This window comes from Dasypus novemcinctus, chromosome 24 (genome assembly GCF_030445035.2).
Source record: "Dasypus novemcinctus isolate mDasNov1 chromosome 24, mDasNov1.1.hap2, whole genome shotgun sequence".
NCBI classification, from domain to species: domain Eukaryota; kingdom Metazoa; phylum Chordata; class Mammalia; order Cingulata; family Dasypodidae; genus Dasypus; species Dasypus novemcinctus.
In genome coordinates this window covers 31472034-31543180 of record NC_080696.1, presented here as the reverse complement: position 1 = coordinate 31543180, position 71147 = coordinate 31472034, and the positions used below count along the sequence as shown (strand labels likewise).

Here is a 71147-nt window from a genome sequence, read left to right as displayed (position 1 = left end):
CAAGCCCTCCATACCAGTCCAATTACAGATTGGAATAATTAAGATTTTTATTTTCTCTGGGTCCTTTTATAGAGTGAGCCACCATTTCCCCACCTATATAAAACTGACAGGGGGAATGGGGTAAACCTGTACTCAAATTCTTCATCTATTTCTAGGGGCATTTCCAGGAGGGGTAGGAATTTTTCCTCCTCAACTGCTGATCTTAGAGAGTCGTCCTAGCCAAATGGAAATACAGAGTTGTTCCAGCCATTTTCTTCCTGATTCTAAGTTATTAATACATTAAGGTTAAGCTTTGTTACAGGAAAAAACTATTTCCTGCTTTTTCACAAGCTCATGACTGAAATTTTTCCAGTTTTCATTTTTGTTTTTAAAGAGTACAGCCTAAAGGGCATTTAGGAATGGTAGTCTAGTAAAATTAGAATTTCCCATTTTAAAGAATTTCAGTAACCAGTGGCCAATTAGGAACACTTGTGCAATATGTATGTATTCAGTTAAACACTAATTTAGGAGTTTAGACAGACGCTGAACATTTACTATACTTCAATAACACACACCGTTTAATGAATAGACACTTAACACTTCCTATCTTCTGGATTACTTTTCAGGAGTGTACTTAACCAACAGCCTTAAGCTTCAGGAGTGTATCTAACGGACAGACTCACAGTTCAGGAGTACACTTAACAGACAGACTCCTGGGGGGACTTCACCTCCATACAGAATGGTACCCCCACAACAGAAAAAGGTAGAGAGGTCAGAACAAGGGGAATCTTTCTGGAAGGAGTGTTAGGGGACTCAACCGATCCACTTCTACCTTGGTGACCTGCTCACCCACTCACATGTTCAAACTTGGAGCTGGAACTGTTTTTCCCTTTGAAGACTTCTTTTTAAAAAACAGTTTTATTAAGATAGATTCATATACCATACAATCTAGCCAAAGTGTACAATCAATGGCTTTTAGTATAATAAGTACTGTGCATTCATCATCACAAAAATTTTTAGAACAATTTCATTACACTAAAAAGAAAAACTCCACACCCCTTAGCAGTCACCTTTCAACCCCTCTCTCCTTCCCCACCCCTACATAACCACTAATCTAATTCTATCTTTATAAATTGATTCATATATACATTTTATATAAATGGAATCATACAATATGTAGTACTTCGTGTCTGGTTTCTTTTACTTAGTATAATAGATTTTTCTTGTGTGCCTATATTAACATCTTGTAACATTAAAATACATTGGTTCAGTTTCAAAGAAAACAGTCTTATATAAGCAATATTACCCATATTCATATTTCACATCAGGTTTTACTCTGCTATACAATCCCATGTTACATTTTTTGTAATGTAATATACATGACCTTAGACTTTCCCTTTAAACCAGTTTCACACCCATATAATAGTACTGCTAGTTACACTAGGTTGTGATATCACCTTTTCTATTCATTTTCAAAAATTAACGTACAACATTTTCACCAATTCTGCACAGGCTGACCCTCAGCTTTGCATTCTCTAACCTCCTTCCGTTTTCAGGTGACTCATATTCTAGTTAATAACTCCATGAGTTTTCACAATATGTTTAGTTCATCATAGCACAGTCATGCAATATTTGTCTTTTTGTGTCTGGCTTGCTTCACTGAACGTAATGTCCTCCAGATTCATCCATTTGTCATATGCTTCATAACTTCATTTCTTCTTCTTATTTTTTTAAAGGATTTATTTATTTATTCCCCCCCCCCCCCATTGTCTGCTCTTTGTGTGCATTCACTGTGTGTTCTTCTGTGTGTCTGCTTATCTTCTCTTTAGGTGACAATGGAACCAATCCTGGGAACTTCTAGAGTGGGAGAGAGACGCTCAATCTCTTGGGGCGCCTCACCTTCCTGGTTTGCTGTGTCTCTTATAGTCCCTCTTCTGTGTCTCTTTTGGTTGTGTCATCTTGCTGCGCCAGCTCTCTGCTCGGGCCAGCTTGCCACAGGGGTCAGCACGCTGTGTGGTCAGCACGCTTTGCTTGGGACAGCTCTCCGCTTGGCACAGGTCTCCATGCGAGCTAGCTTGCCTTCACCAGGAGGCCCCGGAAATTGAACACTGGACCTCCTATATGGTAGATGGGAGCCCAATCATTTGAGCCACATCCACTTCCCTTCATTTCTTCTTACAGCTGCGTAATATTCCATTGTGTGTATATACCATAGTTTGTTTCTCCATTCATTGGCTGATGAAAACCTGGGTTGTTTCCATCTTTTGGGGATTGTGAATAATGTTAATATGAAAATTGGTGTGCAGGTGTCTGTTAGTGTCTCTAACTGCTCTCAGTTCTGGGTATATACTTATTGCCGGGTCATGTGGCAAATCTATATTCGATTTCTTTAGGAACTGCCAAACAGTCCAGTCCTCCACAGTGGCTGTACCATTCTAAATTCCCACCAACAAAAAATAAGTGTTCCTGTCTCTCCACATCCTCTCCAACACTAGTAGTATCTGTCTTTTTAATAGTGGTCATTCTAATAGGTGTGAAATGGTATCTCATCAGAGCTTGCTAATCGCTAGTGATGTTGAGCATTTTTTCATGTGGTTTTTTTTTTGCCATTTGTATTTCTTTTTTGGACAAATGTCTATTGAGTCTTTTGCCCATTTTTTAATTGGGTCATTTGTCTTTTTATTGTTGAGTTGTAGCATCTCTTTATACATTGTGGATATTAAACCCTTATCAGATATGTGATTTTCAAATATTTTCTCTCACTGAGTCAGCTGCCTTTTCACCCTTTTGACAAAGTCCTGTGGAGATGAAAAAGTGTTTAATTTTGAGGAGGTCCCCCTTATCTCTTTTTTTTTTCTTACATGTGCTCCGGGTGTAAGGCCTAAGAAACTACCACCTTGAAGATGACTCCCTATTTTTTGTCCAGTAGTTTATGGTCCTGGCTTTTATGTTTAGGTCTTTTATCTGTTTTGAGTTGATTCTTGTGTAGGGAGTGAGATAGGGGTCTTCCGTTCTTTTGGTTATGGATATTCAGTTCTTCCAGCACCATTTGTTGAAGAGACTGTTTTGTCCCAATAACATGGACTTGGTAGGTTTGTGAAAAACCAGTTGGCCTAGCAGAGAATATGGCCATGAGACCCCACCCAGAAACTCCTGCTACTAAGAACCAAGACAGAAAGACCCCACCTAGACCCTGGCCTGAGGTCCCACTTGGAACTCTTTCCAGGGTCAAAGAAAAGTCCAGGACCTAATAGCTTCACAGGTGAATGCTGCCAAACATTTGGAGAAGAAATAACACTAGTCGTGTTTAAACTCTTCCAAAAAATTGAAGAGGAGGGAAAATTACCGAAACTTATTTATAGATTCCATACAATACCAATAAAAATCCCAATAGCCTACTTTACAGAAATAAAAAAGGCAATTACCAAAATTATTTGGAAGGAAAAGTGCACCTGAATAGCCAAAGGCATTCTAAAGGAGAAAGGGATGTGGGAGAACTTTCACTGCCTGACCTTGAAACATATTACAAAGCTACTGTGGTCAAAACAGCATAGTGCTGGCATCAAGATAGACACATTGATCAGTGGAATAGGAGTGAGAGTCCAGAGATAAACCCTCACCTCTAAGGCCCCCTGATTTTTTGTGTTGTATGTTTTCATGGTAGGCAAGGGAGGAAAGAGTTCCTGAAGAAACAAGAAAACTACAAACGAGGTAAGTACACAACCGGAGACATGCGTTGCAGGCCTGCCACAGGGTAAGACTTGTGCGTGGAGCCCCATGTTAGGTCTTTTTAAACCCTTTCCTCCTCCCCCTTCCTAATGTTGGGGAGGGGCCCCAGGTGTTGGCTCTTTGATTGTTTGCCTTATGATCCCCGCCTTTTAGCTCTCAGGGGCCCAAGGAGGAGGCCTGTTTCAGGTAATTCGGAGCTTCCGCTCTTGCCTGTCCTCACCACCCACTGTTTGGGGCAGTTCCCAGCACCCTCTGAGGAGACAAGACCTGGTGAAAGCCTGCCGTCGCCCTGAGATTCACTTGCGCAGAATGTAGTGGCTCCTCGGTTGGGTCCATCAATCTGCTCTGATGCTTAATCTTTTTCACTCTGGCATGAGAAGTATCCTTAAAGCCCACCTTGCATTTGGATAGAGCATGGGTGGAGCTCCTTTGCCTTATCCCCTCCCCAGGGTGATGCTGTGGACGGTGTCCTGAGATCCATGGCAGTGCCAGGTTCCCCCTCCAACCCCATCCCACTTTCCCTACTCTGCGGATTGATGCCTGTTTCTTGGAACTTTGTGACTGCAAAAGGATTGCCCCACCCACCATGGCTCAATCCCGGGCCTCTGCGAGCAGGGCAGGGCTGTGGATCTCTTCTTCCTCCCCAAAGATGGAGAGAGTCCCTGGCAGCTGGGGGCCTACTGAGCTTTCAGTGGACACGAGGCCACCATATGGCTGATGTTCCCGCAGAAGTGGCACTTCTTGGGCTGGGGTGGCAGCTGGCATTCCTTGGCATGATGGTCTAGACCTCCACCGTCGTAGCACCGCCTCCTCTTGATCTGGGCTTCTGCATGTTCTTCCCCTTTGGCCGCCACTCACTCCCAGTACAGAGCAGCCCACCAGGTCCCGTGACACGGATTGTTTCCAGGCCCTTGGCAGACTTCTTAAAGTCTCTGCCCCCACTGCCTCGCCTGCCCGCAGGCTCTGAAAGCCCTCCATGTACAAGTTTCTCTACTGCACAAAGACGTCCACTGGGGGGTGGGTGTGGCCCTGGAGCGGGTGGTCATGGACAGGCACCTGAACCCCATGTGCATATTGAACGGTTTACAGATGCCTGCACCACGCAGCAGCTGCGGCTCCTCTGCCTCTCGGGCCGTGTTCCCCGGCGCCTCCTCCGGCACCTTGGCACAGCCACCTGCAGATCGCTGGTTGGACATGGAGTCCATGGTTGTCGCCTGAGCACACCACCCAGGGCCTCTGGTCGGGTGGCTGCTGGTCCCAGAGAAGTCTGGAGGCAAGGGAGTGTTTTGGAGAAGAGAAGGTTGTATCTTCCCGGCACAATAGAGGTGGGAGGGCCCAGGCAGGACTCTTAAGAGAACAGTTAGTGCTGAAGTTTGGGAGGTAAAGTTTCTGCTCCTAGTATTTCGGTGAGAGTGACCACTGAGTAGCCCATTGTATTAGTCAACCAAAGAGGTGCTGATGCAACATACCAGAAATCTGTTGGCTTTTATGAAAGGTATTTATTGGGGATAAAAGCTTACAGTTAGAAATTGCTAAAGAATCCAACTCGAGGTTGGTTTCTCACCACAGCCGGTTGCCATGGGTGGAAGCAAGATGGTTGCCAATCTCTGCGAGGGTTCAGCCTTCCTCTCTCTCAGCCACAGGCTGGCACAGGGCATGTTTCTTTCCATCATCTCTCCCTGGGGCTCCAGGATGGAAGCTCTCTCCTCTGCTGTGCGTATGTAGCTCTCTCAATCCCTGTGTATCTTCTTCTGGGTGTCTTCTTGAGTGAGTGTCCGTTTATCTCAGCCCACCAAGGGGGCAGGGACTCAACCCTGAGTCATACCCTACTGACGTGGTCGAACCAAAGCCCTAATCTTAACAGGTAATCTAATCAAGACATGTCAGCTGAATCTAATGCATTCAGAGGGCACCACACCCAGAGGAACAGACCAGTTTACAAACATAACCAATATCCTTTTTGTAATCATAAACAATATCAAGCTGCTACACCTGTGTGCTTTCCGTGATCCATAAAACTACTGCCATTGATGAATACTTCTAAATCTGGATCTGATAGTGGGATGTCATTTAGTCTCTGTTGGCTAGAGTACACTTCGTTGAGAAGTTGGATACAGTCGTGCGTGGGAGTTATCCATTGTGGCTTTTCATTTAACTCCGGCATTGATGTGGCTGGGTTGAGCTTATTTATACTTTTTAGAGTTAAACGCTTGTACTGTTTAGAATAGCTTGCTGTTTGCTTAATCTGCCCACAGTTAACCATTGACCTCCTTTATGTTCTGGTATTGCAAGAATGTAATGTGGGATAAGAACTCATGTGAGGGAGCCTAATGTTAATTTTTCTTGGAGGAGGCCACAGGGTGGCGGCAAAAGCTTGCAGGCATGCTGGTCAGGCTTGGTAACAGAGTTATTTTGATAAGTAAGAGACTGGTCGGAGGTCTCCACCAAAAGCTTGTACTAATACTCCCAATGCAATACCTTGCCATTCATGTACTAGCAGGTTGAATTCCTTCATTGGGTCAGACACATCCTTGGGTCCATTCTAAAAGATCTCTTTCATCCCCTTTTAAAGCTTCACATAGGTGATTAGCAATGAGTCCAAAATTTGGTGTTCAGAGCCTGCAAAAGCCAGCTATACCTAGAAACCCTCTAAGTTCTTTTTATTCTTAGGTTCTGATACTCACCATAAGGTTTCTTTTCTACGGGGTAATAGGTCCCATTGCCACTCTGACAATTCACACCCAAGGCAGTTAACATAGGTTTACGTTATTTGGGCTTTCTTTTCTGATAATTTATATACTTTCTCCGCTAGCCTTTTTAGCATTGTTATTGTATTCAGATTCGAGGCTTCTTTGGTTTTACTGGCAATGAATATGTCATCAACATTGAAGGAAGAGCCCTTTTTTGGAGTTGTGTTTCTTGTAAGTCCTTGGACAACTCCTATCCAAAAAGAATCAGAGCATTTTAAAATCCTTGTGGCAACACAGTCTACCAATATTGTTGTTTTATTCCAGTATCAGGATCTTGCCATTAACAAGTAAAAGGCTTTTGCGATTCTCTTTCTAAGGCAGGGGTTCTTAACCAGGGGTCCACGGACTCCCAAGGGGTCCATGGAAAGATTTCAGGGGGTCCCTGAGCTTGAATTAATTTTGAATAGTCCTAAAATTTAATTTAAAGACACGCTGATGTTGAGTGTCATAAAACTATCTGCCACTACATTCTGAGATGGGTCTGTGCATTTTACCTGACAGGCAAAGGGGTCCATGCAACAAAACGGTTAAGAACCCCTGTTCTAAGGGAATGCAGGAAAAGGCGTTTTTAAGTCCAGAACAGTGAACCAAGCGTAAGATCTGAGATACCGACACAGCATGTACCTGGATTGGCACTATTGGATGGATATCTTCTACTACTTGGTCCATAGCTTTCAAATGCTGTACAAATCTGTATTTTTGTGTGCCAGGTTTTAAGACTGACAAGATAGGCATGTTAAAGTCCAACTGGCAGGGTCTACCTAGGTCCCAGCTAGGAAATTTGCTAATCAGAGGTGATATCCCTGCTTTAGCTGCATGTCTAAGTGGGTACTCCTGTAAGTGTGGAGAACAGTTTGCCGGCAGTTTACTTCTTTACTTTTACTTCTTGTGCATCTCTCAAGCGTTCCACAGATTCCCTCCCCCCACTCCCCATAGCCCATACCTCAGCTGGCACCTGTTTCATTTCTTCGGGCACTCCAAACTTCTCGGTGCTTTCTGGTGGGCCCAGCAAGGCTGCTTGGAGTGTGCAGCGTTCGCTGGTGGAACCCATCCATTAACTTCAATGGGCAGAAAACAGAGGGAGGCTTGTAAGTCCTGGCTGAAGAGGGGGATTGGGCGTTCAGGCAGGTAGGGAAACTTACGTGTCATTTGGGTGTCCCCAACCTGGCTTTGCAGTGGATGTAGGAAGAACTGATCATTTGTAATTCCTGACACTCCAATAACAAGGACAGGCTCATTTGAATTTTGAGTAAGCTTTTGATTCAAACCTACAATTTGCTCCTGTATCCACCAGAAAATTTACTAATTTCTTACCCCCTTGGAGAGAGACCCGAGGTTCCTTGTGGGTGATGGGGTCATTTCCTGACATGTGGAAAGTGCCCCCCGGTGCCTCAGTCTAGGTTGCTATCTTTCTCCCCCTCAATTGTGGACGTTGGGCTGTGGGGTTAGGAACCCTTAGTGCTCCTTTCCCTGCGAGACTGGGACATTCTCCTTCCAGTGCCTTGCAGAAGCACTCTGCGGGGGGCCCAGAGGCTTCCAGGGGTTCCGGGGATCTTGCCTTTCACTGCTTCCCTCTGTTGCTGGAGGGTTTTTGCTCAGAACTGCTCCTCAAAGATTAGCATTCAGGCTTGCCTTATATGCAATTGTTTTCTTTTGATGCTTTTCTTAGGCTGTGTCTCCATTATAAAACACTTTGAGAGCCATCTCTACCAGGTCTGACGTTGGCAGTCCTAGCCCTCCTTCTACTTTTTGTATTTTGTGACAAGTATCAGGAGCGCCCTGACAATTAAAAGCCTGGCTAACATTGCCCTGATTGACAAGATCTTCAGGGTGTAAGCCACTGAAATGCCGAAATGCCCTAAGGAGTCTCTTTTAGGAGTAAGGACAGATTTTCATGCAGTTTTTGGACAATTTGTGAATTTTGCTTCAACTGTTTTGCTTGGGGACCCCGTTTCCAAGCCCAACAATTATGTATGTTTTATGACGATCTGATTTTGTTCGGTTCCAATTCGGATCAGTGATTGGGACTGCCCGACTTCCAGGGACATGAATGGGATCATCAGGATTGCTATTGACCAGAAAATCAGAATGGCCTTGAGCTTTTTCTAATACAACCTTTTAATCACTTTTCCTCTGCAGTTAAAAGAACATTTAATAAAGACTGGATATCTTCCCAATTCGGGTTATGAGTCCCAAATATCGACTTGAAAAATGTTTCAAGTGTTCTGGGATCCTCTCTGTAGCGTGGGACCCAGCCTTTCCAGTTACATAGTTGGATGCTGAGAATGGAGTGTGTGCATATAAATAGCCCCTAGGATTTCCTGGGTCACTGACGGCTGCAGGTACTTGCTGGAAGAGGAAACTGGCCTTAGCTTCACCCTCCTGAGTTAAGGTGCCCTGCCTGGGAGTTACACCACTCTGGGAAGTGGTGGGGAGGCCACTTCTGGGGGCTCTAATGGCCTGGGAGGGGCCCTTAGCTCCTAGGAGCCTCTCTGCGGACATTGCATGTGGGTTCTTCCTGCGTCCCAGAGCAGACAGTGCCCCCAGGGCTTCTCCCCTTGGAATCTCCCTGACTTCTTCTCTGCAGCATCTCTCTTCTCTCTCTGCTTTGAAGGGCTTGTGTGATTTCACTGGGCCCACTAGGACCATCTCCCTCTCTTAAGGTCTGCAATCTTAATTAATAATACTTCTGCAAGGGCCCTTTTGCCACGCAGTGCAACATAGTTACAGGTTCCAGGACTTGGGGTGTGGATGTCTTTGGGGGCCCATTCTGCCTACCACAACCACCAATTCAGTCTAATAACTCCTGAGCCCTCTTCTGGGTGAGGCACTGGGGGTTCCCTGGGGGTACAGGGCAAATAATTCAAACCTGGGCTTTTGCTCCAGAGTTCTGAGACTTGGAGGGCAATGGTCACTGCCAGCATACCATTTAAGGGACCGGGGCACACACCTGGAGGCCCACATGCCTTAAAGGTCAAGAATTAGAGGCATAGGTCTTCTGGGAAGATGGGTGGTTAGAGAGACAAAGGACACACTTTTCTCCCAGAAAAGTAGCTAGAGGACAGGCAGAAACAGCCTGAAAAAATGTTTTAGGGTTTAGGGCACCAGAGGAAGACTGGACATCACCCAGAAGAGAGAGGGGCAAAAAAAAAGAATCTTTTCTCCCCCTCATCTTTATACATTGATTTATATTTACATTTTATATAAATGGGATCATACAATAGGTTCCACAATATATTTAGTTCATAAAAGTGCAGTCATACAGTATTTGCTCTTTTGTGTCTGGCTTACTTCACCCAACATAATGTTCTCCAGGTTCGTCCATGTTGTCATGTGCTTTTTTTTTTTTTTAGGTTTAATTTTTGGTTTTTATTTTATTTTTTAAAAAATTTTTTGTCTTTATTTTTTTAATATTACATTCAAAAAATATGAGGTCCCCATATGCCCCTATCCCCCTCCCCCCACACCTCCCCCCATAACAACAATCTCCTCTGTCATCATGAGACATTCATTACATTTGGTGAATACATCTCAGAGCACCGCTGCACCTCAGGGTCAATGGTCCACATCATAGTCCACACTCTCCCACAGTCCACCCAGTGGGCCATGGGAGGACATACAACATCCAGTAACTGTCCCTACAGCATCACCCAGGACAACTCCAAGTCCCGAAAATGCCCCCTCATCTCATCTCTTCCTCCCACTCCCTACCCCCAGCAGCCACCATGGCCACTTTCTCCACACCAATGCCACATTTTCTTCGATTACTAATCACAATAGTTTATGAATAGAATATCAGTAAGTCCACTCTAATCCACACTCTAGTCCTCCATTCTGTGGACCTTGGAATGGTTGTGTCCACTCCACATCTATGTCAAGAGGGGGCTTAGATTCCACATGGATGCTGGATGCAATCCTTCTGCTTTCGGTTGGCCCTTATGCACACCTCAGCAGAGTCCCAGAGACAGATAAAGTAGACACAACCCCGGGTATTGGTTCTGCTGAGGTCTACAGAGACCCACACGTTCTATGGTCATGGCAGATGGAGTTCAGTGCCATGTCAGTTGGCCCTACTTTGGAGTTTGTATTTCTGTGTGATGGAGCTGGACTCAGATGTGATCTTTGTTCACAAGCCTCTCCTGTTACTTTTACCAGAACTGTAGTTGGTGCTGGGGTTTAATATATACGCAGGGGACCTGAATCTCTGGACTGACCATGTGATAGCCAGGCCCTGAGCCTCAACAGACTTCAGCTCCTACACTCTGGTTTATTGGACTTACCCCACTCAGCTAACATGGAGTTGAAGAAGGTCAACCACCACACCGTGGAGTCATATGCCTTTTGACTTGAGTCCTTCTTACAGCTGCATAATATTCCATCATGTGAAAACACCACAGTTCATTTATCCGTTCATTGGTTGATGGGCACCTGGGTTGTTTCCGTCTTTTGGCAATTGTGAGTAATGCTGCTATGAACATCAGTGCGCAGATGTCTGTTCATGTCACTGCTCTCAGTTCTTCTGGGTTTATGCCCAGTAGAGGTATTGCAGGGTAACATAGCTAATCAATATTCAACTTCTTCAGGAACTGCCAAACAGTCCTCCACAGTGGCTGTACCATTCTACTTTCCCACCAACAGAGTGAATAAGGGTTTCTATCTCTCCACATCAACTTGTAGTTCTCTGTCTTTTTAATAGTGGCCATTCTGACTGCTATGAAATTATATCTCATTGAAGCTTTGATTCACATTTCCCTAATCATGAGTGATGTTGAACATTTTTTCTTGCCATTTGTATTTCTTCTTTGGACAAATGTTTATTCAAATCTTTTGGTCGTTTGTCCTTTTATTGTTGAGTTGTAACATCTCTTTATATATCATGGATATTAAACCCTTATTGGATATGTGATTTCCAAATATTTTCTCCTGTTGAGTTGACTGCCTTTTCACCCTTTTGATAAAGTCCCGTTAGGTGAAAAAGTGTTTAATTTTGAGGGGGTCCCATTTATCTATTTTTTCTTTTATTGAATGTGCTTTGGGTTTAAGGTCCAAGATACTATCACCTACCACAAGGTCTTTAGGATGTTTCCCTACATTTTCTTCCAGTAGTTCTATGGCCTGGATTTTATATTTATTTAGGTCTTTGATCCATTTTGAGTTGATTCTTGTATATGGAGTGAGATAGGGGTCCTTTTTCATTCTTTTGGTTATAGTATCCAGTTCTTCCAGAACCATTGTTGAAGAGATTGTAAGGTCCTGTTAACATGGACTTGGTAGGTTTGTAAAAACCCAGTTGACTGTGGAGGTGAGAGTTAATTTCTGGACTCTCAATTCTGTTCCACTGATTGATGTGTCTATCTTTATGCCAGTACCATGCTGTTTTGAACAGTGTAGCTTTGTAATATGTTTCAAGGCCAGGCAGTGAAATTCCTCGCATGTTGCTCTTCTTATTTAGAATTCTTTTAGCTATTTCAGGTGCACTTTCCCTTCCAAATGAATTTGGTAATTTCCTTTTCTCTTTCTGTAAAGTAGGCTGTTGGAATTTTGATTGGTATTGCATTGAATCTATAAATCAGTTTGGGTATGATTGATATCTTTACAATATTTAGTCTTCCAATCCATGAACACAGAATGTCTTTCCATTTGTTTAGGTCTTCAATAATTTCTTTTAGCATTGCTTTGTAGTTTTCTGCATATAGATCCTATACTTCTTTGGTTAAATTGATTCCTAGGTATTTGAGTCTTTTTGTTGCTATTGTAAATGGAATTTTCCCCCCTGATATTCTCCTCAGATTGTTTGATGCTAGTGTACAAAAACATTACTGATTTTTGTATGTTGATTATGTATCCTGCCACTTGCTGAACTCACTTATCAGCTCAAGTAGCTTTGTCTTAGACATTTCAGAATTTTCTAAATATAGGATCCTGTCATCTGCAAATAATAGTTTTATTTCCTTTTTTCTTTTTGGGTGCCTTTTCTTTCCCCCTGTCCAATTGCTCTAGCTAGAACTTCTAGTACAATGTCGAGTAACAATAGTGACAGTGAGCATCTTTGCCTTGTTCCCGATCTTAGAGGGAAAGATTTCAACTTTTCCCCATTGAGTATGATGTTGGCTGTGGGTTTTTCATATATGCCTTTTATCATATTGAGGAAGTTTCCTTCTATTCCTATCTTTTGAAGAGTTTCTTTATCATGAAAGGATGCTGGATTTTGTCAAATGCCTTTTCTGCATTGATTGAGATGATCATGTGTTTTTTTCCCTTCAACTTGTTAATGTGGTATATTACATTGATTGATTTTCTTATGCTGAACCAGACTTGCATATCAGGAATAAATCCCACTTGGTGGTGATGTGTAAGTCTTTTGATTTGCTGTTGGATTCGATTTGCAAGTATTTTGTTGAGAGTTTTTGCATCTATGTTCATTAGAGGGATTAACATGTAATTTTCTTTTCTTGTGGTGTCTTTTTCTGGCTTTAGTATTAAGGTGATATTGGCTTCATAAAATGTATTAGGTAACTTTCCCTCCTCTCCAATTTTTTGGAAGAGTTTAAATAGGATTGGTGCTATTCTTTTCAAAATGCTTGGTAGAATTCACCTGTGAAGCCATCTGGTCCTGCACTTTTCTTTGTTGGGATATTTTTGATGTTGGAGTCAATCTCTTTAAATGTGATTGGTTTGCTAAGTTCTTGTATTTCTTGTAGCATCAGTGTAGGTTGTGTGTGCATTTCTAGGAATTTGTCCATTTCATCTAGGTGGTCTAGTTTTTTGGCATACAGTTTCTCAAATATCCTCTTATGATCCATTTTATTTCTGTAGGGTCAGTCTTAACTTCCCCCTTTCATTTCTGATTGTATTTTTTTTTTCATCATCTGTCTTTTTAATTTTGTTAGTCTAGCTAGGGGGTTGTCAATTTTATTGACAAAAAACCAGCTTTTGGTTTTGTTGATTTTCTCTATTTTTTTTTTTTTTGGCTCAATTTCATATATTTCTACTCTAATCTTTATTCATTCTTTCCTTCTGCTTGCTTTGGGATTCGTTGGCTGTTCTTTTTATAGTTTCTCCAGTTGTTCAGTTAAATTTTTGATTTTAGCCTTTTTTTCTTTTTTAATTAGACATTTAGGCCTATAAATTTCCCTCTCAAGACTGCTTTTGCTGTATTCCATAAGTTTTGATACATTGTGTTCTTGTTTTCATTTGTCTCAATATATTTACTGATTTCATTTACAATTTCTTTTTTGACCCACTGATTATTTAGGAATATGTTGTTTAGCCTCTATACATTTGTGAATCTACCTCTTCCTATTATTTATTTCCAGTTTCATTCAATTATCATCTGAGAAATTATATAAATTGAAATTACATAATTGCAATCTTTTTTTATATTTGTTGAGAGACGCATTGTGCCCTACATGTGTTCTATTCTGGAGAAAGAGCCATGGGCAATTGAGCAGAATGCATAACCTGCTGAGTTTGGATGCAATGTTCTGTATATGTCTGTTAGGTCTAAGTCATTTATCATATTGTTCAAGTTCTCTGTTTCTTTGTTGATCTTCTGTCAATTGTTCTATCTAAAGATGTGAGTGGTGTGTTGAAGACTCTGATGATTATTGTGGAGATGGTTCTTTCTCCCTTCATATTTTAGCTTGTCTCATGTATTTTGGGACACCCTTGTTAGGTGCATAGATATTTATGACTGTTATATCTTCCTGGTGGATTGTCCCTTTTATTAATATATAATGGCCCTCTGTATCTCTTATAAGTTTTTTTGCTTTTAAAGTCTGTTTTGTCCAATATTAGTATAGCTACCCTTGCTCATTTTTGGTCACTATTTGCATGAAGTATCTTTTTTCCAACCTTTTACTTTTAGTCAATTTGTATCCCTGGGTCTAAGGTGAGTCTCTGGTAAGCAGCATAGGGATGGCTCATGCTTTTTTACCCATTTTGTTAGTGAATATCTTTTGATTGGAGAGTTTAATCCATTCATATTCAATGATATTACTGTAAATGTATTATTTACTTCCACCATATGGTGGTTTTCATATGTCATATCATAATTTGTTTGCCTTTTTACTCTTCTGGTTATCCTTTCTGCTATTCTTTCTTCTTTTTTTTTTAAAGATTTCTTTTTATTTATTTCTCCCCCCTCACCACCACCACCCTCATTGTCTGCTCTCTGTGCCTATTCACTGTGTGTTCTTCTGTGTCTGCTTGTATTCTCATTAGGCGGCTCTGGGAACCGATCCTCAGACCTTCCAGAGTGGGAGAGAGGTGATTGCTCTCTTGTGCCACCTCATCTCCCTGTTCTGCTATGTCTTCTTATTTTCTCTCCTCTGTGTCTCTTGTTGCATCATCTTGCTGTGCCAGCTTTCTGCATCAGCTGGCACTCCCGCGAAGGGCAGCATTCCCATGCAGGGTTGCACTCTTGCACAGGGCTGCATTCCAGTGTGGGCCAGCACTCTGCATGGACCAGCTTGCTGTGTGGGCCAGCTTGCCCTCATCAAGGGGCCCTGGGCATCAAACCCTGGACTTCCTATATGGTAGACAGGAGCCTGATTGGTTGAGCCACATCCGGTTTCCTATTCTTTCTTCTATACTCTCCTCCAAGTCTGTCTCTTGTCTTTTCCTTTCAGGCTCTAAGACTTCCTTTAATATTCCTGCAAAGGTAGATTCTTTTTTTATGAACTCTCTTAGTTTTGGTTTGTCAATATTTTGTACTCACCTTCATATTTGAAGGACAATTTTGCTAGATAAAGAATTCTCAGCTGGCAGTTTTTCTCTTTCAGTATCCTAGTTGTATCATACCACTGTCTTCTCGCTTCCATGGTTTCTGATGAGCAATCCTTGCTAGGTCTTACTGAGCATCCCTTGTATGTGACAGTTTGCTTCTTCCTTGCTGCTCTCAGAATTTTCTCTTTATCTTTGACATTTGACATTCTGAGGAGTGTGTGTCTTTGAGCAGGTCTATTCAAATTAATTCTGATTTGGGTACGCTGTACTTCTCAGACATGTAAGTTAATTTCTTTCATGAGAGTTGGGAAATTTTCAGCTATTAATTCCTCAAATACTCTTTCTGCTCCCGTTCCTTCTCTTCTCTTTCTGGAACTCCAATGGACATATGTTGGTGTGTCATGAAAAAATTGAACCCCTGCTCAATTCTTTCCATTCTTTTCTCTCAAATTTTAACTGTTCTGTCTTTGGTATCACTTATCCTTTCCTCTATCATTTTGAGTCTGCTGTTATATACCTTTAATATACTTTTTAAAAAGATTTAGTTTATTTATTTCTTCCCCCTCACCCATTTGCACTTGCTGTCAGTTCATTGTGTTCTCTATGTGTCTGCTCCTTTTCTTTTTAGGGGGCAATGGGAACTGAGCCTGGGACCTCCCATGTGGGAGGGAAGTGCTCAGTTGCTTAAGTCACCTCCATTCCCTGCTTCTTGTGTTTCTCATTGTGTTTCCTCATTGTGTGTCCTTGCTGTGTCATCTTGCTGTATCATTTCACTGAATCATCTCATTGTGTCAGCCTGTCACATCAGCTTGCTGTCTTGCTTGTCTTTAGGAGGCACCAGGAACTGAACCCAGGACCTCCCATGTAGTAGGTAGGCACCCAACCACTTGAACCACATCTGCTTCCCTCTAATGTGTTTTTATCTCACCTATTGTTTCTTTCATTCCCATGAGCTCTGTTATTTTCTAGACAGAATTTGAAATTCTTCTTTGTGCTTGCTCAACGTCTTGATCTCATTTATCTCTTTAGCCATATTGTCTTTCAATTCATTAATTTGATTTTGGAAATTTGTGTGCACATTGTTGATTAGTTGTCTCAAATCCTGTATCTCTTCTGGGGTTTTGATATATTCCTTTTCTTGGGTTATGTCTTCCATTTTCTTAGTATGGCTCATAATTTTTTCCTGCTATCTGGGCATCTGATTAGGGTGATAGTTTACTCAATGCTCAATTTCTATCTCTTTTATAGGGATTTAATGGCAGGAAGCTATTTGTTACTGCTGCTCTTTGATTCTTGGTTCAACCTGGATCATTAGTATTGTCCCTGTTATTTGCTCAAAACTAGGCTCTGGACCCAGTAATGGGATACAGATGCACTTCCTAAGGCCTTGGGGAGGGAGGCTATACAGGCCGGAAAAAGCCTCTCTTACTTATTTAAATTTTCTCATGTGCACTTCCTTGGTCTGCCAGCAGATGGCACTCCTTGAGAGTCCTCTCGGTTCAATGCCTGGTTGGAGTATGTTTGCTGCAACACAGACTGGATCAACGTGATAGAGGTTCCTGCCTGGAGGCTAAGAGCCTGGCAATCCAAACATTCTCAGGGACAGATTTCTCTGGCAGCCCCCTCTCTTTTCCTGGGTAGGAATAATTCCACTCCCCTCTGCATCCTGAATGATCATTCTTGGTTAGTAGAGAGGGAGATTGGGAGGGTCCGGTCTCTTTTTTTTTATTTTTTATTTTTTAAAAAAGATTTATTTATTTATTTCTCCTCCCCACTCCCACCTCGGTTGTCTGTTCTCTGTGTCTATTTTGCTGCATCTTCTTTGTCCGCTTCTGTTGTTGTCAGCGGCATGGGAATCTGTGTTTCTTTTTGTTGCATCATCTTGCTGTGTCAGCTCTCCGTGTGTGCAGCACCATTCCTGGGCAGGCTGCACTTTCTTTCATGCTGGGCGGCTCTCCTTATGGGGCACACTCCTTGCACATGGGGCTTCCCTACACGGGGGACACCCCTGCGTGGCACGGCACTCCTTGCGTGCATCAGCACTGAGCATGGGCAAGCTCCACACGGGTCAAGGCGGCCTGGGGCTTGAACTGCAGACCTCCCATGTGATAGACGGACGCCCTAACCACTGGGCCAAGTCTGCCACCCTGGGGTCTTTTTATTCCCTTGCCGACTCCCAAGGCAAACAGTGGCACAGCCTCATCCAGCCTGGAAGGGCTCATGGGACAGAGAAGTTCAGATCTGTGCATCAAAACCCGAGTCAGCCTCAGGCTGCATCCCTCTCTCTCCTCTTTCCTGGGGAGGTGGATCCCTGGAGCCCCCTTTGTCTGTAGCCAATTCAGAGGCCTGAGAATTCTAAATTGTCTTTAGTGTGGTAGAGGGCATGGTGGTAGCAGCTGCTGGTTTTAATTCAGTTTTGCCTTTGTGATTCTTTTCCTTTATCTCTTCCTCTTCTGGGCAGTGTCCAGCAATTGCCTGGTGTCTTAAACCCTAGGAGATTTTTTTCCAGGCCATTTCAGCCTGTCCTCTAGCTATTGTTCAAGGATAAAAGAGAGTCCCATGTCTTTCTAGTCTGTCATCTTCCTGGAAGTTTAGAAAAAGAAACTTGATGGGAAAACTGTGAGTAAAACCGTAGCTGCAGCTGTCAGTGCTTATCTCCCCACCCTCAGAGCAGTTTTGAGTTCTCTGGCCTCTGACCAGAGGCTGTGGGCAGAGGGGGCCACAGTGGTCCACCTCCCCAGGAAAGGGGAGAGAGAAGGACACAGACTGAGGCTGCCTCAGCTTTTGGCCCACAGATTTGGTCTGCTGTGTCCAACAAACACTTCCAGGCTGGGTGGAGCCACTGTTTGCTCTGGGAGATGGCAGAGGACTAAAGAGATCCAACTCTCACAAACACTCACCCTACTGACTAGGACTGTTAGTTTGAGGACACACAGGAGAGTGGAATTATTTCCTTTGGGGTGGGGGGACTGTACGAAAAGGGAGGAGGCTTCTAACAAAGGTTGGAGAACAGCCTCTGAGAAAGTTTGATTTGCAAGGCTTTGAATAGCCTTGAGGCTGGATCCTCTGTCACATTGTTACAGTGTTGTAACAAACATTCCGAACAGGCTTTTAATTGAGAGGGCTCCAAAGAGCTCCATCTGCTGATGGAACAAGGAATCTACATGCAAGGAAAGTAAAAGTAAATAATTTGTCATTACTCTATATCCTCCTCTCAAGGCCCTTGGAAGTCTGCAATCCATTACTGGGTCTGTGCTCCATATTTGAGCAACCAAACAGGGATAACCCTAAAGAGCTAAAACAGGTGAACCAAGAATCAATGAATGGCAATAATACACAGCCTCCTGCCTCTAAATCCCTACCAAGAAAAAGAAAATGAATATTTGAGTAAACACACCATCATAATCAGATGCCTAGACATCAGCAAAAAATTACAAGCCAGGTTAAGAAATGGTAGATATGGCTCAAGCAAAGGAATATATCAAAGCCTGAGACATAGGATTTGAGACAATTAATTGATGTTCATACAAATCTCCTAAATTAAATCAATGAGGTGAAAGACAATATGGTTAAAGAGATAAAGGACATTAATAGTACACTAGGGATGCACAAAGAAGAATTTGAAAACCCAAATAGAAAAATAACAGAGCTTATGGGAATGAAAGCACAATAGATGAGATTAAAAACATATTAGAGGCATACAAGAGCAGACTCAAAATGATAGAAGAAAGAATAAGTGATGCAGAAGACAGAACTGCTGAAATTGAAGAAAAGAGAACAGAGATTTTTTCTATGGAAAAAATTGAACAGGGGCTCAGGCTGTTGAATGATAATTAAACACAATAATATATGTGTTATGAGAGTTCCAGGAGGAGAAGAGCAGTTTGAGATTATGAATTCCAAAAAGAGAGATTATGTTTGTAAATTGGTCTGTTCCTCTGGGCATGATACCTTTGATTGTATTAGATTCAGCTGAGATGTCTTTGATCAAATTATATTAAGATTAGGGCTTTGATTTGACCATGTCAGTAAAGTATAACTCAGTTTGAGTTTCTGTCCCCTTTGTGGACTATATAAATGGACACTCACTCAAGGAAAACACAGAATAAGATACACACATGAAGAGAGAGCTCCACAGACAGAAGAGGACAGGACTTTGATCCTGTGGTCCAGGGAAGAGAGATGAGCCATTCACCTGATAGTTTACAGCTGACCTTGTTAAGAGAATAGAGCAGCTGAGTCTGGAAAGAAACAAGCCCTTCAGCCTCAGAACAGCAGAAGAAGCTGGGCCCTGAGAGCCTTAAGAGGAAGAGAAAGGCTGAACCCTTGCAGATATCACCCACTGTCTTGCTTCAACACATGGCAACAAAGTTCGGTAAGGAAGTAACCTTGAGTTGGACTCTTTAGGGCCTTATACCTGTAAGCTTCTACCCCAAATAAATTACCCTTTATAAAAGCCAACAGATTTCTGGTACTTTGCATTAGCATCCCTTTGGGTTACTAACACAGGCAGAAAGGGTATTTGAGGAAATAATGGCTGAAAATTTCCCAATTCTCATGAGAGCCAGATAAAAAGATTACAAGAAAAGAAAATTACACACCAATCTCTCTTATGAACGTAGATGCAAAAATTCTTATGAACCTGTGGTTGGTGCTAGGGTTGGTGCATACTCAGGGGACTTGAATCTCTGGACTGCCCATGTGCCAGCTGGGCCCTGAGCCTCAGCAGATTTGCGACTCCTACTCTCTGGTTCATTGGACTTACCCAGGTCAGCTAACAGGGAGGTGAAGATGGTCAAACACCACACCAGGGAATCGAGAGTGCCAACAACTGTAAGCAGAGGAATTGCATCCATCATCCAAGAGGGGGAATCTAAGCCCTGTCTTGATCCAGAGGTGGAGAAGACATCACCATCCCAGGGTCCACAGAATGGAGGAATAAAATATGGATTAGAGTGGACTTACTGATATTCTACTATAAAACTATTGTGACTAGTAATAAAAGAAATGGTAGCATTGAGGTGGAGAAAGTGGCCACAGTAGTTGCTGAGGGCAGGGAGAGGGAAGAAGAGATGTGATGTGGGGGCATTTTTGGGACTTTGAGTTGTCCTAAATGATATTTCAGGGTCAGATGCTGGACATTATATATCCTGCCATAACCCACTGAATGTACTGGGGGAGAGTGTGAATTACCGGGTAAACTATTATCTATGTGGTGCAGCAGTGCTCCAAAATGTGTTCACCGAGTGCAATGAGTGTGCCATAATGATGGGGCTGGTTGTTGGTGTGGGAGGAATGGGGTGGGGGTTATATGGGAACCTCTTACATTTTTTGTTTTTTTATGTTTTTTAATGTAACATTCTTTGTGATCTATTAACTTTAATTTAAAAAGTGTAAAAACTAATTCATGTAACTACAAAAGGGAATGCTACAATGAGGAGAACAGAGATGTGAAACATGGCAATGTGTATGAAAAGTGATATATAACTTGAATTTCTTTTCTAGGCTGAAAAGTTGTAGGAATAAAATATGCAACAATGAAAAAACAAACAAACAAAAAACCAAAATACTTGCAAATAGAATCCAACTGCATATTAAAATAATTATATACCACAACGAAGCGGGATTTGTTCCTAGTATGCAAGGGAAGTTCAACACAAGAAAATCAATTAATGCAAAACATCACATTAACAAATTGAAGGGGAAAACCACATGATCATCTAATCAATGCAGAAAATGCATTTGACAAAATCCAGCATCCTTTTTGATAAAAACATGTGAAAAGATAGGAATAAAAGGAAAGTTCCTCAATATGATAAACGGCATATATGAAAAACTCACAGTAACAATGCACTCATTGGGGAAAGGTTGAAAGCTTTCTCTCTAAGATCAGGAACAATATAGGATATTCACTGTTACCACTGTTATTCAACATTGTACTGGAAGTTCTGGTTAGAGCAACCAGACAAGAAAAAAAAGGCATCCACACAGGAAGAGAGAAGGTAAAACTCTCACTAGTTGCAGATAACATGAGCTTATATTTAGAAAATTCTCAAATGTCTGTGACAAACCTACCTGAGCTAGTAAATGAGTTCAGCAAAGTGGCAGGATACAAGATCAACATGCAAATATCAGTCATGTTCTTTACACTACTATTCAACAACCTGAAAGAGAAATCAGGAAAAAAAATTCCATTTACCATAGCAATGAAAAGACTCAAATACCTAGAAATCAATTTAACCAAAGAAAGAAGTACAGGATCTATGTTGAGAAAACTACAAAACAATGCTAAAAGAAATCATGGAAGACCTAAACAAATGGGAAGACATTCCATGTTCATGGACTGAAAGACTAAATGTTGTGAAGATGTCAATCCTACCAAACTGATTTATAGATGCAATACCAATCAAAATTCTAACAGTCTACTTTACAGAAATAGAAAAGGCAATCTCCAAATTTCTTTGGAAGGGAAAGGGCACCTGAATAGTTAAAACCTCCTAAAAAAGGAGAGAAATGTGGGAGAACTCTCACTGCCTGAGCTTGAAATATATTACAAAGCTACAGTGGTCAAAACAGCAAGGTATTACCATAAAGATAGACACATTGATCAGTGAAATAGAATTGACAGTCCAGAAGTAGATCCTCACCTCTACAGCCATGTGGTTTTTGACAAACCTACCAAGTCCATGTTAATGGGACAAAACCTTCTCTTTAACAAATGGTGCTTGGGGAACTGGATATCCATAACCAAAAAATGAAAGAGACCCCCATCTCACTCCCTATACAAAAATCAACTCAAAATGGATCAAACACCTAAATATAAAAGCTAGGACCATAAAACTATCAGAAGAAAATGTAGGGAACCATCTTTAAGATCTTATGGTAGGTGGTAGTTTCTTGGACCTTACTCCAAAAGCTTGAACTTTGATAAATGGGACTTCCTCAAAATTAAATACTTTTTACCTCAAAGGATTATGTCAAAAGGGTGAAAAGGAAGTCAATACAATGGGAGAAAATATTTGGAAATCACATATCTGATAAGGATTTACTATCCATGATATATAAAGAGATGCTACAACTCAACAATAAAAAGACAAATGACCTGATTAATAAATGGAGAGAAGACCTGAATAGACATTTGTACAAAGAAGAAATATAAATGGTGAAAAAACACATGAAAAAATGTTCAACATCACTAGGGATTGGGGAAATGCAAATCAAAGCTACAAAGAGATATCATTTCACACCTATTAGAATGGCCACTATTAAAAAGATGGAAAACTACAAGTGCTGGAGAGGATGTGGAGAGATAAGAACACTTATTCACTGTTGGTGGGAATATAGAATGGTATAGCCACTGTGGAGGACTGTTTGGCAGTTCCTGAAGAAGCTTTACCACGTGACCCAGCAATACCACTTCTGGGTATACATCCAGAAGAACTGAAAGCAGTGACACAGACAGACATCTGTACACCAATTTCATAGAAGCATTATTCATGTTTGCCAAAAGATGGAAACAACTCTGGTGTCCACTGATCGATGAATGGATAAACAAGTTGTGAATACACACGATGGAATATTATGCAGCTGAAGAAGAAATGAAGTCATGAAGCACATGACAACATGGATGAACCTGGAGGACATTATGTTGAGTGAAGCAAGCCAGACACAGAAGGACAAACACCATATGATTGTGCTTTTGTGAACTAAATATATTGTGTAAACTCATGGGAGTTAATAACTAAAATATAGATCACCAGAAAAGAGAATGAATATGGAGAATGGAAAGCTGAGAGTTAATCTGTGTAGACTTGCTAAAAAGGTTGTTCATAGATCTTTGGAAATGAGTAGAAATGGTCGAAGCACATCACAGTGTTGTATCTAGCAGTACTAATATATGGGTATGACAGTGATTGAAAGGGAAAGTCTAAGGTCATGTATATGACTAGAAGGAAAACTAAAAAGTGTAACATGGGACTGTGTAGGACAGTGAAACCTTATGTGAAGTATGAATATGGGTAATATTGCATGTATAAGACTGTCATATCAAACAAAAATACAATGAAAGAAAAATATGGACAGTAGTATATAGTAATATAATAATTTTCCATTAAGTGTTAAAAAAAAGGAAATACAATTAGGTGAAAGAAACTAGACAGCAGGTATTACAAGTTGTTTGACTCTATACAAAATATAAATACAAATAAATTGGAAAGACAAACAGAATAGCAGCTATATATGGCAGGAGAAGCTCAGAGATTGAAGGGTGATTATTACGGGGTAGAGCTGTTTTTTGGTTTGTATTTTATTTTTATCATTATTGGAATAATGGAAATGCTCTAATAATGATTGAAATGATGAATGCACAATTATGTTATTATACCAAGTACCATTGATCGTACACTTTGGATGGATTGTACACTTTGGGTGGATTGAATACTTTATTAATATTTAATATGTTAATATCAATAAAATTGATTTTTTAAAAAAAAGAGTTCAAGGCCTAACCTTGCCACCCTGCGGCTGGCCCTCATTCCTGAGTGGGCGCAGGACTCCTGGGTGGGCCCTGGCCCGGGTGGAGCTCCCCAGAGAGACTCACTTTCCTGGCTCTGGTTTCCAGGCTGTTCCAGCGCATGCCACCTCAGCAGAACGGCAGGAGGGATCGCCTCAGGGCCCCCGCTTTGGGTGATTTATTTGGGGTGGCCTGCTTTAAACCAGAGCAGCCCCCCTTTCTCTGTTGTCTTGCAGCAGAAGCTGGCTTGCACGCCAGGTGCCCGAGCTCGGATCCTTTCAGTTCCCGTCCTCTGGTCAGGGTGGAGGGAGGGCAGTTCCGGGCTTTTCCTGAATTGTTCCTAAGCTTAGTCGGTCACTGACAAACTAAAGAACATTCTTAGGAGACCAACGAGAAGAACGAGCTGCATGCTGGTGCAATATATGGCCCTTTGCACCGCGAGCCCAGGAGGGCCCTGGTGACAGTATTTCTCTGCAGGGTGGCTGCGGTGACTTCTGACCATGCCTGTGTCTGCTGTGGATCCCTCCAATGTCATCCCCCCCACCCCCCCAAAAAAAGCCACAATGCAACAAAACACAGGCCAACGACCCCACCCTCTCCTTCCTAACCTTGGCCTCCAAGGTCTCCCCACCATCTCTGGGCTCCCTCCCTGGCCTCCATTCAGCTGCTTGAATGCACCTGCTGCCTGGGGGGCAGCCTTGCTTCCACCTCCTTCCCCGCTATGCCTCTCCAGATATCAGCTTGGGGGGGGTCATTGTCCCGGACGCCGCCAACCCTAGGCCAGGTGCTGAGTCTTGGCTGGTCACCAGATGGTCTGGAGACTTCCCAGGACACAGGTCAGCCTCGCTCTGGGAGGGCAGTGGGTAGAAGAGCAGCTTGGAGACAGCTGGGGTCATGGTAGACATTCTCCCCAAGTGGCAGCTTTCCGCCTCCCCCCCAAAGGAGATTTTAATAAAATGAACTGTATTTACTTAGTAGCGTGATGTTTACAAAGTGTTTTCACACACTTCTGAGCCTTGTAAATAACCTATGTGGTTACTAGATAAGACTGTAGGACTTGGTCATTAATTACCTCTCTTTACCTCCCTCCTTTGTTTCTTTCTTTTTCTTTCCCTGCCCTGGTTCACAAATACTTTTTCTAAAATAAATCATACCATGCAGGTCTAGGAAAAATTATAATTTTAACCTAAAATAAACACATTAAAATCTTTCACAGCTTTCTGTTACTCTTAATACTTTTTAAAGGGTTTTTTGCTTTGTTTTAGTCAAGAAATTGTGAGCTTACAAAACACAATCATGCATAAGGTACAGAATTCCCACACATCACCCTTCCACCAACACCTTCCATTGTTATAGAACATTTGTTACAGATTATGAAAGAGGATCATCAAAATATTACTTCTACCTATGGACCATAGCTTACATTTGTTATATTTTTTTCATACAACACCTGTGGCAGTTTGATATTATTTATGAATTCCAAAAAGGAATATCTATTATGTTTGTAAACTGATCTGTTCCTCCGGGCAAGATACCCTTTACTTGTATTCGAGTCAGCTGTGATGCCTTTGATTAAATTGTGTTAAGGTTAGGGCTTTGATTCAACCATTTCATTAGAATGTGACTCAGCCCCTTGGTGGGCTGATAAAACAGACTCTCACAAGGAAGTAGATACACAGAGATGTAGATACACAGAGAAGATACACAGAGGATCCTGCAGCCTAGGAAGAGAGATGAGCCTGATAGTCTATAGCTGACCTTGTGAAGAGAACAGAGCAGCTGAGCCCAGAAAGAGATGAGCCCCAGGAAGAGAGACGAGCCTTATGCCAGCCTATAGCTAAGAAGAAGCTGGGACCACGGAGCCTTCAGAGGGAAGAGGAAGGCCGAGCCCTTGCAGACATCACCATCTTGCTTCAACATGTGGCAACAGACTTTGGGTGAGGAAGTGAACTTGAGTTGGACTCTTTAGGGCCTTGTGACTGTAAGCATTTATCCCAAATAAATACCCTTTATAAAAGCCAACAGATTTCTGATACTTTGCATTAGCACCCTTTTGGCTAACTAATACATCCCGCCTATTATTAACATCATACATTTGTATCGAACATTTGTGATAGTTCATGAGCAAATGCTCTCATATTTGTACTGTCAACCACGGTCCAGCACCCGCCACATGGTTCACTGTTATAAAGTCCCATGCCTTGTACAATCCATAAGTGGCAGCTTTTTAATGACATTTAAGACGTACTTATGATAGCTGGAAAATGTGCTTATTAAAAATTTCCTTTCTTAAGCAGCTCTGAGAAATTCAAGTACCTTCCCCAGATCTAGTTGAACTCATTTTCTATTAACCTAATCTTAGTAGTTTACTCTTTGTTCTTAGTTCCTAGAATGACAATAACCAGAATTTCCCAGTTCTTCACCCAGGAAAGTCAGGAATAAGAGAACATCTCAGCAAAATCACAGGGTGGTGCCAGGAGCAGCTGATAGCCCAAGAAATCTGCAGCTTCCCTGAGATAGCAGGCTGTGGCCCAGGACAGCAAACACGAGTTCCGCACACAGGAGCTGACACAAGAGACCTTGTAAAAACACTCCAGAGTCACCACCCACGGGCAGGACTGCATTGCTTGGTCATCACGTGAAGTCCTGAACACTTGTTCCCCCTATAAAAACCCCAGCCCCCCTTCTCACTTTGAACTGCTTTGGGGGCAGATTCCCCCAGTTATTTGCTTGTGTACTTGCAATAAATCACCTTCTCACTGACAGAAAATATTTCTCCTTTGTATCAGGATCGGGCTGGATCGGGCTGGCCCTTCTGTTAGAAATAGCTGTGCTAACGGTAGCACTGTTTGCTGGCATGATGTACATCTTAGTTTAATTCTCACAACAACCATGTGAGGGAGGTGCTTTTGTCTTCCAGTGGAACAGAGCTGACTCGAGGATGTCAACCTACAGGTGTCAATGTTATAAAGGCTTTCAAGGACGGGAGGGGACCGTCCACAGAGGTTTTCAATTGGGGGTGCCTTTTCCAGACACTGTCGCACCCTCCCAGCTTGTCCCTGCCAGGAGTCTTCATTAGCGAGGATGGCACCAGAGCGTGCTCTTCCGCCTCTGCTTTGTGTGTATGTGTATGCGTGTAGAGTGAATAGTGGAGCATCTTCCCATATCAGTACAGAGATCGTCATCTTATCCACTCCAACATCCTTTCTGGGAGGAAGGATTGGAAACAACTCAAATGTCCTTGTAAGGGCAAACACAAATAAAAGTATTAATTTTTTGCGGTGCAAAATGGGGAGACCCCCCCATTTCTTAAGAGCATTTACTTTAGAGAACTCCTAATGGTAAAGACTTTCTCTGCCTCTATAAAATGCATATAAATCAATTAAAAAGCTAAATAAGTCTCCTGCCAGTTTTACAACCCAGGAATATTTTTTTCTCAAAGATCCAGGAGCCATCTCCTTAAATGTCATCATCAAGAAAGCTAGCACCTTTACCTCCCAGTCTCCGCGGGAGGGTGCAGCCTAATTTAGGCACCTGATTCCAAGGTGCAAAACTACCTCCTTTCATAAGGACCTGAGTTTATTTATCCTTTGGATAAAGGTAATTAGCAAACACAGGAGGCTATCCCAGTTACCACGTTGGAGTTTAGGATGAACTAGGTGCGACAAATGGTGCTGTCTGGCCATCTCGTAGAGGAGTAGTTACCACATGTAATAGGTTTTGCCTGCTGACTATATAAAAGGGGGAGATATATTTCTGTCTTCACAGTCTCTAGTGGATTGCCCACCATGAGTGCTGTGGTCTGGTTAATGCTTATTCAAAAACAAAATAGTTTTCTTCCTACTTTTGTGAAGAGGTATTCTGGCTTGGCAGGAGATTTGGTTTTTAATGAGTTTTACCAACATTTTCAAATGTCTTTCTATAGAGAACTGGTTAAATAAATGATGGCACCTTCATACAGTGGAGTACTACACAGCCAAGACAAAGAACTAGAATATTCTGTTTTCACTGTTGATTGAAAAGAGCAAGGCACTCAACAGTTTACTACTTTTTTGGTAAAAAGTGATCTGAGAATGAAGATGCTATATTTGTCTTTGCTGATCTGCACATAAATAATCTCTGAAGGATAAAAAAGAAGAACCAATAAAAGTGGCCATTGTGTGTGTTGAGAAGAATTGGGCAGTTGAGGGAGAGGAGAGGGAAGGAGACCTTTTGCTGTACACCAGTTTTATATTTTCTGACATTGAAAACGTGTGACTGTGCCAAACAATAAACTAAAAAAGGGGTGGGTGGCAAGCAAGCAGATAAAGCAGCTTCAGTCACTAAAGAAAAGAGGTGCCAGGACCAGACATCCTCTAACCCTTGATTCTGTTCCCTTCTGAGCTGGCTTGACCTTTGAACCAACTGGGAACTGTTTATATTGATACACTTTGGGGGTTCATGTTGGGCTGGTCCTTTCAAGGCCGATCTGAGTGCACAAGCAGGGAATGTCTTTATTATAAAAAAGAAGAGCAAAAAGTAAAAGTAACCACCTTCCCCCTCCAGTTGAGAGAAGCGCTTCCAAGGATCTGCAGCGCCCAGTCCCAGGCTGGTGGGACGCTCTCTTTCAGAGGCTGGGGTAGGGCCTTTCCCCCTCCCCTCGCCCCCCAGTCATCTGACTCTGACTCCCAGGCCACTTGCTTTCATGGGTCAGGAGGGGCTGCGTGTGGGGGTGGGCGGGGGTTTGCTTTGCATTTTTAGGTCTCATTCAGTTCCCACTGAGATCAAGTCTTGAAGCTCTGCACCTCCACCCTGCCCTGTGAGGGGTGCCTGGCGCTGTCCCCGCGGCGCTGCAGCCCTAGGCGGGGCAGTGCAGCGTGCACGGGTCAGCTGAGGAGAAGAACCGCCACACGTTGACCAGCGGGAACATGAGCAGCGCCCCCAGCAGCGAGCCCAGCTGCACCGCCGCGCCGCACCACAGGAGGGCGCTGCGGCTCCGGTCGCGCAGGATCACGCCCAGCATCACCTTGACGTAGCTCATAGAGCTGGAGAACAGCACCCACGAGGTCACCTGCGGGGAGGGGCGGGAGAAACGCAGAGTGAAGGGGCCTTGTGGGGTGAGTCCCAGGGGCGAAGGGCACTCAATGACTGACCCAGCATGGGATAACCCTGCAAGACTGAGGGGCCCCGTGAGTCGACCTCCCCAAGGTCAGAGGAGAACGCAGTGGCTCTTCTGGCCCCCGTGATAAAGGAAAGTGCATCAGCATCTGAGTGAGGGCCACATGGTGGGAAGGGTGGGATCTGGAGGAGAGGCTGGACTTGACCTTGTACCAGGCACCTCCCCTCCCCAAGCCCCCACTCCCAAATAAGAACCGCCCCCTTCCTCCTTCCGCCTTGGGGCTTCCTGAAAGAGCAGCCACACAATTTTTGGTCAATAGAAATGGCTCCAACCGGGGGTCTTGGCTCAGCGAGGAGTGGGCAGGGAAGGGAGAGTCGCCCCAAGGTAGATACTCACGATGAGGGCTTCCCCTCCCCAGTGGCCCTGCAGGAGTGGGCAGGGGCTCATCACAGCCATGGCCATGTTGTAGGCCCCAAACCCGGTCCCGAGCATCGCCAGGGCGCCCAGGAACGGCAGAGACCTAGGGCAGAGTGGGGGGTGGTGGGAGATGAGAGCCAGCATCGCCAGGGTTAGAGGTTAGACCCACAGGGAAGTTTCCAGGCCACCTGGCTCAAGTGGGTCAGGGAGGATCCTGAAGGGGGGAGGTCTGGCCTAAGGAACACAGAGAGTTAATGGCAGGAGCTCGGCAAGAGACGCTGCACGGGCTCTGGTGCCAGATGGACCTGAGGTCAAATCCTTCTCCCATTTAAGCTGTGAAACCAGTCCCGAGCGTCAGTTTCCTCACCTGTGAAATGGGAGTCTTGCAGCGCGCTCTAGCCCTCCTGTCCCCTGCCACCTTGGGTGACATTTTCCTTTCTGGCCTCAGCTACCCCGGGGGCTGACTTGGACTTACAGCCATTTGCTTCGATGAGCGTAACTTTACAGATGGCCTTCCCTGAGATCCCATCGTGACCATGGAGGACGCTGTCCTTCATGGGAGGTCCTTGCCCCTTGGCTCTCCCTGACCACACCCTCCACAACAGACTGGTCTGCACCCCGGGGTGAGAATGGAGGGCTCGGCCCTGCCTGCAACATCCTTGGATTCCGTGGCGCTCAGCTCCTGTCATTCTAGCATTCCAAGCTTCTCGGACTCTGCGGATTCGTGGGCTCTTGTCCTGCTTCCCCAGAAATCGCCACTCTCCCTCCAGGGCTTTTAAGCCCCAGGGGAGAAAATCCAGCTTCCGGGCAAACTGACATTTTCTGTCTCACTCTCCAGTCCTCACCCTCTGCTTCCTGGGCTGGGAGAGTGGGTGCGTGCAGGGGGCGTGGGCAGGTCTGAGAGGCCAGCGAGGGCCAGGCAGGGCAGAGGGCTGGATGGGAGGCTCTGGACGACCCCCAGGAAGGCATTTCTCCTACCTGGGGTTTGAAGCCCCTGCCTCGAACCACCAGGATTGCTTATTAAAAATGAAAATGCCAGGTCTCAAGGCTGGCTCAACATGCCAACTTCCCAACTGCCAATTTACTGACATTGCCAGCCATTCTTCTGAGTTTCCAAAGCAGCCAGCCATGGGCTGGAGGCAGAAGAGCAGGGCCAAAATCCTGGGACTTGGCTCAGTTTTCCCACTGCTAAAATGAGAAGCAGAGTAGTAGCCTGTTTCTCCTCCCAGGGCCAGTGACAGTAATGGCCAACACTTATATCCCTGCAGCACAGAGAGGTGAAGTGACTTGTCCGAGATCACACAGCGTATAAGGGGCAGAGCTGGGATTTGAACCTAGGCGGTTGAGCTCCATAAACCACGTTCTTAACCACTACACAGACAACCCGATAGCTTGGAACTCTGGGTTCTAGAAGGAAGTCTTCCCCCAACCAGGGTCGCCAGGGCCAGACCTGTTAGGCAGGAATATGGAGAGCAAGCAGGTGAGCGGGTTGGCCATGGCGCCGAGGGTGGCGGACAGGTGGTAGGCAAGAGGCCCGTAGGACAGGCAGGAGTAGGTCTGCACGGAGGGCAGCACGCCGTTAGTGAGCGCGTTCACGAGCGCCACGAGGACGTAGATGGCGATCAGGTGAGCCCGGGGGCGGGCGCCTGATTCCTGCCCTCCGTGCTGCCGGTCCTTGTCGCCGTCCGCTGGGTCGGGGGGGCCCGGGGCCGACCCTTCCCGTGGCTGGATGGAGTCGAGGGTGGCCTGGGAGGTGCGGAGGTCTTCCGTGGAGGCCTCCCCGTGCCTGCTTTGGCGCTGGAGGACGAAGAAAGCCACCAGGCAGCCGGCCATCATGAAGGAGAGCAGGAGGAAGAAGACGAAGGGCGAGAAGTTCGCAGGCAGGTAGCGGCTTTCCAGGTGGCCCGAGGAGGCTGCAGCCGTCGGGAGACCAGACGGGAGAGTGTCATCAGCTCCCTGGTGGAGACAGAACGCGGACGACAACAGCAATATTGCTAATAGAGGCCCCGCTTAGTATTCATAGAGAGTCGAAGAATGTTGTACCAATAACGTCATTATCGTAGCTGCTGGCCGGGATCACCGGCACTTTGCACGCACCAGCTTGTGCAGTGGGGACCCCCATCCCTCAGTTTCGAGGGAGCCGAAGTGGCAGAATGGGTCGTCCCTCACCTGAGTGTCCCGGGCACCATGTGGTGAGGCCAGACCACCTGATCCTGCCTGGGAATCTGTACCTTCACCACACTACCTGTCAGGGGCAGCACCTGTGAACGTGTCTGGGTGGGGAGTGCTGGCCGGGGACAGCTCAGCAGTCCAGCCCCACCCAGGTGGGGCTCGATCAGGCCAGTTCTTTTTTGAGGGATGCCATATATCTAGATTTTTACTGTGAAATTTTAAAAAGAAAATTTAGCATCGCCAACTAATTCAAACCCTTAAAAAAATGCGTGCAGGCTGAATGTGGCCCATGGCCACTTGTATATGCAGTTAGTATGCATATACATACTATATGATACACATGTCTGTATGATACCAGATGTGTGTAAACTGTCCAGTATCTGGTGAAAAAAGCTTGGAGTTTTAACAGTGTGAAGTATTGAAGCAATGTCTGAAGTCTGTGGTTTCCAGGTTGGCTATACATTAGTATCACCTGGTAAATTTCGAAAAATACAAGTTCACAATCCCTTCTCAGCAATTCTGAAATCCCCAAACCTCTGAAAATGCAAATGCTTTTCATGACTTAGTTGTCAGCAGCACTGGACTGAACTGATGTGAGGCTAGCGTGGCTCTCGCTTGCTCCCTGTGTGGAGGCTGGTGTGACTGGGGCAGCAGCATCGCTGTGCCAGCTGGCTGGACCGAAAGTGCTGCTGCAGACCTGGAAAGGCGTGTTCTCAATTCTGAAAATGCCAAATTCCAAAGCACCTTGACCCCAAGGATTTCAGGTAAGGGCGATCTCAGAGATTCGCATTTAATTGTTCTGGCTGTGTGTGTGTGTGTGTGTGTGTGTGTGTGTGTGTGTGGAGGGAGGGCATTGGTAGGTTGTAGACACTCCCCCAGGTGATCTAAAGTGCAGCCAGGTCAAGAACACCAGCCCACCCAATGTCTAGGAAACACAAGCATGATCTGTGGTCAAACACAGAGTGATGCAATGGCTCTGGGCCACACTGGGTACCTGGGAGATGCTGTTCTTCCCGGAGGTCACAGGGCTTGGGGTGGTGCCTGATGGTGTAGTGACATTGACACAAGTGGTGAGACCTGAGCCCTGGGCAAGAGCCACCAGGGCGGGCAGGAGGCCACTGAGCCCTTCGCCCACAAAGAAGGTGGTGAGGTAGTGGGTGGGCAGCTGGCTCATGAAGGGCAGAAAGGTGACTGAAGAGGTACAGTCCACCAGGGCCAGGAGGAAGGTGAGAACCATGAAGGCAATGCTGTGCAGGCCACCCTGCACCCAGGAGGTCTTGTTCCACAGGAAGGCGAAGAGGGTGCAGGTGACAGTGCCCACACCCAGCACGGCGAAGATGATGGGCACGTCGGAAAGGCACCCAGGTCGGAAGTGATGGAGCAGGGTGACCAGGAGGGGGCCGACGTTGGCCAGCTGGATGAGCACGGTGAGGTAGGAGGGCAGGAACCAGCCCTCGGGCAGCTCCATCACCAGCAGGGGCACCTCCACCCAGAGCCCGTTGATGGTCACCCAGGAGCCCATCCCAAAGGCGCTGACCAGCAGGTGGGTCAGGAAGGCCATGGTGTTGTCTGCCCTGGACCAGAGGCCACCACCTCCTCGGATGAGCCTGCAGTGGGGCAGATGGAGAAGATACCAGGTGAGTAATTTCCAGGACACAGCCTAGCAAGAGATTAGGCCTTAGGCCCAGGATTTTCTCTCATCTTCCCCTCTCCGTGAACAAGCTGGCTTTTCATAGGAGAAAACATGGGCACATTCCCTTATCTCTAACCTCCATGTGGGGAGAGCCTTGCTAACCTTGACTCATAAACCCAGAGGCAACAAAAGAAACATTTGATACATTTAACTATAAAAACTAAAACAAAAATAAGCAAACCGAAAATGTGCACAGTAGAAAATGCCAACAGCAAAGTCAAAAGACAGATGATAACCTGGGGACAAGCATTTGCAGTGTAAATCACAGACAAAGGCTGATATGTAAAGAGTTCCTAGAAATTGAGAACAGAAAGACCAACAACCAATGAGAAAGAGGGGAAAGGAGATGAAGGTGTAGAGAAAACCACAATAATCTATTATAACTTTGAATCTCAATAGCCAATGCCAATTACAGTAACTCTAGGGGGCCATTTCCAGGATCCCAAAGCCAAAGGTTGCCTGGCCTAGACAAAGTGACCCATGGACCTCTTGTGCAAAGTTATTATTCATTGTGGTCTTGTTGGCAATAGCAAATACACTTATCAATGGAAGGACGGTGGTTGACACAGTGTTCTCTTCTGCTTGCATTTGTTCTTTTTTTTGTTTTTTGTTAAAGACTTATTTATTTATTTCTCTCCCTTCCCCCCACCTTCTCGCCCGCCCTGGTTGTCTGTTCTCTGTGTCTTTTTGCTGTGTCTTCTTCTTTGTCCGCTTCTGTTGTTGTTGTTGTTTTTAAAATATTTATTTATTTATTTAATTCCCCCCCTCCCCCAGTTGTCTGTTCTCTGTGTCTATTTGCTGCGTCTTGTTTCTTTGTCCACTTCTGTTGTTGTCAGCGGCACGGGAAGTGTGGGCGGCGCCATTCTTGGGCAGGCTGCACTTTCTTTCGCACTGAGTGACTTTCCTTATGGGGCGCACTCCTTGCGCGTGGGGCTCCCCTACGTGGGGGACACCCCTGCATGGCACGGCACTCCTTGCGCGCATCAGCACTGCGCATGGGCCAGCTGCACACGGGTCAAGGAGGCCCGGGGTTTGAACCGTGGACCTCCCATGTGGTAGACGGACGCCCTAACCACTGGGCCAAGTTTGCTTCCCTTCTGCTCGCATTTGTATAACTCGACTCTTGAAGAACACATAGGAAGTGGTGGAGGCCTGTGGTGCATTGGTATATATCTTTTATATAGTTTTGATTTGTGAACCATGTGAACATGTGAAAAAACAGTTACCTGAAATCAGTTTCAATCTGCCCTTTTCTCCTGAAATTATAGAACTCCCTAGCTGCACAGGCCCCTGGAGATCACCTCTTCCACCCTCCACCGCAAACCATTTGGCCACCTGTGTGCCGCCTTCCCAATGACCATCCAATCCCTGTGCTATAATGGACTCTTCTGTCTCACCTCGGTCTTGACAAAATTACCGAGGGGTCAGGAGTGAGGGCTCAGGAGCCAGCTGCTTGGTTCAAACCCTGTTCTGCCACTCACCAGCTGTGTTGCCTTGGGCAAGTGACTCTGCCACTCTGTGCTTGTTTCCTAACCTGTAAAATGGAGCTATGATGAGAGAATTGACCTCATGGCTTGTCATGAGATGTCATGGTGCTCGTGAGTCCATGTCGTTTCAAATACTGCCTGGCGTGCAGTGGACACTGCCGAAGGATTAGCCGTTATTATCATAAACTGTCACGTGAAAATTAATACTGACTATTAAAACTGAAAAAGGCAAGAAGTGCCCCTTGGGGTACTGTGTGAAATCACCAGGGTCGCAGGCATCATTTCGGGGAGAAAGGCCAATTGGACTGAATCCCCTCCTTCAACCCGCAGGAAACGGGGTCCAGAGACTCTCCCGAGGCTGGGAGTTGGGTTTGTAGCCCCCGGCCCTGGCCCAGCTCAGCTCGTGCCGTCTGTCTTGAACTCGGCTCTGCTTCTGGAACAGACAGGCGCATCCCTTTTGGCTGAGCCTCGCCCAGAAAACCCCGGCATTCCTGCAGTTTCCCTCTCCGTGGTCCCCAAGTCCAGAACTGACCCTCAGGCCCAACTCCCTCCTGCCGTCCCTGGACCCCTCAGGTGCCTCTGGGCTCCGGCCGCCACCTCCCCTTCCTCACCAGGGAGCGAGCGGGAGCGGAGCACAGTCAGGTCTGCTTCCTCCTGGCTGGGGGCCCTTGGGTGTGTCTCAGGCTCCTTCTCTCACCTCGGGAGCCCGCTGACTAATAGCCCGGAACAGGCCTGGCTCTGGGTGTGCCGAGAACCCCAGAAGGGACACTCCCAGGCCATTGTAATGCCCGCTCCCCCCCACCTGTGCCCCATTCCCACCTTGGAGTACCATCTCCCATCCTCTGTTTATATCCTAAGCTTCTTGCCAGATCCTCGCCTCCCCTTCCAGGTGTCCTCACCTGGGCTATCATGGATTTATGGGATCCATTCCTAGTTTTCCAGGCGTGACTGAAGCTCTTTGAGAGCTGGGGCTGCCTCGGAAGCTGGCATTTTGAAGGCAGAAGGGCTGATAGTGATGGACTAGTTTGGGGCGACCCCCGGCTGAGGCCAGGCAGCAGGTGTGTTATTTGGGTTTGCTCAGGGAAGGCAGTTGGCCCCTGGAACCGGCAAGCCAGGAGATGTCGGCATACAGAACCCAGAATTTCTGGTTGCTCCTTTCTGGCTTCATCCTTTGGAAGTTTGGCCACACAGGCCCATCTCTTTACCTGATGGTACCTGCCTGCCCCTACCTGGTCCCCGCAGGCATTTGAGTTTGCAACCCCTGCCCAAGCCCAGCTGTTATTTCCAAGAGGAAGAAGTGGCTGGCCCAGGGTCCCACGCTAGCTGGGGGCAAAGCAGAGGCTGGAGTCCAGGTCTCGGGCCTCTCAGGCCAGGACTCTGTGCCCTGCCTCTGGCCACCTTAGCGCTGTCCCGCAGCAGCAGGGCCTCTGGAGCCAGACGGCCTGGATTCAAATCCCCCCTTCAACCCTGACAAGCTGAGCTTAACCTTCGGTGCCTCCGATTCCTTTCCCCCAATCTCCTAGTACCAACACCACAGGATTGTTAGGATGATGGACATGCAAAGGGCTCGAACACTGCCCGACACATAGCAAGTGCTCGATTCAAGGAAACTCATTAGTATAAGATTCGTATTTCAGCAAACACATCAGTTGTGTTGGGAATATGCAAATACCCTGAACGCACTTCTGATACCACAACACAAACATTTCCTGATGGCGACAGTTTGTCACCACTTCCTCCTAATCAACAAGTGGTTATTAAGCACCTACTGTGCTTGATGCTGTGAGGAGTGCAAGACACTGTAAAGGGGGCTCCAAAAAAAGAGTGCAAGGAAGAGCAGTGTGGCCTGCAGACCCCAGGTGCAAAGAGGGGAGCTCTGGGGGGAGGGGCAGCTGGGACCGTGTCCCCCAGGGGGGCCTCCTGCCCTGCCTCTGCCCAGGCAGGGAGCTCAACAGCCGCCGAGAGGGAATCCTCCCTCCCTGGATCGCAGCGGCATGGAGGGGAGGGGAGCTGTTTAACTGGCCAGGGGCGTTGGCACAGGTTCTCATCTTCCCATGGTACTGTCCAAGAAAACCCAGAAACAAGAGGTAGCTGCCCACCCTAGCTTGAGAATCTGGATCAAGCGGGCAAAATCCCGCTGAAAAAAGCTGCCCCTTCCCCATCAGTTCATGCTGATCTCTGCCTATTATTTGGTGAAACAATACAGATGGAAAAAAGTAGGCAATTGTATGATTTTCTGAGGGCAGTGACAGCTAGCTGCCCCCCAATAACCATTCTCTACCACCCAATGAAAGGATGACGCTTCCCGGACTCCCTCATAGATGGGCATGACCAGGCGACCAAGCGCTGGCCGAAGATGTCATGAGCGACATCGAGACGTTTCCTTAAAGGTGAGCGAGCACGCCTTCCTGCTGCGCCAAGCACAGGTTTCCACGGTGAGGGATGGGGTGGGGTAGAAGGAAACCAGCCCTTCCTGGGACCTTGCACAGAACTATTTTTGTTTGCTTGTTTAATGCTCTTGTTTAAATTGTAAATAAACTTTTATCTTGTGTAAGCCATGCTTATCTTATATACAAGTATACGAAGATATATTTTCAAGGATGTTTATTGACCAATTATAGTAACCCAAAACTAATTAATGCATTTACCTCTTGCTCTATATCCTGCTCAGAAACTCCGGTCCTTTTCCAAGAACCAATACGTAATAAAATTAGTTGTGTAGATACATCTAAGGAAAGAAACACCAAAAGGTTATGAGTAAATCATCTTGGGGGGAGAGGCAAAGGTCTTCTAGAGAAATGCAAACAAACAAACAACAACAAAAATAAAACCAGAGTGAAAGAAAGAGGTCTTGATAAAGCATTTGGTGTCAAAAGGATAAAGTGAGACCCAGAGACATTTCACACTGATAATGACCATAATCCATAATGGAGTTAGAATTGCTGTAAATATTCATGTCTGCGTAACATCCCCCCAAACAGCCTCGGGCGTGCTGGATGGACAGAAGGAGAGCACGGTGGTGGGGCATGGACTCCTCCTTCCAGGCCTCGCCAGCTGAAGCCGGGGCAAAATAAACAAGGATATGGAGGAGATGATAAACGATGTACCTAATAAAGAGGAACAAGTACATAATTAAAGGGAGGAGGCAAATTTGCAAAAGATGGTTACCCTTATCATCTGAAAAGCTATTAAGCTAATGAGAGTTCAGCAAGATGGCCAGACACACGGTAGCTTTCCTGCATTGCAAAGTAAAGTAAGATTTGCTATTATTGGGCAAGCATCCTGGGAGGCGGGGGGTGGGGAATAAAGCTGGATCACTTCTCACAACAACAGAAAATCAATTCTAGCTGGCTCAAATCATTTTGAAAATTAAAAACAAAATAAAAATACCCAAAGAATATTTTTATAATCCAGGGGAGAAGTCTTTTTGTGGTTTTAATGGTATGGTTTACAATCCAGAAACAGTCAAGGAGGAGACAAACAGGATGACAAAGGATCGTGTCCTGAAAGACTGATGGGCGACTCCAAGAAACACGGGGTGGGGGCGGCAGTGGCCGTGGGCTCAAGGGTCACAGGAATAAAGCGAAACCCACTGCAACCCACAAACACCAGCTGGCAAAAGCAAGAAAAGAAACACAGCCTCATTCAGAATAAATGAAAATGAAAACAAATGAGATGCGGCTGGAAACACCGAAAAAAAAAAAAAAAAGGAATTCTGGTGTTGCAGTTCTGGAGTGGGAGCACCACCTCTGTGGAGGGCAGGGGGCAGCCTCCCACTGCGAGAGCCTGTCCTGCAGGAGCCCTGGCCCACGTGCGCCAAGATTCGGATGTCTGCTCTCCGATTGTAAGAGAAAAGTCTTGGAACTGCTACACGTTCATCAGCAGGGCTGCTTGACTACCCACCGTCCAGCCATTGACACGGGGGCAAAACCGTGTGTGCTGATATGAAATTAGCTCTAAGATATTAAGTGATAAAATGCAAAGTACAACCTCATATGAGCGTTTTGGAATAGATATGTACATCCCACCCTACCTACTTTAGACATATACCCCTGGAGAGCACATCACACATGGCAATAAGACTTGTTATTATTGGGTCATTGTGGCAGTTGGATATTCTGAATTCCAAAGAGCAGATATTTGATCATGCTTGTAAACTGGTCTGTTCTTCTTACCTTTGATTGTATTAGATTCAGCTGAGATGACTTTGATTAAATTATGTTACGATTAGGGCTTTGATTCGATCATGTATTAGGGTGTGCAGGGTTGAGTGCCTGCTCCCTTGGTTGGCTGATAAAACAGACTCTTACACAGAAAAACAGACACACAGAGAAGAACACCACGGAGGAAGAAGAAAGCTCATTAGACAGGCAGAGTTCCCAGGAAGAGAGATGAGCCTGAGAGTCTACAGGTGACCTTGTGAAGCGAGCAGAGCAGCTGAGCCTGGAAAGAAATGCGCCTCAAGTAGAGAGACAAGCCTTATGCCAGCCTACAGCTGAGACAGGAAGAAGCTGGGACCGTGGACCCTTAAGAGGGAGAAGGAAGGCTGAGCCCTGCAGATGCCATCCACCATCTGGCATCAACACATGGGAACAGACTTCGGGTGAGAAGGTACCTCTTATGGTATCTTGAGCTGGACTCTTTAGGGCCTTGTGACTGTAAGCTTCTACCCCAAATACCCTTTATAAAAGCCAACAGAGTTCTGGTACTTTGCATCCGCACCCCTTTTGGCTGACTAATACAGTCATCATTCAGGGGAAAAGATAATTCATCATATGTTATGAATTACCATGGGACCCCAGGCAGTCAGGGGCCTTCTCTGAGACCTGGAATTAAAGACTTAACTCTTCACTTTACATCTTTTTGTAGGATGTACAGAATCTCTGAAGGAGTTGCCTGTTCTTGGTCTCCATTCTCTTCACATTGTCTCTCTTTTCTTTCAGGAGGCATCAGGAACCGAACTCAGGACCTTCCATGTGGGAGACAGGAGCTCAACTGCCTGAGCCACACTCTCTCCCCAATTGTTTGTTTTTGCTTGTTGTCTGCTCACTGTTTTGCTCGTTTTTGCTTATTGCTTGCTTGTTGTCTTGCTCTTTGTCTGCTCGTTGTTTGTTTGTCTTCTTTGGGGGCACCGGAAATGAACCTGGGACCTCCCACACCTCCCATGTGGGAGGGAGGCGCTCAACTGCTTGAGCCACACCCACTGCCCCACACCGTCTCTCTCTTTTTTTTTTTAAAGATTTATTTATTTATTTAATTCCCCCCCTCCCCTGGTTGTCTGTTCTTGGTGTCTATTTGCTGCGTCTTGTTTCTTTGTCCCCTTCTGTTGTCGTCAGCGGCACGGGAAGTGTGGGCGGCGCCATTCCTGGGCAGGCTGCTTCTTTCTTTTCACGCTGGGCGGCTTTTCCTCACGGGCGCACTCCTTGCACGTGGGGCTCCCCCACGCGGGGGACACCCTTGCGTGGCAGGGCACTCCTTGCGCGTGTCAGCGCTGCGCATGGCCAGCTCCACACGGGTCAAGGAGGCCCGGGATTTGAACCGCGGACCTCCCATATGGTAGACGGACGCCCTAACCACTGGGCCAAAGTCCGTTTCCCCCACACCGTCTCTTGAACGCTTCCACCTGCCCCTCATCCTGGACTGCTCTTGTCCAGTCTCCAGGTGTCAAGTCCGAGTGACTATCCAGGCCTGTCCCCTCCCACCAGCAGCGGCCACTGCAGCTGTGGGCTGCTAACATTTTCCTGAAGTGCCCATGGGTCCCCTCTTTCCTCCCCGTGTCCCCCCTCACCCGCCTCAAGGGCTTGGGCTGCAGCATGTCCATCGCACGACTCCCCTGACCTCTGACTCGTGCCCTCGCCGCCTGTTCAGGCTCCCTGTCTGGAGGTCTATGGGGCACCTCTAACCCACCATGCCCAGAGCCTCCTGAGTCTTCCGGGCCCTGAATCTGCACCACGTGCAGCCAATCCCGTCCTCCCCGAAGTGGCAGCGCCATCCTCCCAAAGTCAGGGTGCGGCCCTTGACCCCCGTCTCTCTCTCTCACCTGAGGGCAGCAAATCTTATAGTATCTTTAAAACAAAGCCAGAACCTGCCCACTTCCAGGGTGCTGCAGGCTCCCCTTGCCGCCCCCAGGCACAGGCCACTCGCATGCTCTCCTGGGCTGCTGCCTCCTCCCCGCCACTCCCTCTCCAGCCTCTCCCCTCCTAAGTCCATTCTTCAAGCCTGAGCCAGGCCATGTCCCTCCTCTGCTGAAAGCCACCCCAGTCCAGGCAGATGACCCTGCCCGGGCCGTGTCCTCGCCGTGGGACGCGGTCACCAGCAGCCCTCCCTCGGGCGGCCGTAAGAGTCCACTTGGGTAATTGGGACACGTGGACCTGTGCCTGGCACAGGGTGAGCGCTCATGAAATACCAGTTGGTTATAACATTTGAAATCCTTTGGGAGCAGGTGACAAAGGTGAGCACAGGTGACAAAAGGTGAGCTCCCCAGCCAGGAAATGGGGAAGGACTTGGATGACATTTCAGCCTCAGGCGTGAGAAACAGCATGCACCTTGACGAGGCCCGTGCGCTGTCCATTCACTTACACAGAGGTGGTGGGAGAAGCACAGCGCTGGGAGGTCAGGGGGTGCATGCTGGGCCATGCTCACCAGGCCCTGCTTACTGTCCACTGGGGATGGACAAAATATTTGTTTTTTAAAAATGAGAAATACAAATAGGCTATAAGGGTAGACATTTGGGGGTAATGGTGGGCATGGGGATTCCCCTGAGGTGGGGCCCTGAGCCTACAGCTGAGGACTGAAGGAGGAGAAGGTGTGAGCTGTGTGAAGCCCTGGGGGGAGAACATGCCAGGCAAAGGGGGTAGCAAGTGCAAAGGTCCTGGGGCAAAAATGAGCTTGGGCCAGTGTGGCTGGAGCAGAGGGCTTGATGGGGAGACGGCGGCAGATGGGACATGCACGTAGTTTGCATTTCATTTTACATGCACCAAGTCCTGTGCACTAAAGCCCTGAGCACCCCAGCCCCCTAGAGCTGAGTTCTCTGGGTTCCAATCCTGACGCCACCATATCTGGGTAATTTGAGGCAAGGTCTGCGGGTCTGTTTTGGTCCCTGGAAAGCGGCTGAGGGGTTGGTCCACTTGCCCACCTCCTCTCCCCTGCCCTGGCCCGCTTCCAGCCAGCCACACCGAACGACCTCTTGCTCCCAGAAAGTGCCCCGCACTCCTGGACTGGGGCACGGGGAGGACTGGCTGACAATGGGGGGCAGGGGCGTCCTAGACAGAGGGAAGCACGTGAGCCGAGCACTGGCTTAGAGTGGCCGGACCTGAGTGTGCTGTGGGTACTTTGGAAAAAAATAAAGCAAAAAATGGCTTACCAGTATTTTCTATTTTTTTCTCCAGTGACCTTGCAGACCTTGTTCATTCCTTTACCAATATTTATTGGGCACCTGCTATGTGCAGAACAACAATCCCTGCTCCTGAGAATGTGCAGGAAGCAGACACTAAGCAAACTGAAAACCGGAAATAAAAAGCCAGCCCGTGGTAAGGGCTGTGGGGGAGAGGGAGGCAGTGGAGCGGGCATTCAGGAAGGCTGTGGCGTGAGCCTGTGTGGGGAAGGAGGGGCACAGGGGCCAGAACAGCAAGTGCAAAGGCCCTGGGGTGGGACTGCACCCGCCGTGGCCCAGGAAAAGCGCTGGGTGTTGGAGGAACAGCTGGTGTGGCCACAGCAGCAGGAGTGAGGGGCAGCGGGGAAGAGGTAGGTCAGAGGACGCAGGGGCAGGTCACAGGAGTGAGGGCTAGCCCTGCATGCCCAGGGGCAGGGGGAGGTTTTCTGAGCTTCCCCTGAGCCAAAGGCTCCATTGCTGGAGGCTCTGACTGAGTCAGGCTCTGGTTTGCTGTTTGACAGGGTTGTTGGTGGGTGAGGAGTAGGAGCGGTGGGGGCTGACGCAGGAGTGATACCGGATGGCCAGCCAGGAAGCTGGTGTGGTAATCCAGGCAGAAAGATAACAACAGCTGCCATTTTAGGGGCAGCAACACTGCTTAGCCTGCCAGGCCCAGGCCTGACACACAATATCCTTGAATCCTCTCAGTAGCCCTGAGGCAGGCATTATGCATATCCCCGTTTTACCGAGGAGAAAACTAAGGCTCAGAGAGGGCAAGTGATTTGCCCCAGGTCACACAGCTGCTGAGCTAGGAGCTGAGACTTGAACCCAGGTTTGCCTGACTGCAGACCCAGCCGGAGAAGAGGCTGCCAGGCCAAGCTAAGCAGGGGCCCTTTCCACTGGCCTCCACCCTCCCCAGCACCCAGCATTTATCTGGGAAGTGGGAAATGGACTATGGGCCCAGGAGAACCCAAGAGAGACTCTGAGACCAACTGCTTCCCAAGGTCCCAGGGCCCCCTCTAGGACTGCAGAAACCAGAATCCCAAGGCTTTGATGAGAAATGAGACAAGGCTTTCCCAAAAAGGCTGGGAGAACTACGGAGGAGCCAGAGGCCAGCCCCAGGCACAGGAGTCCTTTTCCTTTTCTTGCACCAAAAGCTGAAAGAAACGGGGTCCCAGGCCCCAAGGATGAGGGTGGAGGGAGTGAGGTGGGGAGGGAGTGGACCATGGGCTCTGGGCAGGGCCGGTGCACCCTCGATGTGTGGGCTAGGCCATGTCCACCCCGACGGGCAGCAGGTGCCCTGTCCCACTGCACCTGGCTGTCCCCTGCCCTCTGCTCTGTGCCCTGCAGGGTGGTGGCGCAGGAGTTGACGGGCATCTGGCTGTCGCGCTCTCCCACTGGAGTGCAGCCTCCATGCGAGCAGGCCCTGCCTTTCCCCTTTGTGCCCGGATGGCTGTCTGGTTTGCCAAGAGCTGGGTTGGCCCTTGGCACCGTGGCCACAGCTGGCAGGCACAGAGCTCCGCGGGCCAGACCGCAAGGAGCCTGCCTGGGCCATCCCCTCCGCCCCCAGGCCGAGTGGGCTGGGGCGGCCCTGGGCAGAGCCAGCTGGCGGCCTGCGCACTGGCCACACCCGCTCCTGGGCAAGGGCCTGAGTCATTGTCTCAGGTTCCAGGTTTCTGGAGAACTTGGCCCAGAGTCCTTGGTGAGGTTCCCACCAGGGCATGATGGGGGTGGCCCAGAGAGGGGCAAAAATCCCAGAGGGAGAGATGGGGTGATAGGGGAGAAAGAGAGGCAGAGAAAACTCAGAGTAGAAGGAGAAGCGAGCAAGAAAGAGAGACTGATGGAGATGGGGAAAAAAAGAGAAACTGAGGCAGGGGAGGCAGGGATAGGACAGGAGGCAGCGGAGCGGTGGGGATACAGGCGGTGGGCTCCCCTCACTGCTCAGTCCATGCTTACCAAGACCTTGGTCACTGACCCCATCACACAGATGTGGGGAAACCGAGGCCCAGAGAGGAGCCAGTGCGTGCCCAGCCCTGCCTGGCCCCGTCTCAGGCCGACACAGCCACCCAGGCCTGCGCCCACCGGCCGTGAGACCTCAGCCAGCTGCTCGTCCTCCCTGGGCCTCGGCGCCATCCGGGTCAGCGTCTGCAGATGCCCCGGCGGGTGGCCTGGGCTGCCAGGGAGGACACAAGGAGCTGGCGGGAGCCCAGGCTGGCCACGGGAATGGGGCGTCCTCGTCCTCCTTGCCCTCTCTGCCAGGCCTGGACGGCACAGCCTCCCTCAGGCTGACCTTGGGGCACGGTCTCCCTCGGGCCGGGTTCTTCTCCCCCCAGTGCTGGTCCCCAAACCCTGCAGCAGGCTGGGGGGGGGGTCCAGCCGCGCCCTGGCAGGAGTAGCCGTCTGGACACCAGGATGGCATGGAGACTCAGCTGGGCAGGGGCCAGCTGGGGCGCGGGATTTGGCCGAGAGGCCGGGGGGAGGGATCTGGAGTCCCCCCGGGGAAATCGGCCTGTCCCAACCCCAACCCGACGGGCTGGCCACCTCCCACCCCGCCTCCCTCCCCGGCCCAGCCCCCCAAACTAGGGGAAAGGCTGGGCCGCCCGCGGCTCCACACAAGCGTGACCCCCTCCCTCCCTGATACCTGCGGCTGAGCCTGGGCTCCTCCACCTCGCTACCTGCTGGTCCTGTTCCCGGGAGGCTCTGCCAGGGAGGGCCGAGGCAGCCAGTTAGTACCGGCCTGCCCTCCCCTTACCTGGGGGAGGGGGGAAGGGGCGGGGCTCGGCGCCCCCAGGAGCCTACTGTGTGCCCGGGATCTGTCCACCAGCCGGGCTGGGGGAGGGCCACCTGCTAGGGCAGTAACAGCAGGCGGCTCACATTGTTTAGCCTTGAGCTGCCAAGAGATTTTAGGAGGGTTGACCCCAGAGGTCAAAAGACCTGCCCAGCCAGTTGGCTCCGGCCCCGCCAGGGCACTCTGCCCCACCCTTGGGCCGTCATCATCCTTTCACACAGGAATAGGCTCCCTGGCCCTCTTCTTGGCTCAAATGCTGGCCCTTAATTAGGCCACTTTCGGGTAATTCCAGGGGAAATCATCCCGGTGGGCGGTGTGTGCCGTGTGCTGACTCTGGGCCAGAACTGCTCTTGGGCTCGACACACACGCACACATTTAATCATCTCGACAGCTGTGGGGAGATGTTCTTATTCCCATTTACAGATGAGGAATCTGAGACTCAGAGAAGTCAAGAGTCTAGTGTGGGGTCACACAGCTTGCATGTCTTGGCTCCAGTACTCTCTTAGCTACTCCCACAAACAGTACTAGTTAATATCTGATTACTCTTCCAACAATCCTATCAGGCAAGTTCAAGTTTCCTCCTGCACTTTACAGAGAGGTTAAGTGCCTTGCTCAAGGTGTATAGCAGGGAAGTGCAGGGCCAGCAGTCCCGGGCAGGGGGACCGTGGGTGGGAGAGGTGGGAGGTGGGAGGTTGTACCTGAAGCTCGCTCTGAGAGGACAATAGCCGGGTAGAGCAAGATGTGTGAGGCTAGAGGTGGGCCTGGTGCCAGGTGGGCCTCTTTTACGTGGGGTTACATTATCCAGCTGCATCAGGATTGGCTCAGCTGGCCCCGGTTGCTGGGTGCATATCTTTTGCCATCTAGAGCGACGCTGCAAGGAACATTATGCCAATCTGTCATTTTGTCCATGTGCAGAAAACCTGAGGGGTCAATATCTAGCAGTGAAACTACAACATGCTAGGAAGAGCTCACCCGGGGCCCTTCAAACGAGCCACATCAGGGACCACGTGTTTCCCACAAACAAATCACACTGTGCTCTCAAACCCATAGACTCTTCTGGAAGGTCACAGTGTCACTCACATTTGTCCTCCCAGAGATTGGCTAATCTGCGCCTGTGCCCTCAAGGCCGACACAGGAGCGCACACACCTTAGGGCAGATCCTGAGCGGCTCTGTGCCTGTGCGGATTGGGGGAGGAAGGTGCCACGCAGTTACCAAGAGCAGCCACCAGGGGCGCAGGGAGCCCCAAGCTCTGGAGGTGAGCCTTTTTAAAAGGGCATCTGGTGGCTTAGGACCTTCTTTGCACAAGGGTACAATGTAGGGCCTAAATGCCAGGGTGAGAAAAAGGGAGTGGAAAAGGAGATACAGGAGGAGAGGAGGCTTCTGAGGGTGCCTCAGACCAGCTGGGGCCAGGGTTCCCCCCACAAGGGATCCCAGCATGATGTAACCCTCCCCCCCTCACCCCTCATCAAAGCAAACGAGTTCTCACTTGAGAATTGAGCTCAAGAGCCCAGAACAAAAGAGGGAAAAAAGGCTGCAGGATAAGTATGTATGATACGATTCTCTTAGTATCTTTTAAAATCCCCATAAATAGAGTCTATATATTCTCTAGGTAATTGTGTTTACTATATATATTAAACATATGGATATGGATATAAATAGAAAAGAATCTGGAAGGATAACTTTCAAACTGATAACAGTGGCTACTTTTGGAATTTTGTGTGTGGAAGAGATCAGGAAATGGTTAGTGACGAAGGAGCCTTTAGCCTTAATTGAAATATTTTAACTTTCTAGGAGTCTGTAACTCTGTTAGCTGTGTAGCCTAATATTAAAAAAAAAATGTTTTTAATGAGGAAAATCATAGAAAAAAAAATCAAATGCCATCTTGGGTTGCATCAATAGAGGTTTCACATGCAGCCCAAGGGAGGTGACAGCCCCCTCTGCTCTGCTGAGACTGCACTTGGGACCTCGTTTCCTCTCCTTGGCTCTGAGCTGTGTGAAGGACGAGAGATGAAGGCATGCCAGAATCTGGGGGCGGGGGTGCCATCGAGTGGGGTAGAGATGAGGAAGCTTGCCCCTTACTCAAGCTGAGTGACTGGACGAGCTGTACGGAGGGGAAAGCAGCTTCCCGCTGTGCGGTCTGCAGATAGACCTTCGCAGGGGCTCCTGGGGCGAGACTTTGGGAGTGAGAGAGGCCGGAAATTGCGCTCGGCGTGGGGCGATCTCCCGTCTCCCTACCTCGGGGGCTGGGCTGGTCCGGAGCTTCCCAGGAAATCGGGGGACCGGCTCCCGCAGGCTGTGGGAGGGGCGCGACAGTCCCCGAGGACCCCATCAGCCCCGGAAAGCAAGAGCTGGGAGAGGGGGCGGCGGCGGCGGTGTTAGGAGACCGGAGCCCTGCCTACCCTAGGGGGGCCTCGGGACCCTCACCTGTAAAGAGGGCGAGGGGTAGGTGTGTCCTCTGATTTTAACCACCCGAGGGTCTCCCAGGATCTCGACTCTGTCCCTCCCGACCCCAACCCGGGAGCCTGCAGTTTCAGCACCTGGCCACCAGAGGGCGCCCCCACAACAGACTTAAAAATTGGGGGAAAAAAACGCACGCAGGTCTGAAGGGGACCCTGAATCTGAAGTCTCTTCCTCTCTTCCCTTATTTGTTCTCTTTCTTCTGAATCCCCAGTCACTGGAGATTCAGCGGGGGGCAAAGCACCCGACCCGCTGCTGACCTGCCAGCCTGACTCCTTTCTTTCCCAGCCCAGCAGGTGCCACTTCTGAGCTCAGAGACGTTGCCACCGCCCGCAGCCGCCCCGCGAAGCTGGGCTGGAGCCGGGGTCCTCTCCTGGCGGCGCCAGCGGCCTGCACCAGGGCACCCCGCTTCCCTCGTCTGGGGACCTCGGCGCTCCGGGGTCCTGCTCCCTCTCCTTGCCTGGGACCCCGCCCGGCTGGGGAGCAGGAGCTGCGCTCTGACCTTCTGTGCGCCCTGGACCCGCTCTTAACCGCGTCCCTCCGCAGGACTGCGCGTCCTGGCGGATCCCTGCTAGGGGCCCGGGCCTGGCGGACGGGCTGCGCCCCGGCAATGAGGTGGACAGCGAGAGGACGGGCACCGGCCAGGGCCACCAGGGCAACACGAAGGCGTGCCGGGGCCCGGCGCTTCTGCCCCTTCCCGCCCCTGCACGCGGGCAGAGGTGTCGGCCTCCCAGGGCTCCGGGACAGTGCGCGGCTGGCCAGGGGGCGGCGGAGCCCAAGAGCAGACCCCTGCGCAAGGGGCAGCCGGCTGGGGACCCTCGCCGTGAGCGCGTCCGGTGCCAGGGCTGGCGTGGAGAATCGGGGTGTCCTCGTGAGGGGTGCCAGCCCGGGAAAGGCCACCCAGGGCCCACCACACCTCCCAGATGCAGGCCTGGTTTTCCAAAGCTCAAGCTCAGTCTTTCTTGCCTGTTCCTCTTCCGTTCTCATCTCAAGGTCACGACTTTGGCCATATCCCGGGACTGCCATAACGACTGGTTTCTTAATGTTTAATTAGAATAGCTTTAAACATAAACATAAAATTAGAGAATAACATTACGAGCTATACACCCAACAACCAGAATTCAACAGCTAACAATTGCCATATTTGCTCCATATCTTTCTGATGTATTTTAATGTGAATTATAGACATCAAAAATTTTTATCCAAATACTTTAGTCTGCATCTCTAATAAAAAAATAAGACTTTTTCCCTGCACAAGACCTTGATTTCATTCCACAGTATTCACAATTTCCTCATATCCCCAATTGTTCCCAAAAGGAGTTTTACAGTTGACAGTGGATTTATTGTAGATGGAAACTTGATACACCAAATGGAAAACAAGTATCTTCCATCATAAATAGAGGGTGCCCGGAAAATGGACACAGTGTTTTAGTCCAATACAGGCCCAGACCCAAGGCTGTAGCTGAGCGCTCTCTATCAGTTATAAACTGAGATTAGCAAGAATTAGATGTGAAGCACAGGGAAGTGCCAAAGGGACTTTCTCACTGATGTCACGGGACTAGAAAGGCAATCCCTTTCTCCACATTGGGTCAGTGTTATTTCAAGCAAGGCTGGCCTGCAGGGGTGGGGTGGTGTGGGCTGGGTAGAAGGGGGTCCCTTCTCTAGGTGAGGGGGATGCCTGGGCTTCAGAAGTTTCTGGGGAAGGACCTGGTGCTCCTGGTTGATGCAGTAGGAAGAGCACTGGACAGGGAGTCTTTGGGGGCATGGGTTGTCCCTGCTCTCATTCAGTCGCTCTGTATTTCTGCCTGTAACATGGGGGCGGGAGGTTAATCATGCCAGGGTGGGGCCGGGAGAGCTCCAGCAAGGTGAGAGGTGAGTATGAAGAGTGCTTGATGTCCAGGGTTACGCCTCCCCCTGCCCTCCGGGTAAAGTCCCAGCTGCCTTCCAGAGCTCGGTGGACCCGTGTGGACTTTTGTGACCAGGGGGACCTCGTGTGCTCACCTCCCCCTCTCCAGCTCCAAACCTCTTCCTCTTCTGCTCTCGTGCTTGTCCTGGCTCCCTGCTGCTCTCCTTCGGGTCTGAGCCCAGACCTCACCTCCTCTGAGAAGCCTGCCCTGACCCCCAGGCCAGACTGGGAACCCTCCTTTGGGGGCTTCCCCGTCACCTCACCGGCCTGCTGGTGTCTCCCTCTCCCCAGCTGGCTGTGGACAACTCAAAAGCAGTGCACACGTCTGTCCTGTTCGCTGCTGTGGCCCCAGCGCCCACCCGGTGCCTGGCTCAGGAATTCCCTGAATGAGCAAACGATTATACAGCATTTCCCATCGATGTGTCCTGCCTCCTCAGGGGTCCCAGGATGGGCATCTGGTCCTTCGTCCTTCCACTCACTCACTCACTCACAAATGTTTAGGAGTGTGTCCTAGGCACGGATGTACAGGCCTGGCCCCTGCCCTTGTGGGACTTGCAGTCCAGTGGGGGAGACAAACGCAAACAAGAGAACAAACCAATGTGCAAAACAACTGCAGACGCTGTTCAGGCCGTGGGGGCAGACGGGGCTGAGGACCTCGCTGAGGAAGTGACATTTGCTTGAGCTGAGAGTCCTGAGGAGCCGGCTGGGCAGAAGAACTAGGACAGGCATTCCCAACAGTGGAAACAGCATGTGCAAAGTGAGAGCCAGCGGAGAGGCTGGGGAAGAGCAGGGTCAAAGCCCGGCCCCTGCCAGAGGCTGCCTGCCTTGGGAAAGCGCCTTCAGCTTGGAGCGTAACATTCTCTTTTAAAAAATTTATTTATTTATTTATTTATTTATTTTTATTTATTTATTCCCCCCTCCCCCCGGTTGTCTGCTCTCTTGTGTCCATTTGCTGCATGCTCTTCTTTGTCTGCTTCTGTTGTCAGCAGCACAGGAATCTGTTTCTTTTTTTGTTGCATCATCTTGTGTGTCAGCTCTCCGTGTGTGCGGCGCCATTCCTGGGCAGGCTGCACTTTCTTTCGCGCTGGGCGGCTCTCCTTACGGGGCACACTCCTTGTGCATGGGGCTCCCCTACGCGGGGGACACCCCTGCGTGGCACGGCACTCCTTGCGTGCATCAGCACTGCGCATGGGCCAGCTCCACACGGGTCAAGGAGGCCCGGGGTTTGAACCGCGGACCTCCCATGTGGTAGACGGACGCCCTAACCCTGGGCCAAGTCCTCTTCCCCCCTTAACATTCTCTTTAATGGGAACAATAACGTCACTGACATCGGAAGGTGTTACTCTGAGACCCTGAGACGATCTGGCAAAGCCCTTAGCACAGGACCTGGCTGGAGCATAGTTCTGTGTGCCTGCTAACGATGACGTCCAAGGTGACACCGAGCAGCCTGCAGTGGCTCCTGACAGGCCGTCCTCGATGCCCAGCAGAGGCTCACACGCTTATGTCCTGGATACGTGGGGGCTTCCAGCAAACTGTCCTCTGGGGTTCAGGTGGGGCTGGCCCGAGGGCTGCTGGGTGGGGGGAGAGGAGGCCGGGCAGGCCTGAGGGCCAGGGTGGAAGTGGCCTGGCCGGGGTGGGGCCCCATCAGCCTCCACACCCCAGGTCTTCCTGCGTTGTAATTTTTAAATCCAGAAATCTTCAGCTCCTTTGAAGGGCTTCAGTTAAAACCCTCCACCCTCACATCTTAGAACCACAGCTGTGAATGCCGAAATGCCCTTTGGGTCATCATCTGACACAAGGGGAAGTCGAGTGAAAAGTGGCTTTAAGAGATTAAATCAAACCCAGAATTCCCCAAAGCAGAGGGAAGGGGAGGTGACACTTTGAAACCATATGCAACAAATAAATACTGTAGGGCAGTGCTGTCCACTAGAACGTTCTGTGAGGATGAAAATGTTCTACATTTGTCCAACAGAGTAGCTGCTAGCCACGTGAGGCTATTTAGAGGGCTTGAGATGGAGGCAGGACAACTGAAGAACTAATTTGAAATTTTATTTCATTTTAATCAATCTAATTTTAATTAATTATTTATTTATTTCTCCCCCCCCCCTCAGTTGTCTGCTCTCTGTGTCCATTTGCTGTGTATTCCTCTGTGACCGCTTCTATTCTTATCTGCAGCACCAAGATTCTGTGTCTCTTTTTGTTGCATCATCTTGCTGCATCAGCTCTGTGTGTGCTGCGCCATTCCTGGGTGGGCTGCACTTTCTTTCGCTATGGCATTTGACAGCATAACCCTAGTCAGAGTTATTCCCTTTGGATTCTCACCTTGAGAAGGGTTAGTTTGGTGTCACTCTGCCATTGTAAACCTCCTCCTGCAATTTGCTAATTTTAACAAAGAGGCTCATAGATGGGGCTAACCTGGAGTTTATATTTTGTTTCTTAAAAAAAAAAAACAAAACATTAAGGCAACAATAGAAGAGATCACGAATATGGCAACAGTTACAAAAGTGGGACAGGAGTCTCCAAACAAAGCAAAAAGCCATCCAATCCCTTCTCAGTATGTGATGCTCAGGGAAACCGAGGCCCACAAGGGGCCTAGGTCACATCGAGCAGATGGCAGAGGCTGCACAGGACAGATGGCTGTGGAGGCTAAGGGGAAAGGCTGGGGTGTCCCCTAGGGCTGGCGGTGGGGAGGGGCAGGGGACAGGGAGGTCTAAGGTCAAAGGCTGGGCCTGACAGATGGGATTTTGCAGGGGAAAGAGGTTCAGGGGGCTGGGGGTGGGGGGCCTTTGTCCTCACAGTATACAGACCCTTCATGGATGGAAATGATCTTGTCTCCATGGCCCCAGATGGCAGGGCCAGGCCAGGGGAGGGACGAGGGGCACACCCCCGAACAGCAGGCCAGGGCCTGGGGGAGGATCTCTGTGGAAACAACGCAGCACATCAAGACCCTCCGCCCAAGGGGCTGCTCAGGCCTTTCCAGCTTTCAACTGGACTCCTAGCTCCACATGCAAATAAGATGCAGATCAGCCTGTGGGTGCCAGGGAGCCCCCCGCCTGGACCTCTGGCTCTGGCCCCTCGCCCCCCAGGTCCTGACGCGCGCTGACCCGGCAGCCCCAGGCCCCGGCCTGGCTCCCCAGGCCCCGGCCTGGCTCCCCAGGCCTGACCCGCTCAGCTGTTGTCTGTCTTCACTCGCAGGGGCTCCCCCCACCCCGCGCTGGACTGCTCCTGCCCTCCCTCCCTGCACCCGCATCCTCCACCCAGTGTCAGTTGGATCCTCTCCGCTCCTCACTCGGAACCTTCCCTGGGCCTCCATCAGCTCAGGACAGCCCACCTGACCTGGGCCTGCCTCCCTCGAAGACCTCCTCCACTGCCGCCTGCAGCCCCCAGCCCAGACCCCAGAGTTCCTGACCTTGACCTTAAATGGCTGCTTTTTATCCTTAAGCTGCAGATTCTCAGAAATGTAATATAATATCACCCTCTTCCTGATCCTCCATTCCAGGCACTGGTGTTTCTGCTATTCCTCAAATCCACCAAGCTCGTTTCTGCCCCAGGGCTGCTGCACCGGCCACCCCCTCCGGCTTTGCTCTAGCTTTCCACATGACTGCTTCCTTCTTAGACATCACGTCAGGGTCACATCTCCGAGTCGAGGCTTCCCTGACCACCCTCTTAAGCAGCCCCTTCTCCATCATGCCCTATCCCCTTGCCCTGCTTGATTTTTTAAAAAGACTTATTTTATTTATTTCTCCCCACCCCCTCATTGTTTGCACTTGCTGTATCTGTTCAACTTCCTTATTTTTCTAGGAGGCACCAGGAACCATAGCTGGAACCTGTGATGTAGGAGGAATGTGCCTCATTGCTGGATCCACCTCTGTTCCCTGCTTTGTTGCATCTCTCATCATGTTGTCCTCCTTGTGTCTCTTGTTGCATCATCTTCTTGAGTCAGCCTGTCATGCCTCTGCCCGTTGTGTTAGCTTGCTGTCTTGCTCATCTTCTTTAGGAGGCACCAGGTACCGAAACCATGACGTCCCATGCAGTAGGCAGGAACTCAATCACTTGAGCCACATCCGCTTCCCTGCTTGATTTTTATTTTTAATATCTTCTCACTTCTTTGTTCACTCGCATGTCTATTCTTTCTCCCTCATGGACTGTGACTCCTTGTGGTTCCCCTCTCTGCCTACTAATTGGTGCAGACCTGGGGCTCAGAATACATTTGTTAAATGAGTGAATACATCTAGAAACAGGCCAAGTGCAGGTGAAAGGGGGAGGACTTGGGGGCGAAGCACGGTGTGCCCACGTCCTTTGCTCCAAAACCTCAGCCGCCATTTCCCTCAGGAACCCGTGCTATTCTGAGTGGGCTGGGGAGCCCTTGGAGGGTTTGGGGCAGGGGAGCGATACCTGGAGACTTGCTGCCCAATGGGCTTAGACTGACCAAACCACGTCCTAGGAACAGCAGCAGAAACAACCGCCACTGGGTGCTGGGCCAGGCAGGGTGTGGCTGGTCGACTCGTGCCACCTGCGCTCTAGTGGCCTGGGCCATAGACCTGGTTACCTCCCACCCTACAGGTGGGGAGACTGAAGCTCAGAAGCCGAAGGGCCTTGCCGTGACTCTGGCTGACCCCTCTTTCCCACTCGCCCCATTTCCTCGGCCATGGGGCTGGCAGTCTCGGCTGTCCTCAGCGCTGGCTAGATGTTGGAGTAACCTGAGTGGTAGAGGATCTTTCCCAGTGTCTCTTGCTTCCCACCTACCAGACCAATGAATATGACAAGTGACTCCAGAGGCTGTGTCACTGCAGCTATCACAGCTTGATCTCTGGATTGCTGGTTCTCAGGGAAGCCCGTGCCAGGGCCTGAGGGTGCTCAGGCAGCCCCGGAGAGAAGCCAGGGGAGAGGGACCGAGGTGCCAGGGCCTGAGGGTGCTCAGGCAGCCCCGGGGAGAAGCCGGTGGAGAGGGACCGAGGCCCCCGCCTCCGTCTGCGCTGACTTGCCTGCTGTGTTCATGAACCAGCCTCGTCAGGCCTTAGGCGAGACCTCACGGGAGACCCTTAGTGAGAGCAGCTAAGCCCAGCCCTTCCCCAAGTCTTGTCTGAAAGAAACTTTGAGAGAGAGGAAAGATTATTGTCTTAAGCCACTAAATTTTGTGATGATTTCTTAAGGAACATTAGATAACACCCAGGGACTTTGGCAAGTCCCAGTGTCCAGTGACTCCCTGGGGTCGGCCCAGATGTCAGGATTCCCCTGCACCACCAAGGCCAGGACTCACTGGGAGAGTCCGACTGGGCCTGCGGCTTCCAGCTCAGGCAGCGGCACGCACTCAGGCTGGGGGGACATCTCTCCTCTGGGCTGCCACGGTCCAAGAGCCCACTCGGTCCAGGTCAGTCCAGCGTTACACATTCACTACGTCTGTCTCCCCACCTGGAATGTTGGCTCCATGACAGCAGGTGCTGTACCTCCAGCACCTAAAACCAGGCCTGCCACATAGTAGGTGTTCAGTAAATGTATTTCTGGAATGAATGAATGGAGAGATATGCTGTTTAAACATCTTTCCAAACATTTTCCATAGTCTTCAAAAACATCCTTTTCAACGGCTGTAGAGTATTCCATTCCAGTTCCAGCTGCACTTACCATTGCCCTGTTGTCAGGCAATTAGGTTGTTTCCCTTTCTTTTTTCTTTTTTTTTTTCCGGAGGCACTGGGGAATGAAGCAGGCACTCAACCAACTAAACTACACCTGCTACCCTCCTATTTTTTTTTTTAATTTTAGCTACTAGCCATACTGTGGTAACCGTTCTTGTTATTAAATCTTTCTCCATCTCCATTATTCACTTAGGGTAGGTTTCTAAAAGTGCAGTTGCTGGGTCAGAGTACAGGCCCATAGACACAGCACTTAGGTTTTTTGTTGTTTTTTTCCATGTGACACTATTTTCCTCCTGGAAGGACATCCCCATTTACCATCTTGCCCATGTTGCTTAGAGGTACTTGGCTATATTTTCCTTAGTTCACTGCTATTTTGTTCACTCATAGAATATCCTTATAAACATTATCTATTAAAATTTTTTTTACGGGGGTGAAATTCACAGAACATGAGACTAACCATTTTTAAGTGAACAATTCAGCAGCATTTAGTACATGTTGTGCAGCCACCACCTCTATCCAGCTCCACAACATTTTCATCCCCCCAAAGCAAACCCCGTCCCATTCCGCAGTTACTCCCAATTTCCTCTCTCCCAATTCCCTGGCAACCACCACTCTGCTTTCTAGCTCTATGGATTGACCTATTCTGGACATTTCACATAAATGGAATCATATACTATGTGACCTTTTGTGTCTAGCTTCTTTCACTTAGGGTGATGTCTTTGTGTTTTTTTCATGTAGCAACTATCAGAACTTCATTCCTTTATACAGCTGAATAACATTCCACTGTGTGGCTATACCACATTTTGTTTATCCATTCAACAGTTGTTGGACAGTTGAGTTGTTTCTGCTTTGTGGTCCCTGTGGTTAATGCTGCTGTGAATATTGGGGGACAAATGTTTCTTTGAGTATCTCTTTTTAAATCTTTTGGGTATATTCCAAGGAGTGGAATTGCTGGGTAATATGGAAATTCTTTGTTTAACTTTTTGAGGACCCACCAAACTGTTTTCCACAGCTACTTGTTTCATTTTTTTTAACAAATCAATTTTACTGATACATCTTAATAAAGCATTGATTCATCCAAAGTGTACAATCAATGGTTTTCAGTGTAAAACATAGTTGTGCTTTCATCACTTCAGTCATTTTTAGAGAATTTTCATTATTCCAGTAAAAATAATAATACTACTAAAAAACAAAAACCAACCAACCAACCAAACAAAAGTCATAGCCTTTCAATCTCTCTATTTCCCCTGCTGTACGTAACTGCTATTCTGTTTCCTTCTCTTTACTTTATTTGTATTTATATTTTGTAAAAACAGTGTTATATTTGCAACATCACCCATATTTGTATTTTACATAAGATTTCACAATGTTATATAGTCCCAAGTTACATTTTTTAGCTTTCCTTCTAGTAATAAATATGTCTTCAGATTTTGCCTTTCATCCACTGTCGTACACATATAATAGCTCTGCCCGTCATAAACGCCATGATGTGTTTTCACCATTTCCATTCATTTCCAAAGATTTACAAACAACTTTTTAACCTGTTCTGCACAGATTAACCATCAGCTTTCCATTCTCTACCCTCATTCTATTTTCTGGTGACCTATATTCCAATATTAATTCCATGAGTTTACATAATATATTTAGTTCATAATAGCACAATCATACAGTATTTGTCCTTTTGCGTCTGGCTTGCTTCACCCAACATAATGTCCTCAAAGTTCATCCATGTTGTCATTTACTTTGACTTCATATCTTTTTATTGGTGCATAATATTCCACTGTGTATGCATCACAATTTGTTTATCCATTCATCAGTTGAAGGACACCTGGGTTGTTTCCAACTTTTGGCAATTGTGAAAAATGCCACTATGAACACTGGTGTACAGATTCTATTTGTGCCACTGCTCTCAGTTCCCTGGGTATAGTGTTACTGGGTATGGTGTTACTGGGTCACAAGGCAAGTCTATATTCAACTTCCTTAGGAACCACAAAACAGTCCTCCACAGTGGCTGTACCATTTTACATTCCCACCAACAGTGATTAAGCATTCCTATCTCTCCACATTGTCTCCAACATTTACAGCTTTCCAACTTTTTAATAATGGCCAGTCTAATAAGTGTGCAAAGATAGCTCATTGTAGTTTTGATTTGCATTTCCCTAATGACTAGTAGTGTTGAACATTTTCCCATGTATTTCTTTGTCATTTGTATTTCTTCTTTGGTCAATTGTCTTTTGCCCATTTTAAAATCAGGTAGTTTGTCTTATTTATTGTTGAGTTGTGTGATCACTTTATACATCAGGGATATTAAACCCTCATTGGATATCTTATTTCCAAATATTTTCTTCAATTGAGTCAGCTACCTTCTTACCCTTTTGACAAAGTCCTTTGAGGTGAAAAGTGTTTAATTTTGAGGAGGTCCCATTTATCTATTTTTTCTTCTGTTGTTCATGCTTTGGGTGTGAGGTTGAAGAACTACTGTCTACCACAAGATCTTTTTTTTCTTCACTTTTTTTTTATTTTTAAAAAGATACTTCAATTACACAAATGTTACAGAGAATATATAGGGGATTACCAGATGCCCCTCTCCCCATACCTCCCACATTTTCTCATATTAGCAACAACATCTTTCATCAGTGTGGCACCTTCGCTTCAACTGATAAACACATTTTGGGGCATTGCCACTAAGCATGAATTATAGTTTACACTGTAGTTTTCACTCTTTTCTATTCGACTCTATGGGTTGAGGCCAGTTATATAACAGCCTGTATTTGTCATTGTACTATCATTCAGGGTGATTCCCAAGTCCCCAAAATGTCTCCTTATTATACCTATTTTTCCCTCTCTCTAACCCCAGAACTTCCATAGGTCACTGCCTCCACAACAATGGTATTTCTTTCATTGCCAGAATCACAATAAGTCTATGGTAGAGTGCTAGTAAGTTGATTTTAGTCCATGGTCTGTTTCTCAATCCTGAGTATTCTGGGATGGTGATGCCCACTTCACCATTAATGAGGTGGGCTTCAATCCCATACAGTTGATGTATGGGACTCTCTTGCTTGCAGTTATAGGCACTCTTGGTTCCTTGGTATGTTTTTTGTCCATTGTCTCCTCCCCTTTAGTTGTCCTGGGTGAGTCCATTGAATTGGAGAGTAGGTGTTGCAACTCTGTTGAGATTCAGGGCTCAGCTGGCACCTGGACAGCTCAAAGATTTAAGTCTCTTGGATGTACACCTACCAACTCTAGTACTAATTATAGGTTCAAATAGAAGGACAGAAGAGTCATACATAGGGAAACTACTGCTGAGTCTAACTCTATCACACTGGGGAGCATAAACACCAGGTTAGGGCCCACTAGTAAGGGACCAAATTTCTGAGTTATCTGCCTTGACTATGGTGTCTGGATGTCTCCATATCCCTGAGGAGCTTTGCTATTTGGGGTAGTATATATTTTGGCTGTCAGTGAGATCCTGTTGAGATGTGCATAAGTGCTACCTCTGGGATGGCCTCTCAACTCACTTTGAAGTCTCTTAGCCATACAAACTCATTTGTCTTTAGCTTTCCCCCCTTTTCATCAAGGTCTGTTTTTCTGTTGTTGTTTTTCTCCCCCAGATGCATTGCTTGTTGGTACTTGGTAGCAATCCCCTATGCCAGGGAGGCTTATCCCTGGGAGTCATGTCCCATGCTGGGGGGAAGTTACTGCTCTTATATGCTGAGTTTGGCTTAGAGAGAGGCCACCTTGGAGCAACAAGAAGGCCCCCAGTAGGTAACTTTTAGGCACCCTATGTCACTAGGCTAAGTTTCCATTTCAAGAGCAAGGGCTCATAAGCATAGGCATCATTATCAAAGGCCCTTTCATAAACCATCCTTCTTTACAAGTCATTGTCCTCATACTTGGGGCATTCTTGTTGCTCCCCTAAAGAATGTGGCAGAGCTCCCCTGGGTGGGAATTTGATATTCTTTTGGTTATTGTGTGAATCTTCCCCCACCGCTACCACAAGATCGTGAAGATGGTTTCCTACATTTTCTTCTAGGAGTTTTAGGTTGTTTCTTTCTTTTTTTTTTATTTTTATTTTTATTTTTTTTTATTTTATTTTATTTTTTTTAAAAGATTTATTTATTTATTTAATTCCCCCCCCTCCCCTGGTTGTCTGTTCTTGGTGTCTATTTGCTGCGTCTTGTTTCTTTGTCCGCTTCTGTTGTCGTCAGCGGCACGGGAAGTGTGGGCGGCGCCATTCCTGGGCAGGCTGCACTTTCTTTTCACGCTGGGCGGCTTTCCTCATGGGCGCACTCCTTGCGCGTGGGGCTCCCCCACGCGGGGGACACCCTTGCGTGGCGCGGCACTCCTTGCGCTCATCAGCACTGCGCATGGCCAGCTCCACACGGGTCAAGGAGGCCCGGGGTTTGAACCGCGGACCTCCCATATGGTAGATGGACGCCCTAACCACTGGGCCAAAGTCCGTTTCCCTAGGTTGTTTCTTTTATATTTAGTCCTTGATCCAATTTGAGTAAACTTTTGTATAAGGTGTGAAATAGGGGTCCTCTTTCTTTCTTTTAGATATGGCTCCTAGATCTTCTAGCACTGTTGGTTGAATAGACTGCTCTGGCCAAGCTGAGTGGGCTTAACAGCATTGTCAAAAATCACTTGACTATAGATGTGGGGGTCTATTTCTGAGTTCTTGATTTGGTCTTTATGCCAGTATCATGTTGTTTTTATCATTGCAGCTAAGTAATATGACTTAAAGTCAGAAAGTGAGAGTCCTTTAACTTGGTTCTTTTTCAAGACATTTTTCGCTAGTCAAGATTTTCTAGATATAGGACCATATTATCAGCAAATAGTGGGAGTTTTACTTCTTCCTTTCCTGTTTGGGTGCCTTTTATTTCTTAGTCTAGCCAATGGCTCTAGCTAGAACTTTTAGCACAATATTGAATAACAGTAGTGACAGTGGGCATTCTTGTCTTGTTCCTGATCTCAGCAGGAAAGCTTTCAGTCTTTCACCTTGAATACAATGCCAGCTATAGGTTTTTCATATATGCACTTTACCATATTAAGAAAGCTTCCTTCTATTCCTATCTTTTGGGGTGTTTTTTTTTTTTAATCAAGAAAGGGTGCTGTATTTTGTTAAATGTGTTTTCAGCATCAATAGAGAGGATCATGTGATTTTTCATCTTCAATTTATTAATGTGGTTTATTATACTAATTGATTTTCTTGTGTTGAATCACTCTTGCATACCTGGTATAAAACCCATTTGATTGTGGTGTATAATTCTTTTATGTGCTTTTGGATTTGGTTTACCAGTATTTTGTTGAGGATTTTTGCATCATATTCATTAGAGATATTGGTCTCAAATTTTCTTTTATCATAGTATATTTATCAGGTTTTGGTATTAAGATGATGTTGGCTTTATAGAAGGAGTTTGGTAGTATTCTTTCCTGTTCAATTCTTCAGAAGATCTTGAGCAAGATCAGTATTAGATCATCTTTGAATGATTGGTAGAATTCACCTGTGAAGCCATCTGGTCCTTGGATTTTCATCTTTGGGAAGTTTTTGATGACTGTAAAAATCTTTTCACTTGTGACTGGTTTGTTGCAGTCTTCTGTTTCTTTTAGGGTCAGTATAGACAGTTTGTGTGTTTCTAGGAATTTGTCCATCATTTACTTTGTCTAGTTTTATGGTGTACAGTTGTTTGCAGTATCCTTTTTTATGATTTCTCTCATTTCTGCAGTGTCAGTGGTAATGTCCCCCTTTTCATTTTTGATTTTCTTTTTGTCTCCTCTCTTTTTTTGTTGTTAGCCTAACTAAGGGTTTTTCCATTTTATTGATCTTCTTTAAGAACTAACTTTTGGTTTTGTTGATGCTCTATTATTTCTGTTTTTGTTTTTTTGTTCTCCATTTCATTTATTTCTGCTCTGATCTTTACTATTTATTCCTTTGGCTTGGTTTGGGATTAGCTGGCTGTTCTTTTTCTAGTTCCTCCTGGTATGCAGTTAGATATTCAATTTTAGCTCTTTCTTCTTTTTAAATTTAAGCATTGAGGTCTATAAATTACCCTCTCAGCACTGCCTTTGTGACCCATAAGTTTTGATATGTTCTGTTCTCATTTTCATTTGTTTCAAGATATTTACTGAATTCTCTTGCAATTTCTTCTTTGACCCACTGATTATTAAAGAGGGTGTTGTTTAATCTTCATATATTTATTAATTTTCCCTTTTTCCATCCATTTTTTATTTCCAGCTTCATTCCATTATGATCAGAGAAAATGTTTTGTATCATTTCAATGCTTTAAAATTTATTGAGACTTGTCTTGTGACCCAACATATGGTCTATCCTGAAGAAGGAGCCATAAGTACTTGAAGAATGTATATCCTGCTGTTTGGGGGTGCATCCCTTATAACAGTTTCGCATTTAAAATATATTTTGTCTGATATTAAAATCGCTACTCCAGCTCTTTTTTGGTTACTATTTGCATGGAATACCTTTTTCCAACCTTTCACTTTTAACCTGGTTGTGTCCTTATGACTGAGGGGGGTCTCTTGTAGACAACATATAGATGGCTCATATTTTTTTTTTATCCATCTATCAGTCTATGTCTTTTGATTGGAGAGTTCAAGTCATTAACATTCCGTGCTATTACTCTAAAGACATTACTTCATCCATTTTGTCCTTTGGCTCTCTGTTGTCATATCATTTTATTATCTGTCTTTTTACCCTGTAATTTACCCTTTCTAATAATCTTCATATTTACACTCTTCTCCAAGTCTTTCACCCATGTTTTATCCTTTCAGGCTGCACCACTCCTTTTAGGCTATCTCTTGTAATTCTAGACTTTTGGTAATATATCCTGTCAGTTTTTGTTTGTTTGTGAAGACTTTGAACTCACCTTCATTTTTGAAGGACAGTTTTGTTGGATACAGAATTCTTGGCTGGCAGTTTTTCTCTTTCAGTACCTTAAATACATCATACCATTGTTAAGAAATGAAAAGCATAACCTTGCAAAAATGTCTAACAAGTCACTCCTGCCTCTGCTTCTGTGGATTGGCCTGTGATGGCAAGACCTCACTGGAGAATATCAAATAAATAACTCCTGCCCCCTATTTCTGTAAATCAGCCTGTGAAAACATGGCCTAGTAGAAAGATATCAAACAAGTGAGTCCCCCCACCCTGCTTCTGTAAATCAGCCCACAACCTTGCACCTGCATTCTGCATCTGTAACCCTGCTTGCAAAATTTCTCCTAGCAACGCATTAACCAATGAGCAAAAGTTATGCTGATCCTACCTGAAATCTTATATAAACCTATGAAAACTGAAAAACAGGGCTCAGAATTTGAAGATTAACTCTCCTCTGAGCCTGCATGTAATAAAACCTGTCATCCATTTCTCTGGAGTGCGGTTTTGGGTTTTCCTGTGGTTCCGAACTCCTGGCTTTGCTGCAACATTTGGTTCCCTGACTGGGAGACCCAACCGTGCTGGCCTTTTGAGCCTCCGGTTTGGGACTGGCGGATGTGGCCAGTGGAGATCTCCACATGAACAAGGCGGCACCACCTGTCCCCTTGACGGGGCCTTCTTTGGGGAAAGGATCCCAGTGGGCCGTGTCCTCCACCCTGGACTGACTTGGTGGAGAGGTGGACTGAACATAAGGAAATGTCAGAAAGGCAAAACCTGGGGGTTCTGAGTCCCAGTCAGGCCGTTCTCCGGATGGAAGGGGAGACTGGTCACCTCCCAAAATCTCGAGATTTGAGATTCCAGGATAAGGAGTCCCTTGGGTGGGACTGTGTAACCTCTGAGGGATTCGGTGAATGAATGGGGAATGCAGAGGCTTGCCTCTGCCGATCCGGTTTGTGCTATGGAGTCCATGCCTGCGCTATGGAGTCCGAGTGGGCCCCAGCCTGCACTCTGCAGCTACGCCGTATGCCATAACGGCTAATCCGGACTCTACACAGATGCCTTTGCTAAGACGAGCCTAAGTTCTTGCGAGAGATGTGGACAGATGGGCATCTGTGGGGCCTTGTGGGAGGCTCCCCTCCTTTGTCCTGCAACAATGTTCAGGGATGGGATCATCACAGTCCAAACTCATAGCCTTGGAGTGTATGTTTAAAAAACTTCAAGAAAGACTTTTCTGGAGATTATAGTATCCATATGTCCCCCAGAACTCTCCAGACTCTGCAAAGTAGAGTGGCCTAAGTGTAGTGTTAACTAGCCCTCAGAGAGAACCCTGGAGGTGGCCAAGGTTCGTGCAGTTTGGCAGGCAGTCACTGAAGCCCCCGGCCACCCTGAGCAGGTTCCCCACGTCAATTCCTGGTCAAAAATTGCCCAAACCCTGCCCCCTTAGGTTCAATTCTCTGTGAAAGGAAGGGTCAGAGCAGGGTCCTAGTAGCTTAGACAGCCAGACCTTGAAGGCTTATTATTCTACAAGGACCTCTGGAGGAAGAGAGTTGACCCCTGCCTCATGTTCCAGCCATTCCAGGGCATCTCCCTGTCCCGGCACCTCTGCAGCAGATCTCCCAGAGACTCCTGCACCTTCAGTTTCCCCAGGCCTGTCAGCCTCCCCCGAGGGGGATCCTGAGACCCCTTTGGCAAGAAGACTGGTCGGCACAGCCTGCACTTCAGATGCCCCTCCGTGAAACACAGGGCCCAGCCCAGATTGGTGCAGATGGGACTGTCCAACCGAGGAGGCCAATCCTGCTTTATCAGCCTTCACAACTACAGATGTTTTAAACTGGAAGCACCACACCCCTTCATATTCAGAAAAGCCTCAGGCTCTTGTCGACCTCATGGAGTCCATTTTCCAAACCACCACCCCACTTGGGATGATTGCGCCAACTCCTCCTGACCCTGTTCAATATGGAGGAGACACGCCAGATCCTCAAGGAGGCCAGAAGGCGGTTGTGAGAACCCGCAGGTATTTTGGAGCCAGAGGAGTGGGCCTGAGAGGCGGCACTGGAAGCACAACAGGCCTGGAACTTTAACCCAGATCAGGGGCGGCTGCCCTTCAGCGGGATCGAGAAGCCCTCCTCCGGGGGGTATGGAAAGGAGCAAGGCAGCCCACAAACATGTCCAAAACGGCTTCCGTCACTCAAAAGCCTGAAGGCCCTCCGGGAGATTTCTATGAGCAACTCTGTGAGGCCTTCAGGATCTACACCCTCTTTGACCCAGAGGCACCAGAAAGCCAGAGGATGGTCAATGCAGCTTTCACCGCACAGGCTGCGCCAGATATCAGACAAAAACTTCAAAAGCTAGATGGGTTTGCAGAGATAAACATCTTCCAGCTCCTCAAAATCGCAAAGTATTCGTCAATCAGAACAAAACTGCTGAGGGGGAAGCAAAAAGCAAATAAAACAGCAGGTCTCCATATTAGCAGCAGCCTTAAAAATCCAGACCCAACCAACCGAGAAAGGCCACCCCAAAAAGGGGGGAATACTTCACCCTGGAACTCCCTGCTGCTGCCAGTACTGCCTGGGGCCACCTGGTTTATGTGTCTGGATTTAAAAGATGTTTTTTTCTGCCTGTGGGTAGCTACCCAGAGTAGGTCACTATTTACTTTTAAGTAGGAGAATCCCAAGCTCAAAAAAAAAAAAAAGGGGAGGGGGGACTCGATTAACTTGGACTCAGCTCCTGCAGAGCTTCAAAAACTCTCCCACCTCTTTTCCTAAATCCTGCCACTTTCCTGCAGACTGAAAGAGGAACTCCTGAACACAATTGATGAGAAATGACAAAAAGGTGTACATCAGTTGTTCCAACCTCCAGGACAGACCGCTTCCTTGCCCAGATCAAACCCTGTTCACAAACAGCAGCAGTTTTATCAGAAATGAAAAGAGGCTTACTAAATATTCAGTCACCACAGTTAAATAAGTAATTAAAGCAGCTCCCCTACCTGAAAGGTAGTCTGCACAGCAAGCAAAACTCTGGGCACTAATTTAAACCCTACAACTGGTCACTAGGCAAACAGTAAACATTTACACGGACTCTAAGTGTGCATTTGCTACTGCACATATCCGTGGGGCAATTTATAAGCAGAGGGGATTCCTAACTGCAGGGAGAAGAGAAATAAAAAATAAAAAATAAATCCTTCAACTATTGGAGGCAATCTGGAAGCCAGCCTGGGTTGCCCTCATCCATTGTCAAGGACATCAGAAAAAAACAAACGCAGTTACTAAAAAATACACTAGCTATTAAAATGGCTCAACAGGCAGCCAAAGGGGAAAAAAAAGAAGTCTTCAGACTGCAAGTATAGAGAAAGGATAAATGGGGGCATAGGGATACCTTTGGGTGGGGCTTTGTGGGCTTGAGGGGGGCTAGGGTTGGGAGGATGGGTCAGATGGCCCAAGGGATTGGGGGGGGGGGCTGGGGGGAACATTTGAACATGGGAGATTATCAGGTATGTGGTTAAACTATAATGTTGAGAAAACTCTTTAGAAAATATAAGGAAGGATTACCCGTTTAAGTTGTTTAAGGTGGGGCATCTGGCACAGGGGCAGGCTTCTAGAGAGTGCGTGAGTGCTCATTTTGTCATAGTGTGTTATGTCATTGGGTGGAGACCTATACAATGGGTGTGAAGGTGTACCCACATCCAGGAGAGGACTGCTGTTCTCAAACAGAGGGCATTGTGTCTCTCAAGAGAATTGGTGGCTCCCAATAGGTTAGGGCAGTCTAGTATGTCAAGTCCTCAGGATTGTTGCAAGTATATGTGAATCTGGTCCTTCAAGATTGATTGTCACTGTGGGCCCTGAGGGGAGGGGAGAGAGGTACAGAATAGATGGAATCAGGGTAACTGGGGGGAGTGGAAGTGTTTCGTAGTATTGTGCAGTGATAGATATAGGACATGTTAAATTACACCAAAAATGTATAAAAGTCTATAGGCTAAAATGTAAACCATAAAAAGTAAAACACAAAGTAACTAAAAATTTAGAAAATTGTACAATCTAAAATATAAATCATAATGTAAACCAAAATGGAACCATGTCTGAAAGCTATGTTTCAATATCTGTACAACAGAGGCAGCAAATATAACATGAACATGTAAAGGGATCATTGCTGGGGAAGGGTGAAAAGTTTGAAGTTGGATATATGGGAATCCCCTATATTGTGTATGTGAATTACTGTGATCTAAAATTTTTGTAAAGACAAAATTAAAAATTAGGAAAAAAAAGCAATGATATAGACACTGAAGAAGAAATGAAAGAAATTGCCTTGCCACCGTACATGCAGAGAAACACCTATTGCAGTGATGAAATGCAAAATGTCAAAAACAAATCTTTATAATATTTTTCATTTTTTAATACCCCAATTTATTTTTACTCTATTTTAGTTTTTCTAAATTAGTATGTATTCTATTTCTAATTTTTAAATCCATCACTATATTTGATTTTCCTATTAATTGAATTTGGCAGTATTTAGGCTTCATATTTGAAGAAGTTTTAGACCACAGAGAGGTTCAACTATGGCAGGGGAGGAACACTGGTGTGGGGTGCTATTGATTGGGGTCACATGGTTGGGAGGGAGTTCTCCAGAGCATGGGTACATAAAAATGTTTGGATATATGTTGGGTATTTTCATAGTAGTTACAATTACTGAAGACAACTGAGGGAGTACTGAGTTCTTAGCCATTTCCCAATGGAACAGCAAGAACCCCCCAAGTGCAAGGGCAAAGACCAACAAAGAAGGATGGTCCAACAATGAGCCCTTGATACTGATGACTATGCTTATGAGCCTGTGTGCCTGAAGTACAAACGAGGCCTAGAGTTACAGGATGCCTGAGAGTTACCTCCTGAGAGCCTCCATGTTGCTCAAATGTGGCCACTCTCTAAGCGAACGCAGCATGTAAATGCATTCATTATCTTCCCCCCAGCGTGGGACATGACACCCGGGGATGAGTCTCTCTGGCACCGACGGATTACTACCAAGCACCAGCTGGTAATGTAACTAGAAAAAGACCTTGAATAAAAGAATCAACTCAGACCAGCAGGATATATCAGGCTACATGTAGGATCATGTGTTAAAAACTGCTTTTTTGGCCTTGAATAAAAGCGGGAAATGGCAAAGACAAATCAGTTTATATGGCTAAGAGTCTTCAAAAAAGAATCGGGAGGTCATCAGGGGGGTTACGCTTATGCACGCCTCAGCAGAACCCCAGAGACAGCCAAAGCAGATACAACCCAGGTACTGGTTGTCCTGAGGGCTATAGAGACCCACAGGTCATGACAAATGGCTCTGGAATTCAATACCGTGTCAGTGGGCCCTACTTTGGAATTGTGTTCCTACGTATGATGGAGTTGGACTCAGAGGTGACCTTTCTACACATGCCTCCTGTCACTTTTACTGAACCTGTGGTTGGTGCTAGTGTTGGTATATACTCAGGAGACTTGAATCTCTGGATGTCCATGTGCCAGCTGGGCCCTGAGCCTCAGCAGTCTTGCAACTCCTACCCTCTGGTTCATTGGACTTACCCAGGCCAGCTAACAGGGAGGTGAAAATGGCCAGCCACCACACCAAGGAACCAAGAGCAAGAAGGAGAATTCCATCCATCAACCATGTGGGATCTAAGTCCCCGCTTGATATAGAGGTGGAGTAGACATCACCATCCCAGGGTCCACAGGATGGAGGAATAAAATATGGATTAGAGTGGACTTACTGATATTCTACTATGGAACTATTGTGACTAGTAATGGAAGAAATTATAGCATTGATGTGGAGAAAGTGGCCATGGTAGTTGCTGGGGGCAGGGAGAGGGAAGAAGAGATGTGATTTAGGGGCGTTTTTGGGATTTGGAGTTGTCCTGAATGATGTTGCAGGGACAGATGCTGGACATTAAACATACTGCCATAACCCACTGGGTGGACTGGGAGAGAGTGTAAACTACAATATGGACCGTTATTCCTGTGGTGCGGCAGTGCTCTGGGTGTGTTTGCCAAGTGCAATGAGTGTGCCGTGGTGGTGGAGGGGGTTTTTGATGTGGGGGGGTTTTTGATGTGGGAGGAGTGGGGTGAGGGAGGGTGGGGGTATATGGAAACCTCTTATATTTTTTGAATGTAACATTAAAACATTTTTTTAAATGAGGAAAAAAACCCATGAAAAGACAGTGTAAGGGAAAATTGTACAAGGATTGGGAGTGATAGAGGGCTGTTTTTGATTGCTGAAGGTTTAAAATATGTTCAGCTTGTGTTTGGACAGAGAGTTGAAAGCAAAACAAAACAAAACAAAAAACAAAACAAAAAAAAACCCACAAAGCAATTTCTCTCAGTCTTTGTAGATTTGCTATATGTTGGCACACTTTTATTTTCGAACTTTTTACTTTGAAACACATGCGAACTTACAGCACAGTTACAAAAATAAATTCTGGCACACTCTTAACAAACAAACAAGCAAAAAGAAAGCCCTCAAACTGCAAGCCCCACTGCCAGTGCCTCACCTGTGCCTTTTAAAACAACACATTGAAAAATTAAACTATACCCAGGAGGAACAGGAGTGGGCAAAGAGAGAAGGAGGGCACCAGCCCCGGAGGGAAGCTGGCTACTCCCGGATAGCCAAGTCTTCATTCCAGAGGGCGCCGCCTACACCCTGGTTCAACAATACCACCAGCTCGCCGGCCTGGGAAAGATTGTTTCAGGAACCCTGCTCGAAAAACACGACTGCATTGCCTGGATGACCTTGCTCTCACCACTGTTAGCAGCCGTTGCCAAGCCTGTGCTAAAAACAGCCCCTCCCACAGTTCCCCAGCCCCGGCTGGCGTCCAACACGTAGGAACTGCCCCTTTTAAAAACTTAACAGCGGCCTTTACAGAAATAAAACCAAGTCAAAAGTATAAGTACTTATTAGTAATAATGTGCGCCTCCGCGGGCTGGGTCAAGGCCTTTCCCACCCGCACTGAAGAACGAGAAATGTAACTATAGCTTTACTCCAAGAAATAGTTCTCCAGCACCGGGATACCTTTATCCATAAGCAGCAACAGTGGCCAGGCTTTCGCGGCAGCTGTCGTCCAAGAGCTAGCAAAATGTGAGGACTTAAGTGAAAACATCACACAGCATATAGGCCCATAGCTCAGGGAAAGTAAAATGCATAAATCAAACCTTCAAAACCACCCTAGCCAAGGTCTGTAAAAAAAATAAAAAAACTGGCCTCCCGTGAGTAAATCTACTCCCATTAGCCTTTCTTAAAGTCAGACTGCACCCCCAAACCCTCAGGCTTTTCACCTTTTGAAGTTCTGTTTAAACAACCGCCCTCAATTATTCAAACCTTTAAGGGAAATCTCCAGGCTCCTAGGAAAAATTGGCCAGTATTCTATCCTCCAGCAGTTAAAAAACCCTAGCCAAAATACACAGAACTGTCCTGTTTTGGGATTCCATCCCATTAAGCCATCAGTACACCCACATTTACCCGGAGACCTAGTTTTGGAAAAAGAGGCCTACCTGGGTGGGCCCACATACTGTTCTCCTTGTCATCCCCACTGTTCTCAAATTTTCAAGTATTGGCCCTTAGGATTCATCATACTAGAGTTAAAAGGGCGCACTCCAATGAAAAACAAAACAACTGGACAACTCACCCTGTACCTGACTATCGCTTGAAAATCTGATTCGCCCGGAGCCACTGAGAATCACCGTCACCTGACTAGATGAAATCCTGTTCCCTTTGGTTCCTACTCCACTGTGAACTGTTTGTCTTGCTGTTTAGAACTGGACTGACAGCTACAGCTCCCAGAGACTGGGGTGTCGCTGAAAGGACACTAATCTTAATAGTGTACTTGTGTCGTGTAGAGTGCTTTACTACCTTAAGTTGTTTTTCCACTTAACTTGAGTAATGCCCTATAAAAATTATAGGGGTGCTAAAGGGGGGAATTGTTAAGAAATAAAAAGCATAACCTTGCAAAAATATCTAACAAGCCACTCCTACCCCTGCTTCTGTGGATCAGTCTGTGAGGGCATGGCCTTGCAGGAGAATATCAAATAAATAACTCCTGCCCCATTTCTGTAAATCAACCTGTGAAAACATGGCCTAGTAGAAAGATATCAAATGAGTGACTCCCCTCCCCTGCCACTTCTGTACATCAGCCCACAACCTTGCAGCTGCATCCTGCTTCTGTGACCCTGCTTGCAAAATTTCGCCTAGCAATGAGCAAAAGTTATGCTGATCCCACCTGAAATCCTACAAAAGACCTATGAAAACTGAAAAACAGGGCTCAGAATTTGGAGATTAACTCTCCTCTGGGCCTGTGTGTAATAAAACTGCTCATCCATCTCTCTGGAGTGTGGGTTTTGGGTCTTTCTGTGGTTCAGAACTCCTGGCTTTGTTGCAACACCACTTTCTTCTCTCCTCCATGGTTTCTGATGAGAGGTTTGTATTTAATCTTATTTGGGTTCCCTTGTATGTGATGCTTTGCTTTCCTCTTGCCAGTTTCAGAATACTCTCTTTATCTCTGATATTTGTCATTCTGAAAAGTATGTGTCTCTGGGTAGGTCTATTCAGATTTATTCTGTTGGGAATGTATTGTCCTTCTTGGATATTGATATTTGTGTCTTTCATACAGGTTGGGAAGTTTTCAGTCATTATTTCATCAAATATTCTTTCTGCCCCTTTTGCATTCTTTTGTTTCTGGGACACTGATAATGCATATATTTGTGTATTTCGCTTTGTCATTCACAATTCCTGAGACTCTGTTCCATTCTCTTTCTGTTCTCCTGTTTTTTCTAGTTGAGGTGTTCTGTCTTTGAAATCACTAATTCTGTCTTCAAAAAATTCAAATCTTCTCTTATGTGCCTCTAATGTATTTTTAATCTTATCCATTTTGTCTTTCATTCCCATGATCTTTGTTACTTTTCTTTGCAGGCTTTTAAATTGTTCTTTATGCTCACCCAGTGTCTTCTTAATATTTCTTATCTCTTTAGCCATATTTTCTTTCAATTCTTTGAATTGATTTAGCAGAGTCATGTGATCATCATTAATTATTTGTCTTAAGTCCTCTATCTCTTCAGAATATTTCTTCTGTTTCTTTGCCTGGGCTATCTCTTCCTGCTTCCTAGTATGGCTTGTAATTTTTGCAGATGTCTAGGAATCTGAATATGTTGGTGAATTTACTCTGATAGCCAATTTCTCTCTCTTGCCTACTGTTTGCTTTTGCACAGCTCTTCTTTGATATTTGGGTCAGCTAATTCCAAATCTTTAAAATTACCCAGCTTAAGTTATCAAAATCAGGACAGGGACTCATTAATGCAGCATAGATTTTCTTCTAGGAGTTAGGGTACAGAGAGAACCAGAAGCAGCTTTGTCTATGCTAATTCCAGAATGGTCAGCAAATGGTGCACCTTTCTGTGGAGATCTTTCAATCTCAGTTTTCCTGGATTTTAGTCTGGCCAGAGCTGAGATTCAAAGTGGGCTCTGCTGGCCAAAACCACTGAAGAAAAGTCCCCTGACTCCCTCTCCCTTTATGCTTGTAATAGC

General features: G+C 46.9%; 1 protein-coding gene and 1 pseudogene across 3 annotated transcripts; both read right to left on the bottom strand.

The window, feature by feature from the left end:
- Positions 1-4299: 4299 nt before the first annotated feature.
- Positions 4300-4913, bottom strand: LOC101412512 (protein lin-28 homolog A pseudogene; annotated as a pseudogene).
- Positions 4914-26305: 21392 nt separating this feature from the next.
- On the bottom strand, positions 26306-64625 carry SLC52A3 (solute carrier family 52 member 3). 3 transcript variants are annotated; one of them, XM_004463981.4, is made up of 6 exons: positions 64591-64625; positions 37213-37292; positions 32379-32991; positions 30663-31168; positions 29192-29315; positions 26306-28747 (listed from the first exon to the last, which is right to left on the bottom strand). In XM_004463981.4, the coding sequence occupies exons 3-6, from the start codon at positions 32943-32945 to the stop codon at positions 28535-28537; spliced, it is 1410 nt and encodes a 469-aa protein (XP_004464038.1). In that variant the 5' UTR covers positions 32946-32991; positions 37213-37292; positions 64591-64625; the 3' UTR covers positions 26306-28534. The 3 variants fall into 3 exon arrangements, with proteins under 3 accessions (XP_004464038.1, XP_012382834.1, XP_058142818.1); XM_012527380.4 differs by lacking the exons at positions 37213-37292; positions 64591-64625 and adding an exon at positions 44575-44620; XM_058286835.1 differs by having other exon boundaries at positions 28661-29315.
- Between the last annotated feature and the right edge of the window lie 6522 nt (positions 64626-71147).

Excerpts from the sequence above, each read along its gene's own strand:
- SLC52A3 (XM_004463981.4), bottom strand. The coding sequence starts at position 32,945 with ATGGCCTTCCTGACCCACCTGCTGGTCAGCGCCTTTGGGATGGGCTCC. Across the intron at positions 31,169-32,378 it reads GGAAGAACAGCATCTCCCAG|GGAGCTGATGACACTCTCCC; the intron begins GTACCCAGTGTG and ends TGTCTCCACCAG. Across the intron at positions 28,748-29,191 it reads GGGGAGGGGAAGCCCTCATC|GTGACCTCGTGGGTGCTGTT; the intron begins GTGAGTATCTAC and ends CCCTCCCCGCAG.